Source organism: Dendrobates tinctorius, unplaced genomic scaffold, assembly GCF_039654945.1.
Source record: "Dendrobates tinctorius isolate UK_male_01 unplaced genomic scaffold, ASM3965494v1 ptg000060l, whole genome shotgun sequence".
NCBI classification, from domain to species: domain Eukaryota; kingdom Metazoa; phylum Chordata; class Amphibia; order Anura; family Dendrobatidae; genus Dendrobates; species Dendrobates tinctorius.
Genome location: NW_027361728.1, coordinates 62579416 through 62651504, shown reverse-complemented (window position 1 = coordinate 62651504; position 72089 = coordinate 62579416). Strand labels below are relative to the sequence as shown.

The 72089-nt window shown below is 43.0% G+C and overlaps 1 long non-coding RNA gene across 1 annotated transcript; it reads left to right on the top strand.

Moving 5' to 3' along the window:
• The first annotated feature begins 37817 nt into the window (after window positions 1–37817).
• Window positions 37818–62844, top strand: LOC141092779 (uncharacterized). Its single transcript, XR_012232912.1, has 3 exons — window positions 37818–37888; window positions 49480–49563; window positions 62650–62844. It is a non-coding gene; the product is annotated as an uncharacterized lncRNA (long non-coding RNA).
• The last annotated feature ends 9245 nt before the right edge of the window (window positions 62845–72089 follow it).

Here is a 72089-nt window from a genome sequence, read left to right as displayed (position 1 = left end):
CATTGGAGAGATCTCTGTATTGCCCCCTGATATACTTGTGCATATATATTAGGTCTCCCCTAAGTCTTCTCTTTTCTAGAGTAAATAGACCTAATTTTGATAACCTTTCTGGGTATTGTAGTGAACCAACTCCATTTATCATTTTAGTAGCCCGCCTTTGAACCCTTTCAAGTTCAGTAATGTCTTTCGTGAGCACCGGCGTCCAAAATTGCACACAATACTCCAAGTGTGGTCTGACGAATGATTTGTACAGAGGGAGAATTATGTTTTCATCTCGAGTCCCCAGACCTCTTCTAATGCATCCCATGACCCTATTTGCTTTGATGGCAGCTGCCTGTCACTGGGCACTCCAATTTAGCTTCTTATTGACTAAGATACCTAAGTCTTTTTCCATGTCTGATTTCCCTAGCAGTTTCCCATTTAGTAAGTAATTATAGCATCTGTTTCTCCTTCCCATGTGCATAACCTTACACTTATCTGTGTTAAACCTCATTTGCCATTTTTCAGCCCAATTCTCCAATTTACTCAAATCTGTCTGTAGTTGCAAACTGTCCTCCTTTGTGTTAACTAACTTACATAGTTTTGTATCATCTGCAAATACTGATATTTTACTGTGTAAGCCATCCACTAGATCATTAATAAATATATTAAATAGTAGGGGGCCCAATACAGAACCCTGTGGTACCCCACTAGTAACCCTGGCCCAATCTGAGTATGTACCATTAATAACCACTCTTTGTTTTCTATCACTAAGCCAGCTACCTACCCATCTACACACATTTTCCCCTAGCCCAAGCTTTCTCATCTTACTTACCAATCTTTTATGTGGGACAGTGTCAAATGCTTTAGAGAAGTCGAGATAAATGACATCCAATGATTCTCCTTGGTCCATTTGAGAGCTTACATCCTCATAGAAGCCGATCAGGTTAGTATGACAGGAGCGATCCTTCATAAATCCATGTTGATATGGAGTTAAACATTTATTAACATTGAGATATTCCATAATGGTATCCCTTAGAAACCCTTCAAAAATTTTACCCACAACAGATGTTAAGCTTGCCGGCCTATAGTTTCCAGGTTCCCTTTTACACCCCTTTTTGAATATTGGTACCACATTTGCTTGCCGCCAATCAAAAGGAACAGACCCTGTTTCTATAGAGTCTTTAAATATAAGGAATAGAGGCCTGTCTATCACATTACTTAACTCCCTTAATACCCGAGGGTGAATGCCATCAGGGCCTGGTGATTTGTCAATTTTAATCTTACTAAGGCGGTTCTGCACTTCTTCCTGGGTTAGGCAGGTAATACTTAATGGGGAGTTTACATCATCACTCTGCATTTCCCCTGGCAAATCCTTTTCCTGTGTGAACACTGTTGAGAAAAAAGTATTTAAAGCATTTGCTTTTCCCACATCGCTCTCTATGATTTCACCCTCATTGTTCTTTAAAGGGCCGACACCATCAATTTTAATCATTTTACTGTTTATATAATTAAAGAATAGTTTGGGGTTTGTTTTACTTTCCTTAGCAATGAGTCTCTCAGTTTCCACTTTTGCTAAATGTATTTGTTTTTTACACATTTTATTTTTTTCTCTATAACTTTTGAATGCTTCTTCATTGCCTTCTTGTTTTAGCTTCCTAAATGCCTTGTTCTTGTTATTTATTGCCCTTTTTACATCCTTATTTAGCCACATTGGTGTTCTCCTGTTCCTAGCCCTTTTATTTCTGTATGGTATGGCTAGCTCGCAGTGGGTGCGTAAAACTGATTTAAATATTTCCCATTTATTTTCTTTGCTCCTATTTTTGAGGACATTGTCCCAATCAATTCGGCGAAGGTCCTCTCTAAGCTGATCAAACTTTGCTTTCCTGAAATTCAGCGTTTTCATAACCCCCTTCCAGGGCAGCTTACTGAAGGACAAGTGGAATTGTATTATATTGTGGTCACTGTTCCCTAGTTGCCCATCGACTCGTACTTCTGTTATTCTATCTGGCCTGTTGCTTAAAATTAAGTCCAGAAGGGCTGTCCCTCTAGTTGGGCCCTGCACAAGTTGTGACAGATAATTATCCTTGGTTACTGACAGAAATTGGTTTCCTTTCTGAGATACGCAGGTTTCAGTTTCCCAGTCTATGTCGGGGTAGTTGAAGTCCCCCATAATAATCACCTCATTGTGATTTGCTGCTTTGTCTATTTGTTTCAATAATACATTTTCAGTGGTTTCTGTTATATTTGGTGGCTTATAACAAACCCCTATGAGGATTTTATTACTTTTCTCTCCTTGTATCTCCACCCATAGAGACTCCACCTCTTTGTTTCCCTCTTGTATATCTTCTCTTAGTGTGGGCTTTAAAGTGGACTTTATATATAGACAGACTCCACCCCCTTTCCTTTTTTTACGATCCCTCCTAAACAAATCATATCCTTGCAAGTTAGCCGCCCAGTCATAGCTGTCGTCTAACCATGTCTCAGTTATTCCTACTATGTCGTATTTTTCCTCATACATTACCAACTCCAGATCTTCAGTCTTATTGGTCAGGCTTCTTGTGTTGGTCATCATGCAGGAAAGAAAGTTTTGCTTCATTTTTCTTAGCTTCCTTCTGATTACCCTGTCTTGGGTCCTCTTTACCACATCTAGTATCCTTGATTAGTTTGTCCTTCTGCTGCATGTTCTTGTCTGCTGTTTTTCCTCCCATCCCCTCTTCTTCTAGTTTAAAGCCCTCCTGATGAGTGTGGCAAGTCTTCTGGTGAATATGTGTTTCCCAGGCTTTGTGATGTGTATCCCATCTCTTGCAAGAAGTCCATCGTAGAGGTAATTCTCGCCATGGCCCAAGAATCCAAATCCTTGCTGCCTACACCACCATCGTAGCCACCTCTAGTATCCTATTCCATCTTCTGATGCCATGGCCATCGACTGGGAGGATTGATGAGAAAACAACCTGTACGTTCCATTCCTTTATTTTCTTCCCCAGAATTTCTGTCTTCGCAGATAGTTGGTAGGTCATTTCTTGCCGTGTCGTTTGTGCCTACATGTATCAGTAGGAAAGGGTAGTCGTCCTTGGATTTGAGGATAGTTGGTATCCTGTTGGCCACATCCTTGATTTTTGCTCCTGGGAGGCAGCATACTTCTCGTGCGGTTATGTCCAGCCTGCAGATAGTTGCCTCCGTGCCTCTTAGTAGTGAGTCGCCCACAACTACCACTCTTCTTTTCTTTCCGGACGGACTGCTTGTTGCTCGTGAGTGTTTTTGAGTGTCATTTGTTTCCGCTTTTGTTGACAGAGTAACTTTTGTTGATAGTGTGTCTTCTATTGTAGATACGGTATCATCCTGAGCTGTAGGGAGTGTAGGAAGTGTAGGGAGTCTGAAAGTGTCTGAGGGTTAATGTATACTGCATCCCCCCTCAGAGTGTCAAGCAGCCCCCTTAGAGTATAATGCAGCCACACACACAGTATAATTCAGCCCCCCACAAACACACACAGTATAGTGAAGCCCCCTCATACACACAGTATAATGCAGCCCACTTAGAGTATAATGAACCCCCCTCACACAGTATAATGCAACCCTCCCACACACAGTATAATTCTGCACCCCCCACGAACACACAAAGTAAAGTGCAGCACCTCCCACATACAGAATAGTGCAGCCCACACACACACACAGTCTATTGCAGCCCCCAACACATACAGTATAGTGCAGCAGATACACACACAACACAGTATAGTGCAGACCCTCTACACACAGTATCATGCAGCAGACACAAATACACAGTATAGTGCAGTCCCACACAAACAGTATCATGCAGCAGACACATACACACACACCATAACGCATACACACACAATACTTACCTCTCCTCTTCGTTCCTCTGCTGCTCTGGCTTCTGCAGGGCAACTCATCAGCTCCACTGCTGGCACACGCTGAGTCAGAAACAGAAGGGGAGTGATGGGAGAGGGAGCATCACATGACATTCTCTCCCCCATCACTGCTTTCAACTGTATCGGAACTTTATGATGTCGGTAAGTTGAATGCGCGATGCGGGGTGGGAGAGGCGGTGTGGCATCAGGTCCTACTTACTGAGGTCTAAGGGGTAAGGTCTTTCCTTGTGGAGATTGACATGCCAGCTCTGGCTTGTCAAGGTAAGGAGGCTTATTCGCCGTGCAATGCTTCTCTGGGAAAATAATATGCAAATTGGCTCTTCAGAAAGAAAGAGGACTTTTACTCTACAGCGCCACCTATTGGTAGTAGCGATCCTACAAGTCACAATCAACCCTTTAACGAGTCTTGTAATATGACTTAGGATAAAGGCCAAATAAGAATCTCAATTTGCAGACAAGGTGTTTCGAGCTATTGGCTCTCGTCAGTGCAAAGTATGAGATCTGATTTGGCTAGGGGAGAGGCTCTGGACTGAGGTCTAAGGGTAGAGTAAAAGTCCTCTTTCTTTCTGAAGAGGCAATTTGCATATTATTTTCACAGAGGAGCATTGCACGGTGAATAAGCCTCCTTTCCTTGACAAGCCAGAGCTGGCATGTCACTCTCAACAAGGAGAAACCTTACCCTTTAGACCTCAGTCCAGAGCCTCTCACCTAGCCAAATCAGATCTCATACTTTGCACTGATGAGAGCCAATATCTCGAAACACCGTGTCTGCAAATTGAGGTTCTGATTTGGCCTTTATCCTAAGTCATATTACACGACTCGTTAAAGGGTTGATTGTGACTTGTAGGATCGCTACTACCAATAGGTGGCGCTGTAGAGTAAAAGTCCTCTTTCTTTCTGAAGAGGAAATTTGCATATCACCCTATTAGAACACTATAATTTCCCTACCCTGCAGTGGAGGTTGGCACTCTGCAAATATGAAAATGGCACCCCAACTGACTGACACCTGACTTACTAGTTTTTAGGCTCTAGTTTTAGGAAGGGAAAAAAACATTAACGATTTTGCACAGCATGACTAACTGGTTTAAGGCTATAAAATTGAAAGTTTGAAAATTGCAAAATTCTCAAAATTTTCACCCAAATTCCGATATTTTCACAAATAAACGCATTCAGCTTTGACCTAAATTTACCAATAACAAAGTACAGCGTGTTATGAAAAAAATCAGTCTTAGAACCACTGGTATCCTTTGAAGTGTTCCAGAGTTACTACCACATAAAGTCACACTGGTCAGAATTGGAAAATTTGGCCTGGACGAGAAGGTGAAAACAAACTTCAAGGTGACGGGGTTAAATGCCAAAATAATGTGTCCATCAGTAGAAAAGTATGTGAAACTTTGGTTTCAGTATCTGGTGTGACTCCCTGTGAGTAGCAATAACAATATGTGTAGCATCGGCGTCCCTTCACATTTCCCATCCTTCCCTCCCTCAGCAGGGTTACTGACTCCCCGACCCGGCCCACATCTCGCGCGTCCTCCTGCTGCTTTCTGTGGTCTGCGCATGCATGGCATATCCCTGGGCACTGCACTTAGGGCGTGCATGCACATCTGGCCTCTTAAAGAGATAACGCACTGTTCAAAAGTGTCCCCAGCCAATGGCTGGGATACAGTTATTATTTAAGGCACCTCCACCAGTTGGGAAATGTCTGAGCAACATGTTTAATCAGTTGTCTGCAGGCTTGCTAGTTCTCAGCTCCCCATTGCTCGTATCTCAGTATTCTTGCCTTGTCTTCCCATCTGCACCTGCTGTGTCTGTCTGTATAACAGCCATACCTGATGCACCTGCCATGCCAGTCTGTGTACCTGCCATACCTGCCTGCACCTGCCATACCAGTCTGTATACCAGCCGTACCTGCCTGCACCTGCCTCGTCTTCCAGTATACCTGTCGTGCTTGCCAGTACTTGCTAACTCTGCCCATTCATAGCCGTTCCAGCTTCCTGCACCTTTGAGGGCATGTGTCTAAGCTCTGTCCTGAAGTAGCACCTGGTGTCCATCTGGAGCTAAGTCTAACCACATTTTCAGGGGCTCTATCAAAGAGTGAAGTGTTTGCCTAGTTTTTCCCATCCCAGCTCTCCTCAGTCTATGGCACATTGGTTGCACCACTATACTTGTTACAACATGTAAATATTTCTGGTACTTGTTGATTAGTCTTGCATATCGTCTTGTAGCAATTTTAGCCCATTCCTTCCTACAAAACAGCATAACAGCTTCACCTCTGTTATGTTGGTGGGTATTTTCCCATGAACGGCTCGTTCCAGATCCTTTCACAAAATATCTATTGGATTAAGGTACTTTGACTTGGCAATTCTAAAACTTTAACTTTATTCTTCTTTAAACATTCTTTTGTAGAACTACTTGTGTGCTTTGAGTCATTTTCTTACTGTATGACCCATGTTCTCTTGTGGACCATCTCATGCATATCTGTCCTGACATTTTCCCTGAAATATTTGTTGTATAATTCAGAATTTATTCTTCCATCAATGATGGCTCACCCACATGTAGGCCCAAATCATGATACTACAACCACAGTATTTCACAAATGGTATGATATTTTTTATCCTGTTATAGTGTTATTTTTGTTTTTTCCAATCATAACGCTTCTCATTTAAACTAAATGGCTATGGTTTGGCGTCACCTATCCACAAAACATGGCTCCAAAATCCTTCAAACATGTGTTGCGAACTGCAGATGGGCAGCAATGGTTCTTTTTGGAGATCAATACTTTCTCCTTGCAATCCTGCCATACACACTATGGTTGTTTAGTTCCTCCTTTTGGTGGACTCATGAACATTAACATTAGCTAATGTGAGAGAGGATTTTAGTTATTTAGAGGTTACTTATTTACCTCTATATGTATCATTTATCTATTCAGTGGGAATGACCTAGAGTTTAAATCAGGTTTTTGTGTTAAAAGTATTTTTTAAAATATGACAATTTTTTGGTTCATGTTATGACACTTATTAAAAATAAAATCAGTAATGTTGTAATTTTTGCAATAGCCACTGTCCCTTTTTATCAGTCTAACTTTCTTTTGTTTCAGGAAACAATACATGTAAATAGCGACGATGAACAGACTTAGACACTATCTATGTATATAAATCTGAATGTATGTATGTGTGTATCACCAACCAATCACGAAGCATCTTTCATTTTCCCAGAGCTGTTCAAAAGAAGCTGAGCTGTGATTGGTTGCTATGAGCAACAGTTTACCTTGCAACCAATCACCAATCATCTCCCATTTCACCAGAGCTGGTTATAAGTAGCTGAGCTGTGATTGGTTGCTATGAGTAAGTTTTCCCACTTGACAACACGTCACCAGACACTGACATGGTGGGAGAATTCTAGCATCTTCGGGAACATAAGCTCCCAGCCATTGTCTGCCCCCCTGAAAGGAGCAGAGAGCACGTGACAGAAATTAATCCCCCCCTCACTGCCCATATCCCCATCACACATCCTCCATCCCGTAGGCACATCTTCCCTCTTAAAGAGATCATTGGTATGGAAGTCAGAGCAAATTCATCCAGGGCTTTGCTTTTGACCCCAGACCTCTCTTAAAGGGATCCCTGGTATGGAAGTTAGGACCATTCCACTCAGCTTTGTGGTTCTGACCCCAGGGTCTCTTAAAGGGATCATTGGTATGGAAGTTAGGGCAAATCCATTCTGCGCTTTGGTACTGACCCCAGGCCTGCTTTGGTTCTGACCCTAGATTCTCTTAAAGGGATCTCCTGTATGGAAGTTAGGGCAAATCCCTCAACGCTCTGATTCTGACCCCAGGGTTATTTTAAAGGGATCATTGGTATGCAAGTCACGGAAAATCCACTCAGCTCTCTGGTTCTGATCCCTGTCTCTCTTAAAGGGATCCCCGGTATGGAAGTGAGGGCAAATCCACTCTGCGCTTTGGTACTGACCCCAGGCCTCTCTTAAAGGGATCCCTGGTATGGAAGTTAGAACCGTTCCACTCAGCGCTCTGGTTCTGACCCCAAGCTGACGGTATGATGTGGGATATTAGGGGTAGTAGTCCGGTGGCTCTGGCTGATGGGATGATGTGGGATATTAGGGGGAGTAGTCCAGTGGCTCTGGCTGACGGGATGATGTGGGATATTAGTGGTAGTAGTCCGGTAGCTTTGGCTGACGGGATGATGTGGGATATTAGGGGGAGTAATCCAGTGGCTCTGGCTGACGGGATGATGTGGTATATTAGTGGTAGTAGTCCGGTGGCTCTGGCTGACGGGATGATGTGGGATATTAGGGGGAGTAGTCCGGCGTCTGTGATGTGCTGATGTGGGATATTAGTGGTAGTTGTCTGGTGACCCTGGCTCATGGGATGATGTGGGATATTAGGGGTAGCAGTACGGTGGCTCTGGCTGACGGAATGATGTGGGATATTAGGGGTAGTAGTCCGGTGGCTATGGTTGACGGGATGATGTGGGATATTAGAGGTAGTAGTCCGGCGGCTATGGTTGACGGGATGATGTGGGATATTAGGGGTAGTAGTCCGGCGGCTGTGATGGGATGATGTGGGATATTATGGGTAGTAGTCCGGTAGCTCTGGCTGACGGGATGATGTGGGATATTATAGTGAATGTGGCTATGCGGAGTGGGCCGGGTTCTACACTCAGCTTTATATATATATAGATATAATAATTATAATTTGTTATAACTAACCGTAGTTAGTTACTGTGCCCGGGCAGCGCCGGGCTCTTCAGCTAGTATTTTATATTTATGTAGCTAAAGAGCATGTGCAAAGGACATTGTGAAGGGAGGGGGACCAGGGTCAGCTGATCCTGTGTTATCAGCTGTGTGAAAATGTATTACCTGCCATTCAAATCCTGCCTCTGATAACATGAATATTAATATGAAGCCTTGCCGAAAACACTTCCTGAAAGGACAAGAAATATGAGTCTAAAAGTCTTCAGTGGCCAGAGTGAAAATTGGAAGATTACTTATTTTGTTTCTCTAATAATGATCAGGTTATGAAAAAAAAAACATTAAAAAACTCCATGTAACACAAAAACTTGATTTAAACAATAGGCCATTTTCTGATCATACACTCCCTTTACCAGCACTTGCCTCCAACAGAAGACTCTAACGTATGCCACAGTATGATGACAGAATTTTATATATTACCCATTGACTTTATGTCTGAAAAAAACACACTGTGCTCTATACTATCCTTTTTGCAATGTGCTTTCCTATACAGTGGTATAAATTCTGCCTAGATGTGCACACTGAAAGCATGTATTCACCAAAGATAGGGCTCGAAAGTAATCTGGGCAGGGACTAAACTGTGTATTCAGTGAATTATTTTATATTTGCACATTTTCCTTCCTGGATTTATGTATATGAGGTTTGAATGTTTATTTAGTTTCCCTGGAATGTACTTGCTTTTCTGTTGTATTAATGATGCAATATCTGCTGTTTGTTACCCGTCTTAATATGATGTGAGGTACTTACAAGAATATTAATGGCTCTTCAGATATGTATTACTGTTCCAAAACAAATCTTTACAAAGTACTCTTAACAACATAAGCCAAAATTTAAAGTTCATACCAAAATTAAAAAAGTTGCCTAATTCGACTCTCATTTGCCTTCTGAACCCATTTTAAAGCTCAGATCATGACATGGCAATAACTGCAGTGCTGAGCACAGAGGATATTACTTATGAGCGACAAGGGCCTAGCATAGTTCCCAACAAACCAGGATCCAGTGGGACATAGTTAAATTTGGGAAGCTAAGTTGCTGGTTTGAGAGGTAGATGGTATTCTATGACTTCAATTGTATCTGCATCATGGACTAGGCATTGTGGGGCATGATAAGGGGCACTTTGGAGGCATTACACAGTGAGGGAGCATCGATATGTTTGGGACCGATATGTGGGCAACATATTGTGGAAGGAACACTATAGAGGCATCATTCTATGTGAGAAGGTATCAACTGTGTCTGGGCCATGAAAGAGGCATCTTACTGCATGAGAACACCAAGAGGCTTTACTGACTGCACTGTTTCTGTGGGCACAAAAAGAACTGGGTGGAGTTAGGGGCTTATTCGTATAACTTGTAATGGAATCTGTCCTTACACAGGCTATGTAATAAGAGCAACACTGCAATCTTCACTCATAATGTCTTTAACCCCTTTTTTTCCTTCTCTGCTTCCAAGCTCCATATATTTTTAATTTTTGCTTTGACGTAGCCTTATGAGTGCTTGTTTTTGCAGGACAAGTTGTAGCTTTTAGGGATGTGTGCACCCGTGGAAATTCAGGTTCTCGTACCAGAGTCTAAAGTTTGGTTCGTGTACGAGAACTGTACTCAAACTTGAACATCAACCTGAACCCCAATGAAATCAATTGGAACCCAAACTTTGGAGCTGGAAAATCTCTCTCTCCCTCTCGCTCTCGCTTCCCCTGTCACTCTTCCTCGCTCTCTCTTTTCTTTGTCCTCCCCGAACTTCTGAAGTGTAAAACGGACCTCCAGGAGAAGTCCGTGTTCAGGGTTCAGCAGGTGCGAACCCCAAACTTTACGGTTAAGTTTCGCTCATCTCTAATAATTTTGAATGGCACAATTCATTTTATCAAGTAATGTACTGAAAAATTACAGAAAAATTGGAATTGGTGTGCAACTTATAGAAAAAGCAGCAAAACTGCTAGTTTTGTTTTTTTATAACATTCACCTTCTGCTATAATGACCTGGTAATTTTTTTTTATATTTTTCTGTGGGTCAGTATGTTTTTTTTCTATTTTATTACTGTACTTAATGACAAATGAAAAAAAAATTCTGAAAGAATACAAAACAAACGTTCAAAAAAATTGGCATGAGTCTCCAGAGCCATAACTTTTAATTTTTTAATTAGTAAAATTCCTCTTTGTCTGCTCAGTACAGTAGTAATGTTTGTCTTTGGGTTGAAATACAAAAATAATACCTCCTCCTCAGAGGAAACGTACTAGATGTTTGATCCATACAATAATAGCGTCCATCTTATATGCCCGGTGTCATGGGTTTACAGTGACAGAGATGAGCCATAAGACTGCAGCGGTAAGCAGGTTGCAGGATGCAGTGACAGACAGGAGGCAGAGCAAGGGTTGACAAACTTAACAGATTACTTAAACAGAGTATTAACACCTCACAGAGAGATAAATGGTTAAAGAATAGGTAGAAGAAACAAGTACGAAATATTAGCTGTCCAGTGATTAAACTTATCGTGTTCTTAATGATCCCGCAGGGGTTATAGTACTGGCAACAGCCGGGAAGAGGTCCACAGAGGGTGTCCTTTGAACAATGATCGATCTTCTGGCAGCAGCGGTCGGTCTCCGGTACCTTCCGCTGAGCCCCTAGTCCATCAACTTGTGCGGCCAGAGCAAACCAGGCCGCAACACTCTCGGGGTGGAACGTGGGCTGGCATCCAGTGTATGACAGGGTAGGCCGCAAACGATTGTCCGATACTCGGCCATCTCTCTTCCGCACGTGTCCAGTACTCACAGTCTCTAGGTGTGCGACACGTCTCTCTTTCTCGACCCTGATGGTCATGATGCGAGCCGACAGAAGCGGCTTATTGCAGTGCCGGTGCTCAGCAGGCAGAGCACACTGCTCACCCTGCTGCACGCTGTCTGTTCGCGCCAAACTCCTTGTCACTGCGCACACTTTTACTTTTCTATCACCCCTCCTACATGGGTCATGAAGTTGGTCCGGTCTCTCATTCCTTCCCCCAGGCAAGATGGGAGGTAGACTCAACAGTTCCAGATCCGGCTCAGTACAGGTACCCGCAGCTCGGTCTTCCTTCTTACACTTCCCCTCTCCTTTAGCTCGCCATTCCACGGGCGAGAGTTCTTGCAGTAGAAGTTGACATTCCTCCATCTCTTGAATAATCCGCTGCCAAATAAATTGGTCTTGTCCATAATGATCATGAGGTATTCCAGCTGTCGTTCGTTCTGTGCGGCATAAGTCAGGTTGAGTGGTCGAATCAGGTTGGGCAGTCGTGGACGGGGACATGTCCGAGTTCAACGGAGCAGCCATTTCGGGAGTTTCAGGTTCTCTCACTTCCCCTGGGCCAGTGGGTAGCGGACCGTCCAGGTCAGAGGATGAGGCAGATGGTTCTTCTTCATCGCAATCAAAGGTCACTGGTGTGGGCATTTCGGGGACACTTGACACTCTCTCTTCTTTTTCGGGATCTCGTGACAGGCAAGGTCGTAGCATGATTTGGTGAACTACTTGGGTAGGGTCCCCTTCTTCCCCTTCAGGCTGAACTTCATAGACATGACCATTAGATCCAATTCTGCATTTCACCCGATACAGAGTTTTTTCCCATTGATGCTTTAACTTGCCTCAAGGTCGCTTTTCTTGGACCAATACTCAGTCTCCAGCCTTGAGAGCTGTCCCTCACAGGGGTGTCGTCTCATGGTTCTCAAGTTCCTGAAACTTGGCCTGTGCCAGTCGATGTACAGTCTGCAAGCGAAGTCGATGTTCACAGACCGAGGTGGATATCCCCGTCCATGGGTAGTCTCCCTCTGGGTCCAACTCCAGCTCAGTGATCTCCCATCCTTTTCGGCTGAACTGCAGGGTGTATGGCGTGTATCCAGTGGTGCTATGCATTCGGTTGTTGTACACCCAGACCAGCTCAGCTACATACTCAGGCCACCGAACTTTCCTGTCTTCTTCCAATGTTCTCAACATTCGGATTAACATCCGGTTGAAGTGCTCGCAGGTTTCATTCCCCTGTGGATGGTAGGGCGTCATCCTGGACTTTTCAATTTGATGCAGGTGGTGGAGCTCCTCCATCACTCGACCTTGAAAGCAAGCGCCTTGATCGGAATGAATCCTTTTCGGGCAACCGTACACTCGGATGAAATCTCAACAGATGGCCTGCGCAGCTGACTAGGCCGTCTGGTGCCAGGTCGGAGTCACCACAGCAAATTTGGTGAAGTGGTCGGTCATCACAAGACAGTGTTCGTATCTGAGATGAGCTGGACCCACGGTCAAGAAGTTGATCATTAACAGTTCCAGCAGCACAGAGGTCACAATTGTCTGCACAGGTCTGAGTACGCACGTGGATCTAAAACTGCACTGGCATCTGCGCGCCCCTTTTCACCACAGCCACTCTTTGCGACTGCGATCATTACATGCATGGCCCCCCCAGTAAGCAGGAAGGTAGGAAGCAGGGGAACAGAAATATTGATACAATCCTTTTAAAGATACATCCATAGCCATTTTATTTCCTGGCTATACCAACATTATATGTTTAAGGTTTTATCACTGAAAACTGACTTCGAAACTAATTAAGAAAAATACAAATAATTTATTAAATAGGCAAAACTAGCTTTGTCATTTTTTTTCTTGTCCATCAAATCACTATCAAGAATTAGAATAGCATGAATTTATTTGGGGTTGTAAATAAAGTATTACAATCCTATAATGACGTGATATTCTAACACACTCCTAAATATCTCAGCTTACTGATAGTGGATAAAAACATCCCACTTTACATTCAGATGCAGAAAATTTCTCCTGTTTTAACCCTTTCATACAACTAAAGAGTTGATGTAGTGTAGCAGTTAGGGCAATCCTTAAAATATTACATCAATCTACCGTTGTGGACTCAACGCTGATAGCTCTCACCAAGGCTAAGCACACAAGTGTATAAAAAAATCATCCTGTTTTCATCCAGATAAAATGGACTATTTTTCCTCAGTTTTGCCATCCGTATGCCATTCACATTTCATCCATTTTTCTACATCAGCAGTTATTAAAATTTTAAAAACAAATATCAAATTTCCTATGTTAAAGAATGTATAGCGGATGCTATACTGTTAATCTGCATGGGATCCATTTTTTTTTTCCACACAACCATAGACTAGAGTAGGAGAGTCTTATCCGACCTACCGAAGAAACTATTGCATTCTGCAATTTTTTTTTCACGCGAACATTTGGTCCTTGAAAACAAAAAAGTAAAGAATCCGCGCCTGTGAGTATGCTTTAACCTTCTTTCCTCCAAACGTACAGGGTGCCCCCTTGTCCCCGTCACATGTCTAAGAGTAAAAAGATCATTAGAAAAGTCTTTGTCATCCCAGACAGATTTCTGTCCAGCCTCTGTTTGAAGACTTCCATTGAAGGAGAACTCACTACCTCTCGTGGCAGCCTGTTCCACTCATTGATCACCCTCACTGTTAAAAAACTTTTTCTAATATCTAATCTGTGTCTCCTCCCATTCAGTTTAATTCCATTGCTTCTATTCTTTCCTCGTGCAAATGAAAATAAAAATGTTCCTTCTACAATGTGACAGCCCTTGATATATTTGTAGACAGCTATTAAGTCTCTTCTCAGTCTTCTTTTTTGCAAGCTAAACATTTCCAATATGTGGTGCCCAAAACTGGACATAATGTTCCATATGAGGTCTGACCAAAGAGGAGTAGAGGGGGATAATGACTTCACGTGATCTGGACTGTATGCTTCTGTTAATACATCCCAGAATTGCATTTGCCTTTTTTGCTGCTGCATCACACTGTTGACTCATATTCAGTCTGTGATCTATTAGTATACCCAAGTCTTTTTAACGTGTGCTGTTGCTTAGCCCTATTCCCCCCATTCTGTATATGCTTTTTTAATTTTTATTGCCTAGATGTAGTACTTTGCATTTTCCCTGTTAAAAACCATTCTGTTAGTTGCTTCCCACTGCTCCAGTTTATTTATATCTTTTTGAATCCTCTCTCTTCTCTAGAATTAGCTATCCCTCCTAACATTGTGTCATCAGCAAATTTAATCAGTGTATCCTCAATTCCGTTATCTAAATCATTGATAAAGATGTTGAACAATACAGGGCCCAGAACAGAGCCCTGTGGTACTCCACTTTAGACATTCTTCCAACTGGATGTGCAGCCATTTATGACCACTCTTTGGGTCCAATCACTAAGCAAGTTATGAATCCACCTAACAGTTGCCTTGTCCATTCAATACTTAGTCATTTTATCAATAAAGATGGTGTGAGATACTTTGTCAAATGCTTTGCCGAAGTCAAGATATATTATATCTACAGCATTTCCCTGATCCACCCAGTAAGTAATTCTGTCATATAAGGAAATTAAGCTAGTCTGACACGACTTATTAGTTACAAACCCATGCTGACTCTGGTTAATCACTTCATTCTTATCCAGGTACTGACATGTTGTTAAATAATTTGTTCAAAGATCTTTCCTGGTATAGAAGTCAGACTCACCGGCCTATAGTTCCCTGGGTCTTCCCCTTTTTGAATATAGAGCTCTGCAAAGGAATACGTGGATTTCGTCCGCGCTGCCCAAATGATGAAGTTCCAGAAGGAGGTGGTATTTCCTGAAGAAGAGGTTGCAAAAAACCTTGAAACGCGTAGAATAAACCACTGTCAAACCTTATTAACCTTCTGGAATTTCATCATTTGGGCAGCGCGGATGAAATCCACGTATTCCTTTGCAGAGCTCTGTTTAAGATAGTCGTGACCAACTTGTGGATCTGCAGCAGCCCTTATCTATACATGCTTTGAATACCTACTACCAGGTGAGCAGTTTTTTGTCAAACCGCTTACTTTATTTGTGGGATAAGACCCTATATTGCGCTTGTGTCTCCCTCTTTCCTCACAATACATTTTTTAATATAGGAACAACATTTGCTCTTCTGTAGTCTTCTGGGAATTCTCCTGATCTCCAAGAATTTTCAAAGATTATGGGTAGTATTCAGTACTCTGAGGTGTAATTCATCTGGACCTGCAGACTTGAATTCATTTATGTGAGTATTCCCTCACTATCTTTCAGTGTATAGATAGCCTGGATTCTTCTATTCCTTTAATAGGACAGTGAAGATCAGTTGATGTTAGGCGTCGAGTTTCCCCCACTGCACAGGGGGAATCTCAAGCCATGCCCTCTGTGGTCTCCCATTCTTCTGCAGCTGCAGAGATTCCTGCTCAGCAAAGACGTCGGCCCAGGCGTCTTGCCCAGGCTGATGCTAGGCATCTGGTTGCTTTTTCTGGCTCTGCTATAACTCCATCCTTGAGTCAGCAGCAAGTAGACGATTCTGGGACTAAGTCCTGTCTTTTGGGTACTGAACATGCCCGTGGGATGACCTCTCATTGGAGGCTGGAGGTCACATGCGCAGGTCCCGTTCCTGCTCAGATTCGTCCACTAGTGGGAAGGTCCCGGAAGGACGCCGCTATAAAAGAGCTGCATGGCTGCTCGACCATGCGCTAGTATAGACAGTTATGGATAGTGTTGTGGGTGATGATGGATGCTTGTGAATCGCTGAATGACTCATTAAGAAACCCTTTCCCTTTGATACATGTGGTTTAGAGTCTTGAGTCAGCGCCAAGCGGTGACACTGCATAGCGCTGCAGCACTCCCAGCACCTATTACACGCTCAGCCAGAGAGTGTCCTCTGCACGAGACACCTCTGTACCGCATACGCTGCAGTGTCCATCTCAGCGGTGCCGTGCGCAGTTATTGCGCTTTCCAGCACTAAGCTTGAGCTGGTTAGTGGCATCCGCCAGGGCGGCGCTGTACACATGCAGTGCGGTAACACCACTGTCGGCTGCGCCCTGTGTTTGCTAACAGGGCACAGCTTTTCTCTAGGGTTAATCCCTGGCACCGCAGTAGTGGTTCCTTTAGCCGTAGCCTGTGAGGTAACAGGCTTCGGCGTCTCTTTCTGCAGCTCTGTGCTGTAACAGACTTCACTCCTGTGCACACCGGGTCTGCGGTCACTTCGCCGGTGTTCAGTTGGCATTTGCCATTACCGAGCAGCAGTTTGTTATCTCGGCACGGTGGACTCCGAGTTGCGATCGCACTTTATTATATTTTATATTTAGTGCGATCCACAACCCTAACAGTTGATGTTACATTTTCTTTCTGAGAGAAAGCAGATGCAAAATAGGAATTTAATAGTTCCGCCTTCTCAAAATCCTTTCTTACCATTTTATCATTTTCGTCTTGTAAAAATCCTATCGCATCTTTGACTTTTCTTTTACGTTTGACATGTCCCCAATATCCTTTTTTATTGCTTTTGACATCTCTTGCAAGCCTTAAATCATTGTCAGTTTTAGATAACCTGACTCGTGCCCTGCAGGTTCTGCAGACAGCATTATATTCTTATTTAGATATGCCTCCCTCTTTCCATTTGATAAACATTTGTTTCTTCCTTTTTAGCATGTCTTTAAGTTCTCTGTTCATCCATCCTGGTTTCTTTAAATGCTTCCTATTCTTCCCTCTTTTCGGAATTAACGACTGTGCTTTGAGAATCTCATTTTTCAAGATTTCCCATCCTTCCTGGACATTTTTGCCCTTAAGGATATCCAGCCGTTGGATCCCTCTGATTCTCTTTCTGAGTCCCTTAAAATCTGCCTTTCTGAAATCTAACCTTCAAGTCTGAGTCTTCACAGGTTTTCCTCCTCTAGTTATCCAAAATTCTAAACTAGCATGGTCGCTACCTCCTAGGGTCCCAGCCACAACCATTTCCTCCCTGTTTATAAGGATTAGATCCAAGGTAAGAGATCCCCTTCTTTTCTCCCCTACCTTTTGGAAGATAAAGTTATCAGCAAGAGAGGATAAGAATTTGATTGACCTGTTAGTTTTTCCTGAGAAAGAATCCCAACAAATGTCTGAATAGTTTAATTTTCCCATGGCCACTGTGTCATATTTTTGGAGAACTTGGCCATTTGATGCATAAAAAGGTTCATCCATATCTTCAGCTTGCACAGGTGGCCTGTAGTAAATGCCTACAATGGTGTCCTTTTCGTTGTTCTCTCCTTAAATTCTTACCCAAATAGTTTCCACAGAACTCCCAGTTTCAGAAGCTTGGATCTCTGTGCAGATATACACTTTTCTAACATACAATGTGATACCTCCTCGTTTATGAAGTCTGTTTCTCGCAAATAAGTTGTATCCTTCTAGCCTTGTATTCCAATCATGTGTATCGTCCCACCAAGTTTCAGTGATTCCAATGACATCACATTTCTTTTCCTGCGTTAGTAGTTCCAGTTCTCCTTGTTTGTTGCCCATGCTTTGTGCATTTGTATAGAAACATTATAGTTTGATATTGGTTTCTCTTTCTCCAATATTTTTATTATTTAGATTTTTTTTGTCTTTGTTCTTCCTTTCCACTTCTAATAGCAGAGTTCTCAATAGTATTTGTCAGGTGTATGGCTTTTTCTGACCTTTTGCTTCCCTTCCCACATTGTTCTAGTTTAAAGCTCTCCTGATGAGTGTAGCAAGGCGACTTCCAAATACATGTTTTCCAGTCTTCGTAAGGTGCACCCCATCTCTAGCAAATAATCCATCATATAGGTAGTTTATTCCGTGATCCAGAAATCCACATCCTTGCTGACGGCACCATCAACGTAGCCAGTTGTTCACCTGCAGAATCTTATTCCACCTCCTGATTCCATGGCCATCCACTGGGAGGATTGATGAGAAGACCACCTGCGCTTCCAGTTCTTTCACTTTCTTACCTAAGTTTTCAAAGTCACTGCAGATCGTTTCTAGGTCCTTTCTTGCGGTTTCATAGAATCATAGAATCGTAGAGTTGGAAGGGACCTCCTGGGCCATCTGGTCCAACCCCCTGCTCAAAGCAGGATTCCCTAAATCATCCCAGTCAGGTGTCTGTCCAGCCTCTGTTTGAAGACTTCCATTGAAGGAGAACTCACCACTTCTCGTGGCAGCCTGTTCCACTCATTGATCACTCTAACTGTCAAAAAGTTTTTTCTAATATCTAATCTGTGTCTCCTCCCATTCAGTTTCATCCCATTGCTTCTAGTCTTTCCTTGTGCAAATGAGAATAAAGTTGATCCTTTTACAATGTGACAGCCCTTTAGATATTTGTAGACAGCTATTAAGTCTCCTCTCAGTCTTCTCTTTTGCAAACTAAACATTCCCAAATCCTGCAACCTTTCCTCATAAGACAGGGTTTGCAGACCGGTCACCATTCTGGTCGCTCTTTTCTGAACTTGCTCCAGTTTGATGATGTCTTTTTTAAAATGTGGCGCCCAAAACTGGACACAATATTCCAGATGAGGTCTGACCAAAGAGGAGTAGAGGGAAATAATGACTTCACGTGATCTAGACTGTATGCTTCTGTTAATACATCCTAGAATTGCATTTGCCTTTTTTGCTGCTGCATCACACTGTTGACTCATATTCAGTCTGTGATCTATTAGTATACCCAAGCCTTTTTCACATATGCTATCACTTAGCCCTATTCCTCCCATTCTGTATATGCTTTTTTGATTTTTATTGCCCAGATATAGTACTTTGCATTTCTCCCTGTTAAAAACCATTCTGTTACTTGCTGCCCACTTCTCCAGTTTATTTATATCTTTTTGAATCCTCTCTCTCTCTTCTCTAGTATTAGCTATCCCTCCTAGCTTTGTGTCATCAGCAAATTTAATCAGTTTACCCTCAATTCCTTCATCTAAATCGTTGATAAAGATGTTGCACAATACAGGGCCCAGGACAGAGCCCTGTGGTACCCCACTTGAGACATTCTTCCAACTGGATGTGTAGCCATTTACGACCACTCTTTGGGTCCGATCACTAAGCCAGTTATGAATCCACCTAACAGTTGCCTTGTCCATTCCATACTTAGTCATTTTTTCAATAAGGATTGTATGAGAGACTTTGTCAAATGCTTTGCTGAAGTCAAGATATACTATATCTACAGCATTTCCTTGATCCACCCAATCAGTGATTCCGTCATAGAAGGAAATTAAGTTAGTCTGACATGACTTATTAGTTACAAACCCATGCTGACTGTTTAATCACTTCATTCTTATCCAGGTACTGACATACATGTTGTTTAATAATTTGTTCAAAGATCTTTCCTGGTATAGAAGTCAAACTCACCGGCCTATAGTTGCCTGGGTCCACCTTCTTCCCCTTTTTGAAGATAGGAACAACATTTGCTCTTCTCCAGTCTTCTGGCACTTCTCCTGTTCTCCAAGAATTTTCAAAGATTATGGAGAGGGGTTCAAAAATTTCTTCTGCTATCTCCTTCAGTACTCTGGGGTGTAATTCATCTGGACCTGGAGACTTGAATTCATTTAGGTTAGCTAAGTGTTTCCTCACTATCTTTCTGTTTATAGATATCCTGGATTCTTCTATTCCCTTAATAGGACAGTGAAGAACAGTTGATGTTACATTCCTTTCTGAGAGAAAGCAGATGCAAAATAGGAATTTAAAAGTTCAGCCTTCTCAACATCCTGTCTTACCATTTCATCATTTTCATCCTGTAAAAATCCTATAGCATCTTTGACTTTTCTTTTACTTTTGACATATCCCCAAAATCCTTTATTATTGCTTTTGACATCTCTTGCAAGCCTCAATTCATTTTCAGCTTTAGATAATCTGATTTGTGCCCTGCAGGTAGCATTATATTCTTCTTTAGATATGCCTCCCTCTTTCCATTTTATAAACATTTTTTTCTTCCTTTTTAGCATGTGCTTAAGTTCTGTGTTCATCCATCCTGGCTTCCTTAAATGCTTCCTATTCTTTCCTCTTTTTGGAATTGTTAACAACTGTGCTTTGAGAATTTCATTTTTCAAGATTTCCCATCCTTCCTGGACATTTTTGTCTTTAAGGATATCCAGCCATTGGATCCCTCCAATTCTCTTTCTGAATCCCTTTTGGAAGATAAAGTTGTCAGCAAGAGAGGATAAGAATTTCCTTGACCTGTTAGTTTTGCCTGAGAGAGATTCCCAACAAATGTCTGGATAGTTGAAATCTCCCATGACAACTATGTCATATTTTTTGGAGAACTTGACCATTTGATGCATAAAGAGTTCATCCATGTCTTCAGCTTGCACAGGCGGCCTGTAGTAAATGCCTACAATGGTGTCCTTTCCATTGTTCTGTCCTTGTATTCTTAGCCAAACAGTTTCCACAGAACTCCCAGTCTCTGAAGCTTCAATCTCTGTGCAGATATACACGCTTCTAACATACAATGCGACACCCCCTCCTCGTTTATCAAGTCTGTTTCTTGCAAATAAGTTGTATCCTTCTAGTCTTGTATTCCAATCATGTGTATTGTCCCACCAAGTTTCAGTGATTCCAATGACATCATATTTCTTTTCCTGTGTTAGTAGTTCCAATTCTCCTTGTTTGTTGCCCATGCTTTGTGCATTAGTATAGAAACATTTTGGTTTGTGATAGGTTTCTCTTTCTCCAATATTTTTATTAATTAGATTCTTTTGTCTTTGTTCTTCCTTTCCACTTCTAATAGCAGAGTTCTCAATAGCATTTGTCAGGTGTATGGCTTTTTCTGGTCTTTTGCTTCCCTTCCCATGTTGTTCTAGTTTAAAGCTCTCCTTACAAGTGTAGCAAGACTTCCAAATACATGCTTTCCAGTCTTCGTAACGTGCACCCCATCTCTAGCAAGTAGTCCATCGTATAAGTAATTCACTCCGTGATCCAGAAATCCAAATCTTTGCTGACGGCACCATCGACGTAGCCAGTTGTTCACCTGCAGAATCTTATTCCACCTCCTTGTTCCATGGCCATCCACTGGGAGGATGGAAGAGAAGACCACCTGCGCTCCCAGTTCTTTCACTTTCTTGCCTAAGTCTTCAAAGTCTCTGCAGATGGTTTCCAGGTCTTTCTTGCGGTGTCATTTGTCCCCACATGTAGTAGCAGGAATGGGTAGTCATCTGTAGGTCTGAAGAGTCCTGATATCCTGTCAGACACATCTTTAATTTTTGCACCTGGAAGACAGCACATTTCTCTTGAAGTTATATCCGGTCTGCAGATAGCGGCCTCTGTTCCTCTCAACAGGGAATCCCCCATGACCACCACTCTCCGTTTCTTCACAACATTTTTCTTTCTCCATCCAGGAGGACTCTGAAGGCGTACAAGGTTGCTGTTTGTTGGCAAAGTCTTATCCTGATGTATTTCTTCATCATTTTCCTGCGTGAGAGCCTGGTACTGGTTCCTGAGCAGTATGGGTGCTGACTGCCTCCTGATCCTCCTGCTTCTCTGGGTCACAAGTCTCCATTCCTCTGTTTCTTCAGGTGCACTTCGAATTTCTTCTCTTTCTGTAACATGAAGAGATAATTCTGCTCTGTCCAAGAACTCTTCACCTTCCTTAATGATCTTCAACGTAGCTACCTCTCTTCGAGATTTTGCAACTTTTCCTCCAACAGGGACACAAGCTTGCATTTGTGGCATGTGAAGTTTGGCTTTTCCACTGGTAAGTCTGTGAACATGTAGCAAGAAATGCAGCTCACCAAATGGCTCCTGGCCTCTTCCATATTGAGATTTCTTAAAAACGATGAAAGATGAGCCAAAATCGGTTTTCCGATTTCCTCTTTTCAGCTGCAACGGCCAAAACCCAGTGATCGCTGAGCTCGCGGAGACTCTTCACTTATCCCAGAAGGCACTGGGAATATGCAAATGATCTCCTCAAGACTCTTCCCCTGGTCCTTACATGTATTAGCAGGAATGGGTAGTCATTAGTGATGGGCGAGTATTCTCGTTGCTTAGGTTTTCTTGAGCATGCTTGGGTGTCCTCTGATTATTTTGGTGTGCTCGGAGATTTAGTTTTCATCGCCGCAGCTGCATTATTTGCGACTGCTAGCCAGCCTGAATAGATGTGGGGGATGCCTGTTTGATAAGAAATTCCCACATGTATTCAGCCTCTCTAGCAGCCGTAAATCATGCAGCTGAGGCGACGAATACTAAATCTCCAAGCACGCCAAAATACACGCAGATCACCCGAGTATGCTCGGGGAAAACCCGAGCAACAAGTATACTCGCTCATCACTAGCAGTCATCTGTAAGACTGAAAGAAAAGTCCTGTTATCCTGTCAGACATCTTTAATTTATACTCCATTTTATACTCCATTTATAGATGTAAGAACGGCTTCAAGAGAAAGTCTCAGACATGGAGATGTAGTCTGGACTTTATAGAACCTTCTTTTCTTGAATGTACTAACCTACTATTTTCTTGAATCATTCTGCTATTAGTGTCTGACCAAGAATTCTCTTTGTTTTTCATCACTGAAATCTTATAACATAAACTTTACAATTTCTGCTAAATATAGGCAGTGGCGGCTGGTGTATTGTGTTTAGTTTTCAGACTGTCTTTCCGTTGACACATCTGATCTCTTTGTGAGATTAGGCTCTTACAGATACACTGTACTGAATAAATGTTTAGAAACCATAAAGGCTCATTAAAACATAGGGGGAGATTTGCTAAGGTGTTTCGTACACCAGTGTACCACTAAAGATCGTCGGGATAAAATGCTCCAGAAGTATTAGTAGGAGCATTTTCTCTTAATAAATGCTGCACATCTTGGAACATTCTAAAGTTAGGAAATGAACTCTACTGAGCAGGTTTATATTTGGACTACAATTTGCACATTTATCTGTCTTCTATAATTAAAAATTTGATAGCCCTGTCCCCTAACCCTGCTCACTTTTCACTCTCCTTTTTAATACTGGTAAATAAATTACTAGAACAATCACAACTTATTGCACAAATTTGGACATGCTTTAATTTGCAAATTGTTTAAACCATAAAAATTGCACAAAGTGATGAGTAAATAACCCATAGTTTTCTGAACGTAGATGGGTTCTCCAGGAACAAAATAATTTTTGTTGTCCAGGGGAAAAAGACTGTGTTGGACTGCAAGATTTAATTCTAAATATGATTGTAATGATATCAGCATCAGTATTGAGTTCCCAGAGCTTCTATTTCCTTTTTTGTTTACGACATGAAAGAGTGTTCTACCTCCTTCATTTGGCAGATAACCACTGACATGTATGAAGAGGGCTAGCTATTTAGCTAAGTTTAATTGATGCTAAGTCATTCTCCTTCTTTATCTTACAGAAATGGAGATTATAGAAATGGCTCATAAGAGGCAATCACAGAGTATATTCACTATATTCACTTGCAAACATTTAACATATTGTTTAATTCTTTAATGCCCATTTTAATGTGATCTCGACAAGCCATAATTTATTCCTTATTTAATACTAACATATATATATATTATCAGGATCCTGACAACGCCAGCGTACAGCCTCCGCTGAGCAGGGACTCACCCGCACTGTAGGGACCCCTGGGGACCAGGACAGCCAGAAAGTATAGGTGCACAGGACCTGAGTGATGAAGTTTAGCAAGCCGCCACGGGACCTACGGTCATGTGATGGCAAGGGGGAGGGGCTTAGCGTCCTGCTGTCAGAGAAGACAGAAAACTCAGAGTCGGGCAAAACGGAGGTCATTCACGGTACGGACAGCGAGGTACAGGAGGGATAAACAGACGGGAGGTCAGACAAAGCCAAAGGTCATACAGAAGAGGGCGATGTGGTACCAAGAGGACGAGCAGAAGTCGGGTCACAAGCAGAGAGTCATACACGAGAGGTAGCGCAGTACAAGAGGGACAGGCAGAACTCAAAACAGGGACAGAACCGGGTCAAAACCAAACAAGCAAGCAAGATATCAGGCACAAGGCACACAGCACACGTACGCACAAGGTCAACTAACTCAGCCGAGGGCAGGAGCATAACTGACACCGGACCTAGGTCAAGTGAGCATTAAATAGCCACCCTCTGCCAGGGAGAGGCGGAACAATAAACCCCCAGTCAGACCAGGACGGGCCAAAGCGAAACCCCGTCCTGGATCATGACTATATATATATATATATATATATATACACACACACACACACACACGTCAGCAATTTTCTAAGTAAATATATTTCTGGGGGAAATCATACCATAGATGTCCATAAATTAAGTTATGTGTAATAATGAGAAATGACACAGGGACGAAGTAATGACATGAAGAAAGAGCAGTGCAAAAAGCCATGACACCAGCTGAAATCTAACAGTAATTAGAATGCAATCCTGCCACTTAATGAAAAATAGTATCAGCTGGTTCAACTAATGGCCTATAAAAGGTGTTTCATTACCAAGATGCCCACAAGAAACATCTCATAGTGGGTAAAATCAGTGAGCTGTCTCAAGACCTTCACAACCTTAATGTTGCAAAACATTCTGATGGCATTGGTTACATAAGAATTTCTCAACTATTAACGGTTCCAGTGAGCACTATTGGGGCCATAATCAGGAAGTGTAAAGAAGATCATTTCACAAAAAACTGGCCACAACCTGATGCTCTCCACAATATTTCAGACAGAGGAGTGAAAAGAATTATTAGTTGTCCAAGAGCCAAGGACCAGCTGTGGAGAGATACAGAAAGACCTGGAATCAGCAGGTACAATTGTTTCAAAGAAAATAATAAGTAATGCACTCAACCTTCATGGTCTATATGCACGCTCACCATGCAAGACTCCAATGCTTAGCAAAAAAGCATGTTAAAGCACGTTGAAAGTTTGCTCAATAACATTTAGACAAGCCTGTGAAATACAGGGAGAGTACACTGTAGTCTGCTCAGATGATACCAAAACTGAACTCTTTAGATGCCACAATACACACCATGTTTGGAGGTTAAAAAGCACTGCATATCACTCCCAAAACATCATAATAACAGGAAGTTTGGAAGTGGAAACATCATAGTGTGGTGCTGTTTTTCAGCATAGAGCTCTAGCAAACTTCACATGATTGAAGGAAGGAAGAATGGACAAAGGTACATTTCAGATAAAAATCTGCTTTCATCTACAAGATGATGAAGATGAAACAAGTGACATTTCAGTAAGGCAATGATCCCAAACCAAACACACAGACAAGGAAACGCTCAATTGGTCACCTGACTGGAATCCAACAGAAAAGTTATGGAATGAACTAAAGCCGAGAATTCCTTCATGTAGAACATGGAACCTTCAGGATTTGAACAGTGTTTATGTGGAAGAATGGGTCAAAATCACACCTGAGCAATGCAAGTGACTAGTTTCTCCTTATAGGCGGTGTCTTGAAGCTGTCATCGTCACCAACAAAGGCTTTTGTATGAAGTAGTAATTAAATTTCAGTAAGTGTGTTCAATACTTTTTCCTTGTATCATTTCTCATTATGACATATCACTTACTTTATGGACATCTGTGATTTGATTTCTTTGCCTGTGTGGTTTGGATAGGTTGTTACCGACATCTGGTGAGAATTTCATGTCAATGCGCCTTTAGAAATATATTTAATGAGAAAATTATTATTATTTATTATTATAGCGCCATTTATTCCATGGCGCTTTACATGTGAGGAGGTGTATACATAATAAAAACAAGTACAGTAATCTTAAACAATATAAGTCAAGACTGGTACAGGAGGAGAGAGGATCCTGCCCGTGAGGGCTCCCAATCTACAAGATGATGACATGTTCAATGCTTACACTGACAAGCAAAAGGGTAACAATGTTTTGAACTTTTGACTTTCAGGCTCTATATCTCACCATCCACTACTGCTTCGAATGTGAGACTAACATAATTTTCTAGACAATTATCTTAGCTATCTCATACATAAATTTGACTTGCAACTATTTGCATATGATTAGATATGTAGATTGCTGTCATGGCACTGTATTGCTACTGTTTTTCTCCTAAAATGTTACATTTAAATTTTTATTATTTTGTTAACATTTTGTAAATCCACCTTTGGCTTTTAACACTACCTGAATCCTTCTGGGCATGCCCTTGATCTGATTCAATCATGTTCTATATGTTCCCAAAGTTGGTGAATACTGGTCGGCTCACTTGGGCATGCATACAGCTTTTTCTTCAACTCTACCCACAAATGCTCGATTGGGTTGAGGCCTGTGGGGGCCAGCCCAGTACCTCTACTTCATTGTCATTGAACCAATTCTTCGCGAATCTCGACGTATGCTTCGGGTCATTGTCCTGCTGGAACACTATGTCATCCTTTTCATACCCATAGTACTCGAGTGTACAAAGTAACTCGTCTTGTAAGATACTCACACATAGCTTAGCACTGAGACCATCATCCACCCTGGTCAAGTATCCTGCACCTTTGGCTGTGAAACAACCCTATATCATTCATCAGGCTTCCTCCATGGCACTTGACAGTTCCTTCAATTTCTCGATCATTGGCCCCTTTTTCCCTTATTTCTTCCAGACCCATTTGCACCCATCAGAGCTTAGTCTGTTGACTTTAATCTCATAGAACAAATCACCCATTTACAGCCTTCTACTGTCAACTTTTTGTACTTTTTTGAAAACTCAAGCCGACTAGTGCTGAGCGAGAGTGCTCTGCAATGCTCGGGCATAATTCTCGATCAAGCATCAGGGTGATCGGTCAAGCTCATTACTCGATCAATTATTGCAGCTGCTCAAGCACCTTGCTCGAGTGCCTGCCCCGCATGTTTTGTGTCTGTTAGACAGCCAAGAAACATGTGAGGATTACCTGCCACAGACAGTAATGTCATAGCCATGTTGTCTACTGAAATTACTTTGATTGGCCAGCCGCAACTCGCCATCAGGTTTTATATAAGACCCAGTGATGCGATGCTCAGCACACTCTCCTCTGAAAGCAGTTCAGGGAGTGTTGTTAAAGGAGGGAGATCTTTTTTTAGAGCAGGCACATAGGAATTTTTAAATATTGTTATTGCAGTACTTGTATACCACTACTGTACCATTAAAACAAAAGTCCTTTTCAGGGCTATATACTGTAATTTCTATAGTAAAAACACTGTTACCTGCATTCAGTGTAGGGCTAGCTGGTGGAGGAGGGATAGTTTTGGATTATAGGCAGATAGGCAGGGTTTATTGCCTTACAGTCCTTTTATAGGTATACTGCTACTGTAACCTAAAGACAAAAGTCCTTTTCAGGGCTACATAATATCCTTTTTATATTAACACTGGAAAGTTTTCAGTCATATATTATATACCTAATTTAAAGTGTGCAAGGTGTGCGGTAAGGGAAGGCGAAGTGGAAGTGCTAATGATTTTGCACATAGAGGCCAAGGCCGTGGCCCAGGTGAAACTGTGCCTACTGCGGGAGCCCAGCAAATATGCTTATCCACGAGACCTAGCTTCCAGTCCTACTTTGCAGGGGGACATGGGACATCACTCTTGAAGCCAGAACTGTGCGAATTGATGGTTGGTTGGAAAGGCATGCTTCTAGTATGTTGCCTAGGACTTTCCTGTCTTTCACATAGTCCTGTCTCACTAGCCAAGAATGTGGACCACAAAATTCTCACCCTCAACCTTCTTCTCTCCACCTTGGTGAGTCCCAGGAGTCAAGAGATCCCACACTCTGACACACCGAGGAGCTCTTTACATTTCCATTTATTGATTGTGGTCTCTTGCCCTGCGTGTTTCAAGAGGGACATGAGGAGCTCATGTGTAGTGATGACCAAATATTAAAACAGCCATATTCAGAAGAAGACTAAGTAGGGAAATGGCAAATAGTATCTCTAGAAGTAGATTATGATGAGACACAGTTGCCAAGTGATGTTGTTAAGTCAACAAGTCATTAGGATCAGAGTGTGGAAGTGGAAGACAAGGTCGTGGACGATGAAGTCACTGACCCAACCTACGAAGATGCCTTGCAAAGTGAGGATAGTAGTGCAGTCGCAGAACCGCAACAGGCTGCAAGAGTCAATGGGGTAGCCAAAGGGAGAAGGCGGGCAACTGCTCCTCAGAGCACCTGTAAGGGAGGGCCAGTAATGTAGTCGTGACCTGTACTCTGGTGGCAGCTGCGCCCAGGCCTTCCCCTACATGAAACAATACTGTGCTCCTCGGCATACCTGCATCTCCAGATACATCTTCACCCGGGCACTTCCCAGGCCATAGCGGTCCCTCTTCTAGGCAACTCACATCAAGGGAGACACAGTCCGAGACAACTTTAACATTTTCTTTACTTAGGATTTCGCATGTTACATCCACAGTTGGTACATCATCACATTTACTTTCTTCCTGATCTTTCCCTCGCTTGCTGTCACTTCTGTGCAGTACACGCCCAGACAGGACTAGACTGCTTCCCAGTTCCTTCCAGGTCTGACCTCACTACAATGACATTTCCTTCAGCCTGTTTTGCCTCAGACATGAATTCATCAATCACTACATTTGTTGACCCCCCCCGGTGAAGCATCCAGCCCGTCTGTACCGATCTTGTCGAATTGCCAACTGCTTTCATCTCTTTAGTCCAACCAACTTCTGCCCTAAAAGCATTGGCCAGGCGGTAAGGCGCCACATCTTCCTTTTCCTGTTCTGACCCACTGCTAAGACCTGCAGTGGCTGTGGGTAATGTGGGCAATATCGACTTAACGTTATGTGACTGCCAGCTGTCAGGGCCAATAGCCCATGTGGACTCTTGGGCACCCTGGCCCTATCTGACTAAACAACCCTTCCTCATTAACTTTACTCTCGGCAGCCCCTCCTACAATTATCCCACTAAGAACCTACTATCAGACGTCACTAGTATACCCCCACCTAGTGGCCTGCCATATAATTACAACTACCCAGCCTATGGGGAAACTATATGCTAAGAGTGCCCTCCTCTAATATCCCAATAAAGGATGCACTATCTTTCCCTAACTGTACATACACAAATGACACATAATATACATGCAGTATTATCTTACAAGAACATGAGGGAATATATACAGTTATCTATACAATGGTAACATATTCAAGTGGCAATACCATAAGTCATGAGTGGTAATACATCGTTATACATGTAGCAGTACCGCAGGCAATAATCATAAAAACACGTCTGTAAACAATAGGAACTGGAAGACTGTCAGAGGGAAGGGAGACATAAGAGACATCATATCTTACCCCCTTACACACCCACATATGGCAAGTTCCCAGGGCAAGGAATAAGTGTTCCCCAGTCTTGCGTTTTTTAAAGAAAGTGCAGACAATAAAAGAATGGTCATTTGTAACCTGTGCCATACCAAGATCAGCAGAGGCCTGGCTACTCACAGACTGACCACCACCAACATGCTCAAGCACATGTTATCAAAGCACCCAGCTAGGTGGGTAAAATGTCTGGATCCCCAATCGGTGAGACCATTGCCTTTTCCACTGTGCTATGTGCTTTCCAAACCCTTGTCCAGGATGTAGGTGCAAATGCCTCCTGCTCTGCATCTGTCGCTGCACATTCGCAAGTACCATCAGCAAATTCTTTGTTCCAGAGCAGCATTCAGCTGTCCCCACTCCAGGCCTTGGAACTCTAAACGGGCACATTTTGAGACTGCTTGCCCTGGAAATGTTGCTGTTTAGGCTTGTGGACACTGAGGCTTTCTGCAACCTCATGGCGGTGGCCATCCCTCGGTACTCAGTCCCCAGCTGCCTCTGTTTCTCCCAGTGTGCCGTCCCCATCTTACACAAGCCCGTGTCCCAGAACATCATTCGTGCCCTGAACAATTCTGTTACTGGGAAGCTCCACTTAACGACAGACAAGTGAACAAGTGATTGTGGCCAGGGATTTCCCTGATGGCACACTTGATGAACCTCATGGAGACTATGACAAAGTCGGACCCCGAGATGGCAGACTTTCTACCAACGACACCAGTTCCCGCATCTGCTCATCCTTCTCATCCTCCATCTCCGTATTGTCATCTCTGAGCACGTCATCCATATCAGTGGCAAACTAAAAGCACTGCAGCACTGCCTCTGTGAAGTGGCAACAGGTTTACTGACACTAATTTGCTTAAGTGACTAACAGCACACCGAGAGTTGTTGAAAAATATAACAGACTGGACAGATCTGTGGCTCTAATGGCTGAACTTACAACCAGGCATTTCGTGTGTGATAATGGCCGTAAATTTCTGGCAGCTCTGAAGCTTGGAAAGCTCGCACACATATCATGCCTGGCCCACGTGCTCAACTTAGTGGTGGTATCTGAAAACCTGCCCAGATTTGCCTGAGCTACTTGTGAAGGTATGCCGGGTGTGTGCCCCTTTCTGCAAGTCAGCTACAGGTGCCGCCGGTCTGGCAATGTTGCCACATTTCTTGCAAGTGCTAGCTCCCCGACTGGTGTGTAACGGGACTACTTGTTCCACATTACACATATTGGCAAGTCTTTGTGAGCAGAAGAGAGAAGTAGTTGAATACCAGCTACTAGAGTTGAGTGACTTTGGTCGGATGGGTTTCATGAAACAAAATTTGTTTCAGATGAAACTGGTCCGACTAGGGCCAAAAAAGTTGGAGTTTCGTCCGAAACCCGACCCCAATGCAAGTCAATGGGGAATAAAAGTCAGCATTGAGTGGATGAATGTCATCCACTCAATGCCGACTTTTATTCCCCATTGACTTGCATTGGGGTCGGGTTTCGGACGAAACTCCAACTTTTTTTGCCCTAGTCGGACCAGCTTCATCTGAAACAAATTTTCTTTCATGAAACCCGATCTGACCAAAGTCGCTTAACTCTACCAGCTACATGACTGTTGATATTCCAGTCAGCCGATGCACATAACAACCAACGAGAAGGCATGGATGTCTGACATCTATGAGTTGCTACAAAACTTTGAGGAATCAACCAAGATGGTGAGCGGCTATGACACCATAATCAGTGTAACAATCCCGCTTCTGTGTTTACTCAAACATTTGCTGCTCACAATTAAAGAGGAAGCTTTGCATGTGGAAATAGAGGAAGAAAATGCACAAGTTGAAGCTACCCAGCCCAGCCTCATCCCATCTTCTCAATGTAGATTGGGTGAAAATGAGGGGAGAGATGGAGGCTTAGGAGGAGGAGGAACAGGAGATGGTTGTCTGCACTACAGAGGGTACTATCACACTAGCTTCCTTCCCTCTGTTCAGTGTGGATGGACTGAAGAGGAGGAGGAAAGGGAGGAAGAGATGGAGAGTTGTCCTCCTGGGAGGACAGGAATGTCTTGTCTGTTGGGAGTCTGGCAGACATAGCTGAATTTATGTCCCACAGCCTTTCTTGTGATCCTCGCGTTATACGTACTTTGGCCAATACTGATTACTGGTTATTCATGCTTCTCAACACACCCTATAAGGAGAACTTTCCATCTTTCCTTCCTGCAGTGAAGGGGGCTAGTAAAATGGTGCAATACCAGGAGGCCCCAGTCGAACAATTAGTACAAAACTCCCATCTGATAATGCTGGTGGCAGAGGTTAGAGTTCCTAGGGAAACCAAGGAGAGACAAGTGAGACTGTTACGGCTCGGCGAGGCAAGCCTCCTGGAGTGGACCCTCTGGATCGTGGTACTGAGAGGCCCCTGGGTGAGCAAGCCAGGGACCGTTAGGAGCAGGCCCAGGGGTTCAAGTACCACGACAGGCGGTACCAAGAGGGGCAGCTCTTAGGGAAGCAGGAAGCCCCTCCACAGGACAGAGAGAGCACAGGATACCAGGATGGAGCAGGACACAGAAGACAGGACTGGAGTAGGACTGCAGGACCAGGAGAAAACCACGGGACAGCAGGACGGAGTGAGACGCAGGAGACAGGACTGGAGTAGGACTTCAGGAGCAGGAGAGGACCACAGGACAGCAGGACGGAGTGGGACGCAGGAGACAGGACTGGAGTAGGACTGCAGGAGCAGGAGAGGACCACGGGACAGCTGGACAAGTGGGACACAGGAGGCAGGACTGGAGGAACACAAACAGGGAGAGTAGGTAAACTTAGGTAGAGAGGGAACACAGGCCTAATACTCAGTGGAAACACAAAGATCAGGTGCCTCCACTAAAGGAGGGCGGCCTGATATACCCGGCTACAGCCTCCCATTGGTCCGGTGGTGCTTCCGCCGGAGCTCAAAGAGGAGGAAGGACACATGGCCATGGCCTACGGCACATGTGCAAAGAGTGATGAGCCAGCTTGTTGCCTAGACGTCCTTCTCTTGGCTTTTGAATAGATGGAAGGACTTTATTCCATATTTTTCCAACTGTCATGACACTCATGATGCAGTTTGGCAATTTTCTTGGCCGAGAGACTGTTATCGATGAGCTGGATGAGGCTGTTTCTCTTTTCTTGGGAAATCTTCTTCATGGCTGCTCCTAGATTTGAATGAGTGACCTTTTGCTTGGGAATCATCCTATTAATACATTGAACTATTAGGGAATGTGAGATCAGTTTGTATTTTGTAGTACACAGGAAGAAAAAGATTTTTCCATCACCAGGAGCAAAACAGTAACACTGCAGTGACAAGACAAGAATCTGCATAACTAATCATATGGTAAATAGCTGCAAGTCAAATGTATGTATGAGATAGCCAAGATGATTGTCTATAAAATGATGGTAGTCTCATGATCAAAGCAGTTGTGGATGGTAAGATATGGAGCCTGAAAGTCAAATGTTCAAAACATTGTCAGTTTGTGTGTGTGTGTGTGTATGTATATATATATACTGTATATATATATATATATATATATATATATATATATATATAAGCAACCCTAACGACTCATCAAACTCTATTAAAGCCGAGAAAAATTGACTTATATTCATCTGGAGGGTAATGTCACAGTTGGAAGCATTGCATGTGTAGTGGAAACAGGGCTCCTTTTGTTATTTACCAGCCAAGCAGACTGCACGCAAGTACAGTGTGACTTGAAGAAAGCTGCTTTTAAGTTCCTGGACGTTGACTTAAAAAAATCAGACTTAAGAAAGATGATTTGAGAATCCCATTCATATACAATACATAGAATTTCCATTCAACGGTTACGCTGGGCCCTGGGCACAGCTATAAAAGAAAGAAGAAGCGTGTGGTCATAACTATACATGCATTGGGGCAAATAAATGTGTCTGTTGCAGACTGGTTTGACACGCAGGTTTTCTTTTTTTTTAAAAAAGGCCAATTTTTCCTTGACTTTTGTTTGCCAAAAATGATGCAGTCAAATGTAACATTGAATTCTAGAGTGAAAAATAAAATGGAAAAGTGTGTGATGTCTGAGATTTTTGGGGATAGAAGAGGTTTGTTTCTTTTATGTCTTTTCTTTTCCTTTTACTTTTTTTTAATATTTCCAGTAGGTTTCTTTAAATGTCACAAAAAACACTTCTAAAAAATAACATTAAAGGATTATTCATATCTCTGCCTCCCTGCCTTTCATGGCTGAGAAGGAAATAACCTAAAGTCATGGAAACAGCCTAGCAAAGTGAGTTACGCTGCTGGTGAAACTCACAGGTTGGAGAAACAGAGTAATTACTGTAGCTGTGCTATGCTGTTTCCAGCAATCCCACTCATTTTGATGGGAGTTTGGGAGTTATGCAAATAGCGTAACACAGCTGTGCATGGCTGTTTTCATAACTCCACAACTGGTCAGGACCTAGGAGAAGTCATTCCCATTTTGACCACGAAAAACACATATATACATATATATATACACTTGAAAAGAACTACGGTATATGAAAACCACTTAAAATCAATGGGGTTTTTGCAAGTGCTTGAAAATGCAGAACGAAAAAAAAAGTGCGTGAGAAGGGGCCCATCAGTTATACAACTGAGCAGTGCCATTTTAAATATTTTGAAACGCTTATTTTGCTACATTTCTTTGTTTGGCTATATTTCCTTTTTACTGGTTTATTATTATATCTGTAACCTTCCTACTTCACTAGTAATAGATCTTGCCAGTAATAATTTAACAACAGTAATCTAAAAATCACAATCACAAATCAGGGTAAAAGTCACTCCATTTGCATCTCATTAACATAAAAATTAAATAAGAGATTTCTCTAAAAACAGAAACATTGCTAAAATGAAGGCATGAATTTGTTCAGCATTAGGGCTCGCTCACAGTAGCGAGCAAACAGCGTAAACGTGGACGAGTGCTATCGGATGTTTCAGCACCTGTTCCAATGTTATACTGTAGAGCAGTGCCGATTGAGGTTTTTTTCTCATGTTGTGTCGGCAAGAGAAAAAAAAAAATCGCTGCATACTGTGATTGGCTGTGTATATCGGACCCATAGAAGTCTATGGGTGTGTGCAAAATGCGATCTGACTCGTAGTCCGATATACGCAGACTCACAGAATGGAGAAGATAGAGAAATTAACTTTTCCACCTTCTCAGCACCTGTCATCCGATTTTTGCATACCAGAGAATCGGATCACAGAGCTCTGACACTCGGATCACGCTCGCAGCCAAGGGTCATTTGCATATCGCATCCGCTTCTCTCGCATGAGTGAATCATCGGATGCTACTCGCTAGTGAGAGCGAGCCCTTATAGAGACAACATGATGCTGTGACAAAATCCTGCTGACTGGTTCCTTTTAATAGTGGCCTGGATCTGTTGTAAAACTGAATATTGGCACTGGCGATGTTGTGTGTCCTCAAACATTATAGAGGTGAACTAGGTCGCCCGCTTTGGCCCATATAAGGCATCTGCTGAACATATTATTATAAGACATGTATTTAACAATTGTAACAGCACAGATAATAAAATGCCTTGTCTGTGAGTAGAGTTATGTGCCAACAAGGCTCTGAGGAACATGTTGAAACTCTTTTGTCCTCAGGTCTATTATTTGTTTAAAATGTACCTATCATTTAATATTGTTTTATGTTATAGCTGCTGCTATGTATTGCTTTTTGGTGGGGGCCCAGGTTTTGTTCCCCCCACCAATCAGTCAAAACTCTCTGAAGTCCTCAACTCCTGCACACAGAGTGGTGTGTGATATAGTGTTGTTAGCAGGTTGTGGGATGCAGTAACAGACAGAAGGCAGAGCAAGGGTTACCAAATTTAAAGGGAATCTGTCACCCCTTTTTTAGTTATTATATAATGATATCATTCAATTGTGTGTCACATAAGGATTCTCTTAGTACTTTTGCTTCCCCCTGACCCCGCACCTTTCATGCATAAATACCTTTTTTTATATCGGTTCAGATGTATGTAAACTGCCGCTGTCCGGTTTGATGGGCGGGGCTTATTCACCTGCCACAATTTGGATACGCCAATTGTGGGGCGGCTGCATGCTGCTATTTTTAGGCTGGTGAGGGCAAAAATCCATGTGCCTCACCAGCCTGTAAATACCAGCTGTCTGCTTTTTCCTTGGCTGATTAACAAAAATAGGGGGACCCAACACTATTTTTTTTTGGAGGGGATCCCACTATTTTTGCTAAACATCCAAGATAATACCAGGCTGCAGCAGTTTGTTTATCAAGCTGGTAAGGTTCATGGATATTGGTACCAGTCTGAAATACCAGTCCCAGTAGTCTGCTTTACACTGGATGTTTAACAAATATAGGGGGACCCCACACCATTTTTAAAAAATATTTATTTATTAAAAAGGAGGGGACCTCTCTCTGTGCTTTCCTCCACTTCCTGTGTCCTGTACTTCTGGCTGTGTCACAAGATTCACCATTATGTAAATTCGTGTACATGCGTAGTAAGCTGCATTCCTGCACTTAATACGCATGTGACTAGGAAGATAATGCGGTTTTACCGCATCTAATGAAAGTGTATGGGTAATTTGCGCAGCGGAGACAGAGCGTGTCCGCTACATAAATTGACATGCTGCGGTCTGAAAAGACGTGCCACCTGTCCGTCTCCGTGAGTGAGCCGTAGGCATCGGTGCACACATAGTGGGCATGGGATTTCTTGAAAATCTTGAAATCCCATCCACTATGCTGTAACAGCTGGATGCTGCAGGTTGGACATTGCGGATTGCATCCAACCTGCAGCGTTTACAGACCGTGGGAACATACCCCAATATATCTGCAACCAGGAAATCACTTTTTTTTCCTTCCCAGAAGCGAACTTTCAATTAGCTTTATTTCAAGTGACAAAAAACGCATGGGATGAAATATTGCATCAAAAACGCATGCGGAAAAAACGTATCAAAAACGCATGTAAGGCTACTTTCACACTTGCGTTTTTTGCGCACACAAACGCATGAAAAAACGCATCATGCATTTGTGTGCATGTTCGGTGCATTTTTTTTAAAAAACACATGCTTTTTTTGCGCATACGTGCGCATTACAATGCGCACGTATGCGCACCCATAGACTTTAACGGGTGTTTTGCTGTAAGAAAAAAATGCATTGCGTGTGCATGCTTTTTTGGGGGCAAGTCGGATGCACAAAAAATGCAACAGGGTGCATTTTGTGCGCCCGAGCACACACTGCAAAAAAACGCATGCGCATACAAACGCGTACGTGCGCACTCATGTTAAAGTATAGGGGGGAAAACGCATGGGGTTTTTTGCACTAAAAAGCAGCACAAAAAAAGGCAAGTGTGAAACCAGCCGAAAAAAATGCATCAAAAACGCAGGTGACCTGCCATTGACCTCAGATGCAGATTTGGTGCAGATTTCACCTGCATCAAATTCTGAGCAATTACTGAGCCTGATCATGTGCACATACCTGAAGGAGCTGGAGCTGTTTAAGACACTTCTCCAAAAGCAACTGGCAGCTGTAATTGTTGCAAAAGGAGGCTCTACAAAGTACTGACTTTAGGGGAGTGAATACTTATTCACATTGAAGTTTTCAATAATTTTGTCCTATTTGGTGTTTCCTTCACAATGAAAGAAAACCAAATGTTCACAGTTGTAGGCATGTTCTTTACATGAACTGATGCAAACCCTTAAAAAAACAGTGAAATTCCAGGATGTGAGGTAGCAAAACATGAAAACTGCCAAAGGGGTGAATACTTTTGCAAGCTATTGTCTATAATGAAAAATGATCATGTTGTATGTGTATGAATAATTCAGATTTATTATTTTCTGTACATTTAAGAATTAAATGTCTTTTGTATAGGCACAGTATTGTCACAGAGTCTGAGTTGCCATGATATCACATATTTTCTTCTTGTATACTTATATTATTGATGAAGTTAATTGCCACATACAAATGGCAGTCTATTGCGGACTATATTGATACCATGGAATATACTTTAGGTCAATGTTGTGTTTTGAATTTCTCTTAACTGGTTCATTGGGAAGAATGCTTCTAGTAAAATAGGATTTTGTGGCACTTTTGCTTTTTGTAATTCCTAAATTTGTGAGATTGATGACAGCGGCAGTGAAGGAGTTAAAGACAAGTGTGTTCAGTATACTAAATGAAGAAAGGAATGTGTTCTGTGGTTTTGTGCATTCACTATGGACTTCGCATTCCAGGAACATTATTCTCCATGATGGGGTGCGTGACTGGACAGGTGTGGACGAAAAAGTGAGTGAGGCTGAGTCAGAAGTGATCAGGCATACAGCTAAATGGAAATGAATGTGTGTGAGACAGCAGTTTCATTCCCCAATCACACCCTCTTAGGCTAAGTGCACACGTAGCAGAAAATTTCTGCTCAAAAACCGCGCCTTTTTTTGTGTGGTTTTGATGCTTTTTTTCCGGCGCGTTTTCAAAACGCATTGAACTAGCCAGAAACGCGGAAAAATCCGCAAAATTAATGAGCATGCTATAAAACCGCTAAAAATAAGCTTCCCAGTCATTTCTATGCATTTTGCACTTTTTGTGCACATTGATGCTTTTTTACAGCGAAAAAACGGCATCGCGGTAAAAAAACGCAGCATGCTCATTAATTTTGCGTATTTTTCCGCGGTTTTGGCTTCTTCCATGCGGATGGAAACCGCATCAAAACCGCGCAAAAAACGCCGCGGAAAAATAGGTGCGGTTTCTGGGAAGGGATTCAGGTTTTGGAGCAGAAATTTTCTGCAACGTGTGCACTTAGCCTAACAGTAAGAAAAGAGAGACCCGCTCCACACTGTAAAGTAAAGCAGATTATTAGAACTTCCCGATAGTGTGAAGAGTGGAGAAACAGATGCATGGTAGAGGAAGTGAGTCTAGCCACAGCAATTCTGGCCTTGTTTTCTAAGGGAGACTGGGAAGAACGAATATTTGCCCTGTGGCATCAATTTCCTGTTTAATCTTCTCCAAAGGCAGCTGGAAAATGCCCAGAAAAACACAGATGCATGTCCATGCCATATGCATCCGACCTTCGAGTGTGGGAAGGAAGGCCTGTGTATATTGTTCATCCCATGCAATGTTCTCTTGTGTCACCCTACCTTCCCCTCAGCACACGCTACCAGACCTTAATCCGGCAGTGATTCAGCCCTTTCCGTGTGCAGTGACGTGAGCTGTCATGCACAGTATTATGACCTAAGGTCTAATGTGAAACCAACTGATTTGTGAGCAGAACTGTGCTATAAGATAAGCTATATGCAATTACTGGACTGAACAGGAGCGAGAAACTTTATTACAGGACATTACCTTGTGATAGCGTACAGACCTGTGATATAATTCATCTACTTTTACCATTTATCAGTATATTATAGTGCATTACCAGCGTGCAATCAAAAGTCCAAAAGTCTTGTAGGTGAAGTCAATGTTCACTAGAATGCAATCTATCTACTCACAATGTGATCACATTAACTATAACTACAGTATGTACAATATATATGTTTATATACAACCGTATATACATGTACATCTATATTTATATATGCCGTATATACATGTACAGCACCTCCAAACAGAATTAAGCTTATGTGAACAGGTACCTTCAATATATACACATTTACGTATACACATTTCAAAGAGTGCAGTGCAGCGCCCGCCAGGGCAGGGGTTACTCGGTACCGGGCCGGTCAGTTCTTCAGAGGATGTCACGGCAGCAGTGACCCGGTCTGTGGCCCTGGGCGTGCAATAAAATAATTTTGGGGAATGTTTATAGGGGATTAATTTGTGACGCCACCTGTGGTGTCCGGCAATGATGATATGGCCGACACTGCAGTTCTGATCCACTGCGGCAGTTGGTGATGCAGCAGAGTTGGTACAGCTCTCCACGGGTAGAGCTAGGCCCCAGGGCAGTTATGCTGTTAAATGTGATGGAGGTGATCATAGTGCATGGCAGGTGATGCTGTAAATAAGTCGGAGGACACAGTGGAGTGCAGTCTTCACACTTTTACTCACAGTTCTTCCACTTACAATCCTTCAGGTTGGTGGTCCAGCCAGCTCGTAGGTAATTTGGGGTACACTGTACCAGAACCCCCTTCTGATGTTCCTTCTCTGGCCGTCTCACTGCGCTGGTTCCCGCCTCTCCTGCCCTGCGCCTTCATACACAGTGTCCCAAGCCAGCAGCCTCGGTTCCTGTCAGGCGACATTCTCTTGGTCCCTTTGATCCTATCTGGCTGCCTTTTCAGCGAATGTGTGCGGATTTGGCTGTCGCACATACAGATACTACAGCCTCTGGTTTTCTAGCTGAGTCCTACAGTCTCTACACTAGTCTGGGGCCGGTCCTCTACTGCGACTTTGTCCCTCCACCCGACTACAGTCGGTGTGGATTTGGGAACCACGTTTGGATTCCTCACTTCCTGTGCCCCTAGGACCCCTACTTTCTCTTCTCACTCTTCTCTAGTACAGGGATTAGCGCCTCACTGCTCCAGTCCCCCGCACTGACTGACCACACTACTCTAAAATATCAAAATTGTTATGTGCATTTCTATTCAGCCCCTTGTAGTGTGACAACCCTATATAAAATACTAAGTTACCAATAGCCTCCAGAAGTCACATAATAAGTAAATTGAGTCAATTTATGCTCAGTATAACGACAGCTGTTCTGTGAATGCTTCAGAGGTTTGTTTGAAAACAATAAAGAAGTTGTCCACTACTTGGACAACTTCTTATCATACCCCACGCTTGGCACCCATAAAATAATAAACCTCAGGGGCGTATCTACCACAGTCACAGCTGCGACGGGGCCTGGAGTGCTTAGGGGCCTGATCGCGGAGCTGCAGCCGCTCATTGGCTGTGCAGCTCCGTGGCTACCAGGCTGCAATTGGCCTGACGTGTTGGCTGCTCTGTGTGCACAGGACCTGTGATGAGGTCACAGGAGGGGAGGAGTCAGGGGTCACATGATCGGGGCCTCAGTGTGTGCAAGACTTTGTTGTGCTGGTTCTCATGGTGCTGAATGAGGGTATGTTTATGTGTGGGGTCAGGAAGGGTTTACAGGGTGGATGTAACAGAGCTGTGTGTGTACAAGGTGTACGATACGGAGCGGAGCCGCATGTGTACGAAGTGTATGGAGCGCAGCCGTGTGTGTACGAGGAGAGCGGAGCCATGTGTGTACGAGGTGTACGGAGCAGAGCCGTGTGTGCACGAGGTGTACAGGGTGGAGCCGTGTGTGTACGAGGTTTACGGAGCAGAGCCATGTGTGTGCGAAGTGTATGGAGCGCAGCCGTGTGTGTACGATGTGAGTGCAGCCATGTGTGTACAAAGCGGAGCCGCGTGTGTACAAAGCGGAGCCGCGTGTGTCCGCGGTGTATGGAGAGAAGCCGCATGTGTACGGAGCGGAGCTGTGTGTGTATAAGGTGTATGGCGTGGAGCTGTGTGTGTACAAGATATACGGAGCAGAGCCATGTGTGTGCAAGGTGTACGGAGCAGAGCCGTGTGTGCACGAGGTGTTCAGGGTGGAGCCGTGTGTGTACGAGGTTTACGGAGCAGAGCCATGTGTGTGCAAAGTGTATGGAGCGCAGCCGTGTGTGTACGATGTGAGCGCAGCCATGTGTGTACAAAGCGGAGCCGCGTGTGTACGCGGTGTATGGAGAGAAGCCGCATGTGTACGAAGTGTACGGAGCGTAGCCGAGTGTATATGAGGCGGACGGAGAGAAGCCGCGTGTGTACAAAGTGGACAGAGTGGAGCCGCGTGTGTTTGAAGTGGACGGAGAGGAGCCGCATGTGTATGAGGTGGACGGAGAGGAGCCGTGTATGTATGAGGTGGACGGAGCGGAGCCGCGTGTGTATGAAGTGTATGGAGCGTAGCCGCATGTGTATGAGGTGGACGGAGAGGAGCCGTGTGTGTACGGAGCAGAGCCGCGCGTGCACGAGGTGTACGGAGCGGAGATGTTCGTGTATTTTGGCATGGGGGGTCCATTTGAAAGTTTGCACCGGGGCCCATAACTTTGTTGTTACGCCACTGAGAAACCTTAGGCTATGTGCACACAGTGCGGATCCTCCCGCGGTTTTTTCCGTGCGGATTTTACTAAATCCGCAGGTCAAATTACCTGCATTTTTCCTGCGGATTTCTTCCTTTTTTTGCGGTTTTACTGCAGTTTTTGTGCGGTTTTCCACCTGCGGATTTGTAGAATGGAGCAGGTGGAAAACTGCAGCAAAACCGCACAAAAGAAGTGACATGCACTTCTTTTAAATCTGCAGCAATTCCGCACTGATTTTTCTGCACCATCTGCACAGCTTTTTTTTTTTTGCCATTGATTTACATTGTACTGTAAATCACAGTGCGGATCTGCAGCGTTTCTGCGCAGAAAAATCCGCTGCCGATCCGCAGCAAATCTGCATCGTGTGCACATAGCCTTATACTCACATTCCGTGCTGGTGCCATCCCACTATGTCGGCACTTGGTCTCCCGGGGCTCCCGTGCTGTTGGTGTGAGACGTGACTCCGACACCCAATCGGCGCCAGTGTCACTGTCCCCACCTCCTGTCAAATTGAGCATGAAGAGGAAGCTCGAGATTAGCTTCAGCCCGGACTACCTTTTCATGTTTGATTTGTCCGAAGGCGGTGACAGTGACGTCAGTGCTGATTGCTCGCCGGCATCACATGTCACAACAACCGCACGGGAACCATGGGATAGCGAGACCTGACACTGCAGTAACAGCACCAGCATGGGAGGTGAGTATAGGTTTTCTTATTTTATGGGAGCCAAACATTTTGATGGATGGGTTGTTTTAGTAGTGGACAACCCGTTTAAGGATCAAACAGCATCATGAAAATCAAGTAGCACACCACACAGGTCAGGCATAAAGTTGTGGAGAACAGTAAAGCAGGGTAAGGTTATAAATAAAACTAGCTCAAGCTCTGAATATTTCAAGGAGAACTGTTCAATTCATCATCTAAAAATGGAAACAGTATGGCACAACTGCAAACCTACCAAGACATGGTCGTGCAATAAACTGGTATCCCAAGCAAGGAAAGCACTAATTAGACAAGCAGCCAAAGGCCCATGGTCACGCTGGAAGAGCTGCAGAGATCCACAGCTCATGTGGGAGAATCTGTCCACTGGACAACTATTAGTGCACAATCAGACAGCCATAAAACACGGATGATGATTGCATAATAGTGTACGGACTAGCCAGTGGCTCTCCTGACCCAAGTGTGCCATCTGGATAAAAATACATACTGATACGCTCAGTTCAGGAGAGCCACCGGTCAGTCCGAGCATTACGTTACAATGGTCGCCCGTGTTACACAGCTGTCTGACTGCACCCTTAGTCATATACTCTACAAATCTGGTCTTTATGGAAAAGTGGTTAGAAGAAAGCCATTTTTGAAACAAGCTATAAATCTGATTTGCAGTTTGCAAAAATCCATGTAGGTGATATAACTAGCATGTGGGAGAACTTGCTTTGGTCAGATGAGACCAATGTAGAGCTTTTTGGGATAAATGCAAAACACTATGTGTGGCGGAAAACTAACACTTTGGAGTCAATGATATATAACATTTTGGTTTATTTTTTCTTTAAGCAAAAGGAACATTTTGGATAATTTTTTCTTCCAGAGGAAAACTGACATTGCACATCACCCTGAAAACACCATTCCCACTGTCAAACATGGTAGTGGCAGCATCATGCTGCTGTGAGGTTTTTCTTCAGCACTGACAGGAACCCTGGTCAGAGTTGATAGGATGATGGATGGAGCTAATTACATGACAATCCTGGAGGAAAACCTATTAGATTCTGCAAAACACTTGAGACTGGGGCGTAGGATAAACATATGGCAAGATCTGCAATGTAATGGTTTTGAACAAAGCATATTCATGTGTTTGAGTGGCCCACTCACAGTCCAGACCTAAATCCCATTGAGAATTATAGACGCTCTCCATCCAATCTCATTGAGCTATAGCTAGTTTGCAAAGAAGAATGGGCAAAAATGTCCGGCTCTAGATGTGCAAACCTGGTATCATATCCTTTAAACTTCATAAATACTTGCTATTTGTGTTGGTATATCACACAAAATAATTAGGGATTAGGGATTTTTGGCAGCGTAACTCACTGGGAATCTGCCTGTTTGGGCAAGTGACCAGCTTTGGGCGTGGTGATGAACAACTAAGGCTCATAAATGTGCACAGGTAGTCAAGGTTATGCCATCCGGTCAGACCTCACAGATAAACTATTGTAGCACAAATCAATGAAAATATTTATATAGAGGGTAAGCAATATTTTCCTATACCAATGAGATAGTCTTCTAGGCAAATGACATGGAATGCCCAAAATTGGAAGCTTCATAGGGGTCTGTAAGGAAAGCTCAGATATTACAGGACTTGAAGGCAATACTCCTGGTGTCAGACCATGAAACGTGTTGTGAAGTTCATGTCGCCACGTCTTCTTTGGCATCATTTCATTGCCAGTGTTTTTTGTTTTCTCTTGTATGGAAAATAATGAGCGGATTCCAAGTGGAAGCTGCCAGCAGAATTGCCAAGTCACTCTTAACTGGTTTGCAGCTTTGATAGGCTCGAGTACTTAATGGAAGCTCAAGAGACTGAACATATGAACAGCAAGTCATTTTTACATTGCAGTGCATACATTTATTGTTTTTAGTATTTCTGTAGTTCTTGTTCAGGTGGGTTATGGCACAAATCCACCCGAAAAAGACACTGTGCACATACCCTCAGATTTTATTGTTATGCCTGACCAGTCTACACTGTATATTATATTTTATCACAGAGGTGTCCACATGTGTAAAATTAATGGCACTTGAAATCAATAGTTAGATAAAAAATCCTGGCACCCAATTACACCAGGGAAGAAGAAGAGATCCATAGTGTTAGGGTTGGCTGAACGCACCAAATAAAATATGATAATAAGGTGCGTTCGCCACCCGGGGTCCACCGTACAGAGATGTTAAACTGCAGCGGAGCTGCGAGCAAGCACCGTAAACACGCCGAGTTAAAACGTCACTCTGTGTGAACTGAATGCAAAGTACCAGGCTCTGTTGCTCCGTAAGGGGAGGACAGGACTGTAGTCGTGACCAGAGACACTGAAGTATCTGTGTCCCGACCTTCCCTCACAGAAAACTGTATTCCTCTTCTCAGCGTACCTGCATGTCCGGTTTCAAGTCACCCCGGGCCCTTCCCAGGCGGCGACAGTCCCACTTCCAGGTGACCCCCAGTAATGGAGACACAGTCTAGGATAACTTGAACATTCTCTTTACTTAATACTTCACACGTTATATCCACAGTTGGCCCATAATGGAATTCACTTGTTTCCTCATCTTTCCCTGCTTTGCTGTCGCTTCTGTGTGGCACACGTCTGGACCGGACCATCTTAGACTGCTCCCCAGTTCCTTCCTGGCCTAACCTTGCCATGATGTAATTTCATTCTGCCTGTTTCGCCCCAGACTCTAAATCATTAGTCACCCGGTTTGGTTACCTCTGGTAAAGCATCTGGCCCGTCTGTACCATTCTCGTCGAAGCTCCAAATTCCTTCAACTCTTCACTCCAACCGACTCCTGCACTAAAGGTGTTCGCCCAGGCTATGAGTCACCTCATCATTCTGCTCCTGTACTGGTCCTCTGCTATGATGCCCAGTGACCGTGGATAACGTGGGCTGCAGCTATTAAACGTTACGTTACTGCCGAGCCGTCCTGGGCCTATAGCCCATGTGGACACTTGGGACACCCTGGCCCCATCTGCCTAAACTTCCCTAAGACTCGTAGCTTACCACCCAGCAGCCCCACCTACATTAACCCCCATAACCTTACTATGAACTATACCAGCAGTGCACACTAGTATGCCTCCATCTAGTGGTTCCCCCCTCTATTGTCCAAAGAGTGCAATAAACTTTCCCTACCTAATGAACATAAATATAATACTCGATATTACATAACAGGACTTACAATAATAACACAAACAGGAATGCAACATAATTTACAAAGGTATACGCATATACGAATGTGGCAGTACCATAAATGTGAGCTTAATACATATTGCTATGTAGCAGTACCACCAATATTAACACACTAAGAACAATTAAAGGAAGGGGAACAAGGCGGTAATTCTATCTCACCCCTTTACAGCTCCACAGAGCAGTACAACAACTGAGTGCACTAAAAGCTATGCCCTGTTAAACGTCACAGGTGAATAGAGGTTATGATGCTAGATGAGGTCCCTATGGCTGTCCCCCCAGGGAGACTAGTCTGGTGGTTGAACTCGCTCTGCTACACGGTTTGTGCTGAAGGTACATGAGACTTAGGACGCCCGGTGCAGATGCTCAGTAGTGCAAATCCTAGACTTAGCCTCAGGAATGACGGCTCGCTGCCGTCTAGTGTCAGTCACCACCACAGCTGAACCTGAAGAAGCAGCACAAACAGCATGCACAGCCCGAGTCTGAGTAAGATGCTGGGACCGACATCTCTGCTGAGTAGCATCCACTGCGGTTGAAACAGAATGGGAGACTGCAGGACAAGACAAGGCTTGGGATCCATCCTATGCAGAGGGAGGATCCCAACGCCTAAGGCCTGTTTCACGTTTCCGTTTGTTGCCATCAGTCAAAATCCGCCGTTTTGCTAAAAAAACGGATCCGCCATTTTTTGGCGGAGCTGTTTTTTTTCCCATTGACTTGCATTAGCGGCGGATTTTGATGGATGGTCATCCGTTGGATACGTTTTTTGACGGATCCACCATAATTTTGGCGTCCACTGACTTGAGTTGACGGACAATGAAATGTTTTTTGGCTGCGTCAAAATAGCGGATAGCAATGGATCCGCCGCTATCTGCCATTCGTTATAATGGTCGACTATGGGCGACGGATCCGTTGCCAACCGTTTTTTCACGGAAACCGGCAAAGGATCCGCTTTTTGACACCGAGCATGCCCGGAAGAACTTTCTTGCCAGAATTTTAACCCCAAACTCCGTTCTGGCGTTGAAAAATCTCTCTCTCTCTCCTTTTCCAGAGTCATTTCCCTTTAAATTTCATCACCTTGCCTCCAAAAACGGATCCGTCAAAAAACAGATCCTGTGACATCCGTTTTTTCACACTCTGGCGGATTTGGACTGACATAAAAAAACTGAAGTGTGAGACAGGCCTAAGACATAATAGAAAAATATATACCTTTGTTAATAATAATTAAAGGAAACCTCTGACCAGTTTTGGCCCATATGAAGTAAGGCCACCTCCTTTCAAGGCTGATATACAGCATTCTATAATGCTGTGTATCGGCCCCCAACCCCACATGTAAGAGAAGAAGAAAAAAACTTTTATTATACTCACCTTCCGGGCGGTCCGATCTAAGTTGTGTCACAGGTCTCGCTCGGTTCAGTGCCTCCCATCTTCTTATGATCGCCACCCTCCTGCTTGCTTCAAATGTATGACATGTCCCTACGTTATCCACACAGTCTCCCTGGCATCGCGCTCCTGTGCAGGCGTACTTGCCCTGTTGAGGGCAGAGCAAAGTACTGCAGTGCGCAGGCGCTGGTAAAGATCAAAGAGCCCCTGCACATGCGCACTGCAGAACCTTGCTCTGGCCTCAACAGGGCAGAGAAGTACCCTTGCGCAATAGCGCGATGCCAAGGAGACACTGTGGATGACGCAGGGATGCATCATCCACATGAACCAAGAAAGAGGACAGCTACAAGAAGATGCAATACCCCTCAGACGAGATCATTATAGAATGCTGTATATCAGCCCAGAACGGTGATGGCCTTACTTCATATCAGCCAAAACTGATGACAGGTTCCCTTTAAAAACAGTTGATACACAGAGAATAGTAAAAAAGCAGAGTGCCTCACAATGTAGTTGCCACCAACTCCTATTAAACAATTATAATAAGGGAATATCTTTAATAAGGCAGTAGTTTAGTAAGTGTTCACATAGTGTACAGCTTTTCCAAACATCAGATGTTCAGCTGTAGTAGTAAGTGCACCAAATTCACAGTGGAATGCTCCTGCTATGAAATGCTGCCGAAATGTAGGCTTAGGTATAGGTATCTCAACAGCTAAGAGACTGGTACCTAAAGGGGGTTTTACACTAAGCAATATCGCTAGCAATATCGCTAAAACGTCACCGGTTTTGTGACGTTATAGCGATATTACTAGCGATATCGCTATGTGTGATACTTACCAGCGACCGGCTCCCCCGCTGTCCATCGCTGATCGCGCGAGAATGTCCGGCTCCATTTCTCGTCGGGCGCTTCCTGCTGAGACTTCCTGCTGTGACGTCCAGCGACGCTGGAGGCGGGCGGGAGGACGCAGGATCGCTGTGTGTGAAAGGTAAGTATCGTGCGCTGCGTCGCTGCTGCATCGCTGTGAGATCTTTCTGTATGAAAGCTCACTAGCGATCATTTAGCGATGCACCAGCGATCCTGACCGGGTCGGATCGCTGGTTGGATCGCTGGTGCATCGCTAAATGTAAAAGGGCCTTTACAGTGAGCAGAGAATATCTGTACAATCCTAAAACGTAATTAGATCAAGAGTAGTTTACATTAAATGTAACAGAGTGGCATCCTCATACCCCATCGCACGTTTCACCGCTGGCTTCTCCCCGGCAGCATTTCATAGCAGGAGCATTTCACTGTGAATTTGGTGCACTTACTACTACATGCAATGTTTGGAAAGGCAGTACACTATGTGAACATTTACTAAACTACTGCCTTATGTGACCTCTCCAAATGATGTCTTGATCTCTCTTTCCTGCATCCCTGCCAGCTTTGCATAGCTCTACTTCATATTGTAGCATTCACAAATTTTGAAAGATATTCCCTCATTAGGAGTTGGTGGTGTATCGCTTGTGAGGCACTCTGCTTTTTTATCTATTCTCTGTGTATCAACTGTTTTTAACTATTATTAATAAAGGTTTATATTTTACTACCATGGATCTGTTCTTCTTCTCTGGTGTAATCGGGTACCAGGTTTTTTTTACCTATATACTGTACATTATGTATAGTAAGGAAGTACGGAACTCCTAGAAAAGAATCTGGCACTCAAAATGGCATGATGTGAAGAAGTTCCTTTTAATAACATGGTCCAAAATCAGTGCACAGAACAGACACACCTTCTCCTGCGCTCTTTACTCACTCCTCCTGCCGTGGTTTCGCACTCCAGTGTATGTTTGATAAAGATCTGCTTGACCAAAACAATACTGTTAAGGTCCCGTTACATTTACCGATGCACCAGAGATCCCGACAACGATACGACCCAGTCAGGATCGCTGGTGCATCGCTAAATGGTCGCTAGTGAGCTGCCAAACAGGCAGATCTCACCAGCGACGCAGCAGCCCGTCGGCAGTCGTTACTTACCTATCAGACGCAGCGATGATGACGACTTCCGCCTGCGTCCATGCGTCGCTAGTCGGCGCCAGCGGGACACCAGCGAGAAGAAAATGGGCCTGGACGTTCGCGCGATCAGCGATATCCAGCAGGGAGCCGGTTGGAGGTAATTGTCACATGTAGCGAGATCGCTAGTGATATCGCTTTTGCGTCACAAAATCGGTGACGCTTTTGCGATATCGCTATCGATCTCGCTATGTGTGAAGGGGGCTTTACACTCACTTTGGACTATATTATTAAAAGGTTTTTCTTTACATCATACCATTCTGAGTGCTAGATTCTTTTCCATATACTGTATATTATTCAGGCTTTTGTGGGAAAGGTAAGGGAAATGAACAACCTTATTCATATGGACACTGTTTTTTACAGTACTGAAAACCGTAGGCTTTTAATTGGAAAATATTGGAAAAAAATACAATTGGTAACTTAGTAAAGCAACCAGTTTTATAATGTATCCACATGATTTTTCCTTACAGTGAATGCTGTAAAGAGAAAAGTACCATGCACACGTCTTCATGAAAACTCATCCGATCTCTGCAAAAAATCAACCTTTCATAAAGGTAAGTTAGGGCAAATATGAAGAAATAATGATGGCCCTTGGAAAGAGAAAAGACAAGAAACAAGACAATACATTTTTTTTTTATTTTTTTCGTGGTGAAATCTGTTGATCAAGTCTACTATTTTCTTCCATTATATACAACCATACTCTTAAAAATGTGTATAATCTGCTTGGCAAATATTCATTGTAGGGAAGCTATGAATAATGACTACTGATAGTTACTTGCAGCAGGAACGTGATATGATGAGCTATCTTCATATTGGCAGACACTTATAAATTACAATATATTTCTTTCTCTTCCGAATAAAATGTCAGTGTATAAACTTTGTCTGCCAAAATCTCTGTAACCGAGCAGCACATGCCGGCAGCTGTTTAGTTTCACAATGAATGACTGTGATGAACATTGGACGTGAGCTCTTAGCTTTCGTTTCTGACAAGAAGGGTTGGTGAGTTTATAGGACTATCTGAGAAATGGAAAGCTGTGGATTCTTACTTGGATGCCTATATGACGCTACATTTGCTTCACGTCACACAATATTGGTGATTTGGGTAGCATGCGGGGAGATTGGGACATTGTAGATAAATGGAACCGATATTAACGTGATCACTTTCTTTTTCTCCACATAAACAACTGTATTTTTTATTTTTTGGCCTTATGTGACAGAAAACAATTCCGTATTTCTACACATTGGCAATTAAAGTAAATCATTGTACTGAATAACAAAGAAGAGCAATTACCAGGGACACAAACTGCTTTTCATTCTGTACAAAAAGTTTTGCACAGGTAAACGGATATAGACATTCACAGTGGGCTTCAAGATCCACCACCGATCATAAGCATGTATACGTTTGACTATTGTCTGCAGAACCTGCCAATATTGATGGGTTTGGCTGTCGCTCTAATTTGTATGGGGGCTGTGGACAATAAATTGCTGGGGGAGATATTGATTTGGCATGTCTGATTTGAGACTGAAGATCATTTTGTTCTCCTGGAGATAAACACTCTGCTAGGGCTCACCTTGTGAGGTGGATCCTCTAAACCCCATGTCTGGGTGGGCACACAGATCCCAGGCCTTGATGCAGCAGCAGGAAGGCACGTATGGAGGGAGGACTTGAAGCAGTGGAGGCAGCAGGCAGACAGGACACAGGAAAGGGCAAGACATTGCAGACAGACGCAGGCCATGGGCAGGTAGTGAAGCACAGTAAAACAGATAGAACCAAGAGTATTCATAACAAGACACAAATGTGTGTCTTAGTGGACCTTACATAAGCCTAGGTGTCACGGGGCAGTTGCGGGGAAACAGGAGACGTGGAACCAGGGCCCCTGAACTGCCCCTATGACTAAGGGGGTGCCCTGTCTTTCCTTAACTTGGGGATACACTTAAAGGTAGTGAGGCACAAGTCTCCGATCTGTCCCTATTTCCTGTTCAGCCCTGAGCTAAACACCCAACCCCCTCCCCAGTGGGTGAGTCAGGGAATAAAGTAAACTGCACCAAAAACCAGGGAAAGGGTAATACAGACACCTCTGGGTTAAATAAACTGAAAGACAAGACTTAACTTCCTCTGCGGCAATGCTCCAGGATAGCAGAGTTAGCCACTTGAAAGCAGCAGACAACTGAAGATCCACAGAACTCTGTCAGCTCCTGAACTCCAGCTTGGTTGGTCTCCAAAGAGAATCAATATCACCAACAGTTAGTTGGTGCACCTGGTGAGCTTATGTAGGAAGGTGGGAGTGGTTTCCGCCTGCATAGATAATTAATCACAATGCAATAACACCAGCGGCCACCGAGGGGGAAAAACTCACCAGTAGACCAACTAATGATGCAGTAACACCAGCGGCCATGGGGGCAAAAACTAATATTAACCCCTGATGACCTGAAAGGAAAAAAGTTTTAATATGAGAGCCCGGATCTGCCACAGATCCAAAAATGGATCGTGACACTAGGCAGATGATGACATGTGAGAACTCCAGGCCACTTGTAAAACCCAGCATGGTGCACAGCAGAAGGCAGTGGACAGAGGGGAAGGTGCATGGCACTCTCTCATAGAGAATACAGGAGCACTCGGCTGTCCGAGCACTCCTGTGTATAGGAGAGCAAGCCAAGATGACTGCCAGCTAAACAATTGGCTGAAGCATGTCATAGGTATGGCGGGCTCAACTGCTACTTACATACTACCAGAATACACTACAGTGCTCACTGGAGTAAGAAGCAGCAAATTCATTATAATGATTATGAGGTGTGCACCTCAATGATTTTGGTTCATGTTTCAGCTGCCACGCACCTGCATAAGAAACATACTGTAGTCAAGGACTGGAGTACATTTCTGTCATGATTTGCACCTCATCTGTGACCTAAATTATGATGAAATTGTTTTGCCACACTCAACCATGACCTCCATTTTGGCTCTACCCAGTTTTCAAAAAAGTTGTAAAAATGCTGGAATAACAATTCTAAAAGTTGCAAAATTTGTTTATGCTATAATTCTGGCAGAAGCTCTTTATTGAATCAGCCCCAACGTGTTCACACTTGGGCAGCACAATTCTTTCTGTGATATCAAAAGGGACAATATCTCAAAGAACAAGACTGCATTCCGATCCCCTCTTCCACAACCTGGGATCATTCCTATTTTCATTTTCATGAAACAAAATATAAAACAGATTCTGCTGATTTGCAAACTTGTCATTTAGGGTTCATGCACATGTCATGTTATATGGATCCATAATATGCTACCAGTAGAAATCTATGGGCCCATATTGCACCTTTTGTGCTCTTGATTCTAGCAGCACGGCATCAAAGGGTAGAATATGGTGTCTCCAGGAGTCACAATAAGATGGCACAGTGTGCCAAAGTCTAGTCTATACTATAGACCTGTAGGTGGTCCACATGTTGCAATGCGGGGCCCATGTACACTGTTTTTCTTTGTGGATAACACATATTTTATGCCAGAGGCATTTTATTTAACAAGTAGTTGAGTCTTGCAGTGTGGGGCCTTATGGGCTTTATTTAATATGTTCAAATCAAATCATAGTTTGCTTCAGCAGACACTCAAGGTTTCTCTTACACTTCAGTTATATCAATGACTTCTCTTTGTACTTGGGCATAACTCTGCTTAAAGAATCACTCCAAGCTAGATTTGTATTCCCTAATCCATTCCAAATATGTGTGTAGTGTAGCGTAAGTGCATTAAAAACTTACCGATCACTGTCTCTGAGTCTTATAGACTTACATAGGAAAGCAGTACCGCCATGAGACAGCAAAGCTGAAGAGTGGTGGACTGATCTATAAGGCTAAGTGCACACATTGCAGAAAATTTCTGCTCAAAAACCTGAATCCCTTCCCAGAAACCGCACCTATTTTTCCGCGGCTTTTTTTGCGTGTTCTTTGAGCGGTTTTGATGCGTTTTTGATGCGTTTTTTTCCGCAGCGGTTTCTAAGAGCATGGGAGAAGCCTAAACCACGGAAAAATCCCCAAAATTAATGTGCATGCTGCGTTTTTTACCGCAATGCGTTTTTTTTGCGGTAAAAAACGCATCAATGTGCACAAAAAGTGCAAAATGCATAGAAATCACTGTGCAGCTTATTTTTAGCGGTTTTATAGTGAAAACCGCGGTAAAAACCGCTAAAAAACTGCTGTGTGTGAACACAGCCGAAGAGGACTAGAGTGGTGTTGGATACTGGAAAAGAAATTGATTGGCAAGTATTTTAATGCACTTATACTAGACATCAGACATACATTCTTCAACATTGAAATTCCAACATGAAAAAGGAAAAGTTGGGGAATTATGGAAATCACTGAATTGATAAACATGTTAATATTTTCCAAATAATGAAAAAATAGAAACATTTTCAAAGCATCAGCATTGAGCATGAACACCATAAATATAAACACTTAAACGCCATGGCGCTCAATGGGAGAAAAATCCGAAGATGTTGCTGGCATAGTGGTAGTATATTTAGGCCACACAGGTTGCTCCAAGTAGTACGAGCTACATGAGGGATGTGGCTGACAAGTTGAAATATGGCTCCTGGGACACTTCAGAGAAATGGCTTTAACACTGGATATATAACTAACTCAATGTAATGCTGAGCTGTTAGTTCACTTGGAATGAAGACCAGAGGAGTCCCGCTATCGTACATTATGCCAAGCTACCTTAGGAATAAATGGTCTCCAGACTAATCTCCGACTATCAGTGCATCCAAGACAAAAGCGGGACTGATTTCTGAATATTATAGACCTGCATTGTTTTCTTGCTTTTCAGCACGATAGCATTTGAGAGTAGTGCTGTAAGGTCAATAGAAAACTATTGACCTTACACCAGATATCTGACTTGTACCTCAATATCGTGCAAACGCCTTTTGAAAGGTTGATATATGACGACCTATTTCACATGAAGTACAGAATGGATCAATTGTTGAACCAGTGGTACAGCCATTTTTCCAAAGTCTTCCGAGAGTCATTTTTCAGCACAATAACACATGCTGCTAGTGCCTCTGTGAGCTAACTGCATTGCCTAAAGATTCTACCATTGTCTGCAGTGTCTCCGAAATTGTCTCCCATGTCTTAGGATGTCATTAGTTGGCAATTGCAAAGGGAGCTGCCAGCAGCAGATCTTGATGATTTCTCAGTCCAAGTGCATTGAGCATCCCTTAAAAAGCCATTAACCCCTTCACGACATGCACCTTTCTGACGTCAGCACAAGCGCCGTGAGAAAATTTACCTAAAGTTTTCCACGGCACTCGCGCCGATGTCACATAGGTGAAGTGAGTTCATTGGCCGTGAACTCGAAAGACCTGTCAGATGGCACCACGACGAGCAGAGAGATGCGATTTTTCAGGGACGGCTGAGAGCTGAAGTTTTTAGCCAGGGGGCAGTATCCATGGCTCCTTCCTAGGCTATTAATATCAGCCTGCAACTGTCTGTATAGCCTTTGCTGGTTATTCATTATTGGGGGACCCCACGTCATTTTTTTTGGAGGGTCCCCCATTTTAATAGCTAGTAAATGCTAAGTGTACAGTTGTGAGCTGATATTAACAGCCTGTTAAGCTCCATGGGTATTACTTCCTTCGCAGGCTCTAAACATCTGCCCCCAGCCACAGGCTTTCCCTCTGCTGGTTACAAAAATGGCATGGGAGCCCACGCCATATTTCTCCAAAAAATAATCTTTTATTAATAAAATACATGTACAGTAATTTGCATACACACTGTCCTAATTGTATTTGTCAATGACATCTATATACTGTATCTACCTATTCTATGTGTATTTACTGTATGTACTCCATCTCTTCTATCCTGTTGGCTCCTGCAGTGATATTACAGTACACGGCAAATGAACTACCGACTATCTATGCAATATGAATACATATATATGTATGAGTCACTGACATATATACACTGCATGCAGAATTATTAGGCAAGTTATATTTGAGAGGATTCTTTATATTATTGAACAACAACTATGTTCTCAATCCACCCAAAAGACTCATAAATATCAAAGCTTAATATTTTTGGAAGTTGAAGTGGGGTTTTTTTAGATTTGGCTATCTTAGGAGGATATCTGTTTTTTCAAGTAACTATTACTGTGCAGAATTATTAAGCAACTTAATAAAAACCAAATATATACGCATCTCACTTGTTTATTTTCACTAGGTAAACCAATATAACACAAAATTTAGAAATAAACATTTCTGATATACAAAAACGCAAAAAAAATCAGTGACCAATATAGCCACCTTTCTTTATGATGACACTCAAAAACCTTCCATCCATAGATTCTGTCAGTTGCTTGATCTGTTTACGATCAACATTGCATGTAGCAGCCACCACAGCCTCCCTGACACTGTTCCGAGAGGAGTAATGTTTTCCCTCCTTGTAGATCTCACATTTTTTGAGGGACCACAGGTTCTCTATGGGGTTCAGACCAGGTGAACAAGGGGGCCATGTCATTATTTTTTCTTCTTTTAGACCTTTACTGGCCAGCCACGCTGTGGAGTATTTGGATGCATGTGATGGAGCATTGTGCTGCAGGAAAATCATGTTTTTCTTGAATTATACGACCTCTTCCTGTACCACTGCTTGAAGAAGGTGTCTTCCAGAAACTTGCAGTAGGTCTGGGAGTTGAGCTTCACTCCATCCTCAACCCGAAAAGGTCCCACAAGTTCATCTTTGATGATACCAGCCCATACCAGTACCCCACCTCCACCTTGCTAGCGTCTGAGTCGGAGTGGAGCTCTCTGGCTTTACTGATCCATCCATCTGGCCCATCAAGAGTCACTCTCATTTCATCAGTCCATAAAACCTTAGGAAAATCAGTCTTAAGGTATTTCTTGGCCCAGTCTTGACGTTTTATCTTATGTTTCTTGTTCAAAGGTGGTCATTTTCAGTCTTCCTTACCTTGGCCATGTCCCTGAGTATGGCACACCTTGAGCTTTTTGATACTCCAGTAACATTGCAGCTCTGAAACATGGCAAAACTGGTGGCAAATGACATCTTGCCAGCTTGACGCTTGATTTTCCTCAATTCATGGGCAGTTATTCTGCGCCTTTTTTATCAACACGCTTCTTCCGACCCTGTTGGCTATTTGCCATGAAATGCTTGATTGTTCGGTTATCACGCTTCAAAAGTTTAGCAATTTCAAGACTGCTGTATCCCTCTGCAAGACATCTCACAATTTTTGACTTTTCAGAGTCCGTCAAATCTTTCTTCAGACCCATTTTGCCAAAGGAAAGGAAATTGCCTAATAATTAAGCACACCTTATATAGGGTTTTGATGTCATTAGACCACACCCCTCCTCATTACAGAGATGCAAATCACCTGATTTACATAATTGGCAGTTGGCTTTCAAGCCTATACAGCTTGCAGTAGGACAACATGTATAAAAAGGATTTGATCAAAATACTCAATTGCCTAATAATTCTGCACACAGTGTAAATCTACAGTATGTAGTCTATGTGTATATACAGTATCTATTTTTTTTTAACCTGTCAGTGTGATTTTACTGTATGCAGCACATGAATTGCCGGCTTTTCAAAGGACACCGATGGGTAAAAATTGGACAGCACTCGCATGGTCTGAGTGCTGTGTGATTTTTTTCTCACATCCATAGGCTTGCATTGGCGAGTCTCAGCCGCATCTCGGTGACAATCGCAGCATGCTGCGATTTTACTCATACGCTGAATACGCCCGAGAAAATAAACGCTGATATGAGCTGCCCTATACTTTAGATTAACACTGGGCCGAGTGCTATGCGATGTTTTCTCGCATAGCACTCGTCCGTATTCTACGGTAGTGTGACTCCGGCCTTAGTGCTCATTTGACGTCAGTGGTTTTCTCATACGAGAAAACAGTCTGAGTTTCATCAGTGTATTTTACAGAGTTTCATCAAGCTGGGTCAGTTTTTACCATCAGTGTTTGGTCTCAGTTTCATCAGTTTTTCTTGGATGAGAAACAAACAAACAAAAAAGTTTCTCTATCATTTTCTATCTAGCAGTTATATGGCATCCGAATATTGTCTGATTTTTTTTATCATGTACTCATAGAATTGGTTGGTTTTGATGTGATCCATAGAGGAAAAAATTGGGGATGTGAACAGCCCCGTAGTCTATCATAGGTACAGTGGGGAAAAAAAGTATTTAGTCAGTCAGCAATAGTGCAAGTTCCACCACTTAAAAAGATGAGAGGCGTCTGTAATTTACATCATAGGTAGACCTCAACTATGGGAGACAAACTGAGAAAAAAAAATCCAGAAAATCACATTGTCTGTTTTTTTTCATTTTATTTGCATATTATGGTGGAAAATAAGTATTTGGTCAGAAACAAGCAATCAAGATTTCTGGCTCTCACAGACCTGTAACTTCTTCTTTAAGAGTCTCCTCTTTCCTCCACTCATTACCTGTAGTAATGGCACCTGTTTAAACTTGTTATCAGTATAAAAAGACACCTGTGCACACCCTCAAACAGTCTGACTCCAAACTCCACTATGGTGAAAACCAAAGAGCTGTCAAAGGACACCAGAAACAAAATTGTAGCCCTGCACCAGGCTGGGAAGACTGAATCTGCAATAGCCAACCAGCTTGGAGTGAAGAAATCAACTGTGGGAGCAATAATTAGAAAATGGAAGACATACAAGACCACTGATAATCTCCCTCGATCTGGTGCTCCACGCAAAATCCCACCCCGTGGGGTCAGAATGATCACAAGAACGGTGAGCAAAAATCCCAGAACCACGCGGGGGGACCTAGTAAATGAACTGCAGAGAGCTGGGACCAATGTAACAAGGCCTACCATAAGTAACACACTACGCCACCATGGACTCAGATCCTGCAGTGCCAGACGTGTCCCACTGCTTAAGCCTGTACATGTCCGGGCCCGTCTGAAGTTTGCTAGAGAGCATTTGGATGATCCAGAGGAGTTTCGGGAGAATGTCCTATGGTCTGATGAAACCAAACTGGAACTGTTTGGTAGAAACACAACTTGTCGTGTTTGGAGGAAAAAGAATACTGAGTTGCATCCATCAAACACCATACCTACTGTAAAGCATGGTGGTGGAAACATCATGCTTTGGGGCTGTTTCTCTGCAAAGGGGCCAGGACGACTGATCCGGGTACATGAAAGAATGAATGGGGCCATGTATCGTGAGATTTTGAGTGCAAACCTCCTTCCATCAGCAAGGGCATTGAAGATGAAACGTGGCTGGGTCTTTCAACATGACAATGATCCAAAGCACACCGCCAGGGCAACGAAGGAGTGGCTTCGTAAGAAGCATTTCAAGGTCCTGGAGTGGCCTAGCCAGTCTCCAGATCTCAACCCTATAGAAAACCTTTGAAGGGAGTTGAAAGTCCGTGTTGCCAAGCGAAAAGCCAAAAACATCACTGCTCTAGAGGAGATCTGCATGGAGGAATGGGCCAACATACCAACAACAGTGTGTGGCAACCTTGTGAAGACTTACAGAAAACGTTTGACCTCTGTCATTGCCAACAATGGATATATCACAAAGTATTGAGATGAAATTTTGTTTCTGACCAAATACTTATTTTCCACCATAATATGCAAATAAAATGAAAAAAAAAACAGACAATGTGATTTTCTGGATTTTTTTTTCTCAGTTTGTCTCCCATAGTTGAGGTCTACCTATGATGTAAATTACAGACGCCTCTCATCTTTTTAAGTGGTGGAACTTGCACTATTGCTGACTGACTAAATACTTTTTTTCCCCACTGTATGTGTGCTATCCGTGAAAAGCACAAATTGCATTTGTATGCAAAAATGGACACATAAAATGAGCCATTAGTGTTTCAATTTCAATGTAGGTGAGTGTATTTAGAAGAGATTATGGAATAAAATTTAGCTGGGAGAGCTTTTTGAACATTGGGAATGTTGGCAGTAAACTCAACTGGAGACAAGAATGTAAATAAATTTGATTTCTGAAAATAGATAATAAAGGACAATGATAAAATCAACATATGTCAGGCAATGTGCATTCATTTAATAGATGCAAATGGTTATGATAAGAATAACATATAGTATAGGATCTATAAGTGTTATGTGTCCATATTGGAACAGCTTTTCTAACCATACACAAAAAGGAATGCCAATAAAAACAATCATTCACGTCCAAACACAGTTACAATCAAAATTATTCAACTCCTATTGCAAATTAGGTTTGGCTGTTTGCAATTAACCAATGAAACAAGAACAAATTAGATAGCTCAACACAAATAATATAACAAGTGGTTGCTCCAAATTCAGCACAAATTGATAATTTTAATAACTACTACAATCTCAGAATTGTTATCCCATTCATGAAAAGCATGTTTAGCACTTAGTATTGCACTCTTTGACTAACATGATGTCAAGACTCTGTTGTTGGGTGTCCTGGGACCAGGGACTCTTTCCCTGTCCCTAACGACCTGTACCCCAGATCACTTCTGAAGGTAAAGACGCATGGGCCACATACTTTGCCTTAGCTCCTGAGCCTGCCCTCAGTCTTTACCCTTCCCCCACCCAGGGAAGAGGGGAGTAATAGTGTACTGTAATACACCAACCAGACTAACAAGGTAATACTGACAGGGGTAACAAAAAATTTGAAACATACAAATATACACACACTAATAACAAAGGGGTGCATCGGGGAGTGGAGGAGGGGGGTTACACAAAAGTAGGAGAAGAAATGGAATCACCACACACTCCAAACCTAGCAACAGTCACAGTTAAATCCACCAAACGCCTACTCTAATAACCACCATCAACAACCTCCAACCATGCAGCATAAGCTAGCTCTGACAATGAGAGCTAGCCATAGCCTAGTTTATATAGGAGATGGGAGTGGCAGACAGTGTAGAGCTGAGCCTTAATGCAGGAAAGCTTCCTGGAGCTCTCAACTGGGCAGATTAATGTGGCACCCCTGAGGCTCAGTCGCCACAGAGGTACTGCACCTTCTCCTAAGTTGTAGTGCCCCACCGTCCAGGTAAGGTGGGAACTCCTTTCCACGCTCCAACACTTGCACCCCACACAACAGGGTACTTCTGCACAACCACATTGCGGCTCAGTGCTTAGAGAGTAGCAAAGCACCTTTGCTGGTTTCCTGCTTGTAACACTGGACGTGCTGGGAGGTGGGTGGAGTTTAGATACATAAAAGAGTGGGAAAGTGTAGGATGTGAGGTTCAGTCTGGCAGAAGGTCAGGCAGGTAAGAAGTCACTCAGACAGGAGTGAGGATCCCTGGAAGAAGGGATGGAGGAAGGAGTGCTGCAGCTGCCTCAGTGATCTGAGCCAGCTGGCACGGGAAAGGAAAAGAAGGAGAAAGACGTAGAACTGAAACCTAAGCTTCCATAAGAGAGAAAGACAAGTACGGAACGAAGGAGTAGGAGAACAGAGAGGACGTGGGTTAGAAGTGGAACCCTGCCTATAGGTTCTCAGCACAAGGCCGGCGCCCGGTCCCCGAGGTTGTATGGACACTTATGGTTCTGCAGCAGACACCGGTGGAGTAGTTGGCTGTAAATGCATTACTCCCATCTAAGACTTGGGGCACAACAGCAATCGGATAGAGAGCCGGGACTCAGGAGAAGGGAGTCCCTGAAGCAAGCTACAGCTGTCTGCCGTACAAGTAGAGTTCTTGGGAACATCTGTAAAGAGGAACTCCAGTGCACCACGGTTCTGGAGATCTTCACACTTTAGGGCGCAATAGAGGAGTCGTTCAGGAAAGGCACATGTTGGCGGAGTGTTGGAAAGGAGCTTTCCATCTTGCCTGGAGGTTGGCTGAGTCTCTGACCCGGAGGACACGGCCTGGAGGCAGGCACCATTGTGTACCGCAGACTGTGAGTAAAGCTTTGGAACTACAAGCACCGGTGTCCTCCATTCATTCTTGCGTCAACCCGCTTAGCACTGCTACATCTGGGTACCATCCTTTACACTGCCTGCGCCTCTCCTCAACCATTACAACTACACGGCCCTGGGGCTACAGCTTCATCTGTAGGGAGCTACACCATCTATGCTGCAACACATCACCAGCCCCACAGGATCCGCCTGCAGCGTCAGCCTAACATCTCACTTGCCGAACACCACAGGTGGCGTCACGAACTATTCCATTACATTATAAACTCCCTTTCATGACTTGGGCGCCCTGGGCCACGGACCTGGTCACCGCCGCTGTGACACATCCCCCTGACACCAGCCTGGTACTGAGTACCCCAGGGCACTGGGAGGGTGACCCATTAACCCCTGCACTGCCAAAAGAAATTTACACCACTTAATATGAAGGTGAAGAGCTTCTGATCAGTGCAGGAGTAGGAAAAATGAGGTCTTCTGGTTCCTCTCTGTCATGGTAAACCCATGACACATGACCTGTTATAACTTTCTTCAAATGTGATGCATAGCCAGAATTCATAAGGATTTTAGCCCATTCCTCATGGTCATTAGCCTACTTTTACTATGTTCTGATATGTAGAATCATATAATTTCCAGAGAATTTGGCTCAGTGATTAGCTCTATTTCTTTGTAGTGCTGGTGTCCTGGGTTCAAATCCCACCAAAGACAACATCTGCAAGGAGTTTGTATGTTTTCCCCATACTTGCCTGGGTTTCCTCCAGGTACCCACACAGATGCGGGGAGAATATACACTTTCCGGTTTCCTCCAACACACCAAGGACATACTGATAGGGAATTTAGATTGTGAGCCTCGTTAGGGAAATCGATGATCATGTCTATAAAGTGCTGGAGAAAATGATGGCGCTATAGAAGCAAAGCATAATAATAATAATGACTATTGGTAGCACTGACGTCTTAAAGACTGCCTAAAGTTTTTGGAAGTAACTTTATATCGATACATCTTCATTTTTTGGCCACATCATTGCAGTCATATTAATAATAGTGACAGCTTTTTACACCACCAAAACTCTTCCAAAATTTCTGATCTCATGGACACTTTACACACTTTGATCATAGACCTCACTCACTATGTGATTAAATAGAGCAAGTTAACCGTGAGCTGAAATTCAGCAGTCTTTTCTCGTGCATGCTTTCACAAATACTGTATTTTCCAACTTCCCCCTGACTCATCAGGGCTCCTGATGTTGCTTTGTGGATGTCATTTCTTGGAGCTAGCACATTTTAACCATATTTGTGGTAGGAATATGTGTGCTTTCCAGTAACATTTTGTGCTATAATGTAGTGCGGTACAGGGCATGCCTCTTTCACAATCCAGTAACGTTTGATCCTATGTACTGTATTTATATAGCGCCAACATATTCTGCAGCACTTTACAGTTGAGCGGAGACATGTACAAACAAAAAAGACATTTTGAAGAACAAGATGCAAAAGTGTCTTAGGAGACAGTCTCAAAAATGTCATGACCGCTTGATCCAAAGACATACTGATGGGGAATTTAGCTTGTGAGCCCCATCGAGGACAGTGCCAATAATGTCTGTAAAGCGCTGTGGAATTAATGGCGCTATATAAATGAGTAAAATAAATAAAATAAATAATAAAATAAATGTGATGCATAAGTGCGGTGATAATAAAGCCGTCCAAAGCGTGGTGGCAAGGCAGCAGTTTATGGTTTTACAACGTGTTCTATTTTTACTTTTTTTGCAGGTAAACCTTGTTTTTTTGAGGACTCATGTTTGCTTGAACATACATGAAAAACCTAATGATCATGTCACTAGATTTTCAACAAGCAAAAGAGAAGACATGAGCCTTGAATCATCAATTGTGCTTTTGTCTTGTGGCATTTGTTGCTGTTTTTGTGCCAAATTCTTCAAAATGTATTAAATTAAAAAATTGTGTTTATTTTCCGTCTATGACCTGTTGTATGACATTCAAATGTAAAAAGTCTAATTTTTCGGTAAATGGTGCAAAATTTGTGCCAAAACTGTCTGATGTGCGTAAAATAACTCCTTAGGCGAAGTGACTGGAGTACAACGGCGTCAAATTTTGCTACTACAAGAAGTTGTAATTGATGAATCATGAAAACATGTGAAACCTCAAACTCCGTCCACAATAACAATAGTAAAAAAAAAAAACAGACAAACACATGTAAAATTGACCCGGACCCGTTGAAGCGTCTGATCGATGCGAAACGGCCGTCGCTTTCCGCCGCAGCTGCTACCCTGCATCCATGAACTATTTGAATCGAATAAAAAAAGGATTGTTTTACTGTATCACGGAGTGCCATTTATTTTTTCCTCTTTGGCCTGGACATATAAAATTGAGTTTAAAAAAAGGTGCCACATAAAAAATAGAATTAAGATAAAGTGAAAAACATGAAAACTAGACAAAAGGGACACGTTTAATAATGAATTTTGCCCATTGTGTTTCCACCAATGGTAAAAAATAAAAAGTCTGCCTGTATCTGGCAAACTCCTTGCAATTATTTGGGCATGGGTATGGTGTGTGCCATGGCAAATGCTCTCATTAAAGTCTCATGTTTACATTGTCAGGGCTGTTTCGGTAACTTAGGCTCCATTCACATCATGTCTGTCGTGAGTTCATCATATACAGTATGTCAGGAGCATTTATACAGAAAACATGCAGCTTTTTCATTCCTTATTTTTAGGAGAACGTATCCCAACATGTTCCATTTATTACGTAGTCATGTGTCCGCTTAGACATGTCGTTTTCCATAGTTTATTGTCTGAGTTCAGCCCGCTCTGGTGGTGTAATAAATGATTTGTATAGAGCGCCTGTTGGCCGTCTGCGCTTGTACGGAGCCTGGAGCTGAAAATAGCATAATTATGAGCAGACATCCATTACTCAGGGCATTTCTCTCCACAGAGACTGCAGTCACACAGGATTCCTAATCGTAGCGAGGGAAACTTGTGAAAGCCCGATTGTTGGAAATGGGACTGCAAGCTCTTGTGGTTTTGACTTACGTGCAAGGAGAAAACGCAAAATAAGAAGCCACATTGCTACAGGTAACGGTTATTGCAGTGCAGAACATGTTATAAAACAGTAACCGAGAGGTTTAAAGGGAATTTGTCCCCCCTTTTCTGAGATATCATATAATGATATCATTCAATTGTGTGTCACATAAGGGTTCTCTTAGTACTTTTGCTTCCCCCTGACCCCGCACCTTTCATGCATAAATGCCTTTTTTATATCAGTTCAGATGTATGTAAACTGCCACGGTCCGGTCCGCTGGGCGGGGCTTATTCACCTGCTCCCCCCCTCCCTGTCTCGCTCTACACAAGAAGAAATGCATAGCGCAAGACAGGGAGGGGGGGAGCAGGTGAATAAGCCCCACCCAGTGGACCGGACAGCGTCAGTTTACATACATCTGAACCGATATAAAAAAGGTATTTATGTATGAAAGGTGCGGGGTCAGGGGGAAGCAAAAGTACTAAGAGAATCCTTATGTGACACACAATTGAATATAATCATATCATTATATGATATCTCAAAAAAGGGGTGACAGATTCCCTTTAAGATATAAGTAGAGGCCACAATGAATTAGCAGAACATATGGGTCCATTCTGCTGACCTGCTACAAGACACATTTTATTTAAGTAGTTTGAAGCCGTGATCGCATGATTCATTTCCGATGCGTCTTTTGACACGTTTTTCAAAAAAAATGTGCTAAAATTGGCACGTTTTTACTGAATTTTCAGAAAATCATTGCAAAAAAAGCATTGTGTGAATACAGCCTAAAGTCTACCTTTATCTTTCTTATGCATCCTCTTCTAAGGCTATGTGCACACGCTGCGGATCCGCAGCGGATTTGGCCCTGCAGATCCGCAGCAGTTTCTGCTGCGGTGCACACTACCATTATTCCCTATGGGAAATGGAAACCGCAGTGCACATGCTGTGGAATTTTCCGCGCGAATTTGCTGCGGTTTCTAAACCGCAGAAAGAATTGACATGTCAATTCTTTCTGCGGATTCCACAACGGTTTACCATCTCCTCCATTGTGGAGATGGTAAAACCGCAGGGCAAAACCGCAGGATAATCTGCAGATAAACCGCAGGTCTTTTGACCTGCGGATTTATCCGCGGATTTTGAAAATCCACGCGGATCAATCCGCAGCGTGTGCACACAGCCTAAAACGTTACTTTGGGTCTGATAAAGTAGGGAATTGTTTCTTCCTGCCTTCCTTAAGGTCAATTACAGTTGTAAGAAAATGTAAGTGAATAGCTTGGACTTTGGGCAGGTGCAGACGAACGGCTATGCAAATCACACTCTGATCCGAGTTTAATCAAAGTAAATGTGATCTGATTCTTTGAAATTAGAGGATTGAGGCACACTGTGAGGAAAAAAATGGAGAGAAAAAATTCTCCATTTTCTACATTGTGTCAGTCCGTTGGAATCGGATTGCACTCTGATGTCATCTGAGTGCAGTCCAGTTTTTTCAACAGACTCATTGACTTGCATGGCCAAGCTCGATGTGAGTTTCGGATGAAAATCAGACATGCGCATGACCCTATAGAATAACATTGGTCTGAGTGTGATTTTATGCTTTGTCGGATCACGCTCAGAGCGATAATACGTTCGTCTGCAGGAGCCCTTACCGGAATTTTAGCAATGCTTATAGCTTAATGTCACAATGATTAAAGAAAACACACAATCTAAAGAAAACACACAATCTAACTAAACACCTATTAACACTCAAATTATACTGGTCATATAATTTATTGAGCACATTGAGGAAACAACCACAGTGCAGAGAGAAAAAGTAAGTGAAACTGTGTTTATGACTCTTCCAAGAGCTACTTGATGAAAGATATTTCTACTAAATAGATGAGATCAGAGGTTTAGGTTTCACAATTGCTTTGTCCATTAAGAACGGCACACATAGCCTGGTCACTGACCTCAGAAGATATGTTTATGGAGAAGCATGTAACTGGAAAGACTACAAAAGCATTGCTAAAGACTTGGGTGTACATCAAACCTTGCTTACTGACTACGATAAACTTCAAAAACGTTGCAGTCCAAAAACAAAACATTTCAGTCCGTCTCTAGTTTGCCAGAATCACCTGTATGTATAATGTATAATTATACTGGAACTGCTATTTCATCCTTCTTCTCCGCTAGATTTCTAAAACTTAATAACGACAAAACAGAATTCATCATCTTTCCCCATCTCAAGTGACCCCCCCAACGGACCTATCCATTAAAGTAAACGGCTGCCCACTCTCTCCAGTCCCAATAGCTCACTACCTCGGGGTTATCCTTGACACTGATTTCTCTTTCAAACCACATATCCAAGCCCTTTCTACTTCCTGCCGACTTCAACGCAAAAATATTTCCCATATCCGTACATTCCTCAACCAAGAATCTGCAAAAACCCTAGTCCATGCCCTCATCATCTCCCGCCTTGACTACTGCAACTTCCTGCTCTGTGGCCTCCCCTCTAACACACTCGCACCCCTCCAATGTATTCTAATCTCTGCTGCCCGACTAATCCACCTGTCCCCCTGCTATTCCCCGGCCTCTCCCCTCTGTCAATCCCTGCACTGGCTCCCCATTACCCAAAGACTCCAGTTCAAAACCCTAACCATGCCATACAAAGCCATCCACAACTTGAGTCCTCCATAAACCCGTGACCTCGTCTCCCGGTACTTACCTGCACGTTACCTCCGATCCTCACAAGATCTCCTTCTCTACTCACCTCCTATCTCCTCTTCCCAAAATCGCATACAAGATTTCTCCCGCGCATCCCCCCTACTCTGGAACTCTCTACCCCAACATATCAGACTCTCACCTACTGTGGAAACCTTCAAAAAGAACCTGAAGACCTACCTCTTCTGAAAAGCCTACAACCTGCTGTAACCTCCGATCCACCAAACTGCTGCTTGACCAGCTCTACCCTCGCCTACTGTATCTTTACCCATCCCTTGTAGATTGTGAGCCCTCGCGGGCAGGGTCCTCTCTCATCCTGTACCAGTCGTGACTTGTATTGTTTAACATTACTGTATTTGTATTCATTATGTATACCCCTCCTCACATGTAAAGAGCCATGGAATAGATGGCGCTATAATAATAAATAATAATAACAATGTCCGATGGACTGATTACTCCACGGTGTAACTTTTGGTGCAAATACACAATTACCGTATATGTTTAGCGAAAAAGGAACACTGCACACTAACAAAGCTTCATCCCAACTGTGAAGCATGGTGGAGCGAGCATCATGTTTTGGGGCCACTTGCTGCCTCAGATGCATTGCAATTGATAAGGAAGATGATATTAAGAGTAATAATGAGTGAACAAAATAGAGTGGAATTGAATTCTACTCAAATTTTACAAAAACAGAATCCTCATTAACCAAAATGCAGATTCTTTTTTAGAATCCGCTTCCGCTGGCTGACATTCTTCTCTTCCATGTAGGAGCCATCAAAAGGTTAAAAAATCGTTATATTTACATTACTGCTTAACTTGCAAAAGTCAACTTTACAGAAATGCCACTAAGCTTGTTAATGGTTTTAGGAAGTGATTGATTGCAGTTATTTATTCCAAAGGGTGTGCAACCAAATATTAAGCTGAGAGTCCCAACAATTTTCTCTGGCTTTTTATTGAGATTTTGTGTGAAATTATGGCCAGTTTGCCTTTTTTTCTCTGTTTTTTGTGTTGTTCCAATACACACAAAGGAAATAAACATACGTATGACAAATCGTGTAATTGCAATAATTTTCTGGCAGAAATACTTCATTTTCTGGAACAAATTTCAAGGGTGCCAACACATTTATGTATGACTGTACATAGTCAGGAGAAATAGGATAGCCTGTGGCTGACGTTCATTGGAGACCATGATTTTTGCTATATAAAGCAAAAACCTATGATATTGCTGTGTCTAGTACAAGTGATCAGATGATTACATGTTCATGTCCAATAAAAGACTACAAAATACAATAAAAAAGTAATAAAAAAATAACAGCTCAAACAACCCACCTTCTTCCCCCATTAAAAATTAATGACAAAAATATGCATAAGTGGTATTGCTCTAAAAGTCCATATTAAAACTATATCAATCAAAATACTAAAAGCATAATATTTAATAGAAATCTGTAATCTGAATATTAACCCCTTAACCCCCAAGGGTGGTTTGCACGTTCATAACCGGGCCAATTTTTACAATTCTGACCACTGTCCCTTTATGAGGTAATAACTCTGAAACGCTTCCATGGATCCCACAGATTCTGACATTGTTTTCTCGTGACACTTGTACTTCATGTTAGTGGTAAAATTTCATTCAAATAACTTGCGTTTATTTGTGAAAAAAGTGGAAATTTGGCAAAAATTTGAAAAATTTCGCAATTTTCCACCTTTGAGTTTTTATGCCCTTAAATCACAGAGATATGGCACACAAAAAACTTAATAAGTAACATTTCCCACATGTTTACTTTACATCAGCACAATTTTGGAACCAAAATTGTTTTGCTAGGAAGTTATAAGTGTTAAAAGTTGACCAGCGATTTCTCATTTTTACAACTTTTTTTAGGGACCACATCACATTTTTATATCAATAATTTTTATTAAGATTTTATATAAAACAGATTATACACCGCAACAAACACGCGGACAGTTGAAAAATTTGTCCTATAACAGCAGGACAATAAAATTCAAAGTAAAAACATAACAGCTGAAAATTCTGCATAGTAGGGTTAGGGGATACAATTTGCAACATAGGAAGCAAGGGTAGGGATGATAGGTAGTAAGATCACAGGTCCACCAATCAGGACTGGAAGGACAAGAATTTGGACACCACCCAGGGGAACCAGCGATTCCTTATTTTATTTTTGGTAAACATATCTGAGGTCAGAAGGAGCTAATGTTTATTGATTTTTTGGATAATTTCCAATTTAGAGGGGATAGTTATTTCTCTCCAGTGGTCTGCCAGACACATACGTGCTGCTATTAGAATGTGTGATACAATTGGTTTCAAATCGCCAGGGAATATATGTAAACCGATCCCCAAAACCGCTAGTGGACCGCTCAAACTTCCAGCCAGGCCAGTAACTGAGGTAATAATGTTAGACACATCTTCCCAAAAAAGGCCAGATGAGCGGGCAATCCCACCACACGTGCCCTAGGGAACCAACACCCGAGCAGCCCTTCTAGCAGGATCGGGGATAGGAACCATGGAATTTGGAAATCTTCAGCGGGGTGTAATACCAGTCAAAGTGAACTTTCTTAAGCTGCTCAAGATGATTAATACAGGAGGAATTTTTCTGCAAGTCACCAGAAGCGGACCACCATTGCTCCAGGGTTGAGGAGAAAGCAAGAGCCCCTTCCCAGCGCCTCAAATACACTTGTTTAGGACCATTACAGTGGGAATTAAACACTTTATATACTACCGAGAGGCCGTGTTTTTGAGAGGAGGAAGAACTAAAAAACTGCTGTATTGGCGAGCAAACAGCATTATGGCAGGATATGGGAAATACACATGAATTTAAAAGATGCCGAATTTGCAGGTACTGGTAGAAGTTATTTCTGTGAATGCCAAATTCATCCATTAGGACAGAGAAAGGTTTCAACTCCTGAGCTAAGAGGATATCTTTCATGACCACAATACAATTCCTCACCCAATTGCCTAACGTGAGGCCATCCACATGAAGCTCCGAGGCTCTAATAGAGATAGACTCAAAATTAATCACCTGACGAGAAGAGACCAGATCAGACCAGTAAGAAAATGCCACTTTCATTGTCTGCAAGGGAAGAGAGGGGGCAAAGGAACCAAGCACTCGGGCCTCCAGTAGAAATCTCAAAGTCCCACGCGGGGCCAAGTATTTCTCCACAAGCACCCATTTGTGAGTACTAGAATTATCATACCACTCCCTTAACGCCTCTAGAACTGCTGCTTTATGGTACAAATAAAAATTCGGGACCCCCAGACCACCATGTGAATAACTATAAAATAAGGAAGACATACCAACCCTAGGTTTCTTTCCTGCCCAAATAAATCTGCTCACAACTGCCTGCAGAAGAGAGAGAAACCTTTTGGGGAACTTCAAGGGAAGACAACGGAATAAATAAATAATTTTTGGTAGGAACATCATCTTAACTATCTGAATGCGCGCCATCCAGGAAAGGGGTAAATGTATTTGATTGTCTATGTCCTTTCGAATGGAATCAAGCAGAGTATTAAAATTCTGTTTGACAATATTGGAAAGTTTACAAATGCTTAGTCCTAGGTACGAGAAGCCGTCCCGGGCCCAAGTATATGGGACAAGTGAGGAGATTCTACTTCTAACAGATGGTGGAACATTAACCAAGAAGAGAACCGACTTTCCTTCGTTTAGCTTGTAATATGAAATCTTAGAAAATTCAAGGAGAGCGTTTTTGATCCCTATCAATGATCTTTCACTATCAGTGCAAGAGAGAATTACATTGTCTGCATATAGACTGATCTTATGCTTTACAGGGCCTATTTTAACTCCAGAGATTTCCGGGTTGAGCCTAATGGACTCCGCCAGAGGCTCCATGACTAAAGCAAAAATTATAGGGGAAAGGGGGCAACCCTGGCGAGTACCATTAGTCAGGTCAAATCTATCAGAATAGAAGCCAGCCGCACAGACTGAAGCATTTGGCTTTTTGTATAAGGCCATAATAGCACCCTTTATATTACCAGAGAAACCAAATGTGTCCAAAACGGCATCCACATAGCCCCAGTGTACCCTGTCAAACGCTTTTTCCGCATCTAGAGACAGGAATACACCGGGGGTACCACTGGACTCAAGAAAATCCATCAAATCAATCACTCTTCTAGTGCCATCTCTAGCCTGCCTCCCTGGGACAAATCCCACTTGGTCAGGGGAGACCAGGGCCGGCAAAACCGAGAGGAGTCTATTAGCCCAGACTTTTGCATATAACTTCACATCACAATTCAAAAGAGAGATAGGTCTGAAGTTACCAGGAGAGGTTGGAGGCTTCCCCGGTTTAGGAATAGTAGTGATTGTCGCAGCCAAGCTTTCAGACTTGTTATCAGATGAGTCCCTCCATAGTGAGAACGTTCTAACCAAAAATGGAGCCAAGATGTGCGCAAACTGGCGGTAGTAAGAATTAGAAAAACCATCTGGCCCGGGGGCAGAAAGTCTCTTAGAGGAATTAATAACCCGAACTACTTCCTCCTCAGTAAGGGGGGCATTAATAGCAGCCAGAGCTGTGGGGGAAAGTTTGGGCAAATTTAGTTTAGCAAGGAAAGAAGAAATTTCACCCTTCGTGGGCTGGTGTGTTTTAGGATCTGACTTGAGATTATATAGTTGGGAATAGTATTCTTTAAACTCACTAGCTATGAGTAGGGTTTAAAACTTTGGACCCGTCGTGCTTAATCAAAAAGGGAATGGCCATCCGAGCCTCCCTTTTCTTCACTCGACTTGCTAGGACCCTACTGGCTCTATCACCCAAGCTATAGAATTTGGATTTAAGCTTTTTTAGATTTTTATCATAGGAATACAGCATAATTGATCTCAGCTGATCTCTCAGACCTCTAATAGAGTCAAGGAAAATGTCAGAGGGGTGGGCCTTGTTTGCCCTTTCCAGGAGCTGTAGTTTAGACAAAATATCATTACATGTTTTTAACCTTTCCCTTTTCTCCATTGCGGCAATTTTGATGAGGACACCTCTAGCAAAGGCCTTATGGGCCGCCCAAAGAGTTTCATCCGAGACCATTTGATTATCATTAATGGCAAAAAATTATTTTAATTGCCGAGCGATTTCATCGCTGGTATCTTGGTTAGTGAGGATATAATCATTCAGTTTCCATTTGGAAAGAGACCGGGTAGGACCCCCATCTGAAATTGTTAACATAACGGGCGCGTGGTCCGACCACGTAATGGGGCCAATGTTAATCTGGTCACAACCCAACAGTAACGAATCATCTACTAAGATATAATCTATTCTAGAGTAGGTATTAAACCTTAGGGAGTGAAAAGAGTAGTCTCTCTCTCCCGCATGAGCATATCGCCATATATCATGAAAACGAAACTCAAGGATCAGGTGGCCCATCTCTTTTCTGGCCAGGACTTGGTGGGAACAATCTAGGAATTTACACATAGGGACATTAAAGTCTCCGCATATCACCGAGGAACCCTTTGCTATTC